Source organism: Coptis chinensis, chromosome 5, assembly GCF_015680905.1.
Source record: "Coptis chinensis isolate HL-2020 chromosome 5, ASM1568090v1, whole genome shotgun sequence".
Taxonomy (NCBI): Eukaryota; Viridiplantae; Streptophyta; class Magnoliopsida; order Ranunculales; family Ranunculaceae; genus Coptis; species Coptis chinensis.
In genome coordinates, this window is record NC_141460.1 from 40664950 (window position 1) to 40737038 (window position 72089).

Genomic DNA, 72089 nt, shown 5'->3' on the forward strand with positions numbered 1-72089 from the left:
ACCTTTTTACCCCCTTTGCCCTTCAAATCCTACTCGCTCCCTCTCTCTCTCTCTCTCATTTGCTTCTCACTCTTCTCCTTGCTTCGCACCAGACGCCATTTTTAACCGCCCACACTCTTCCCTTGCTATCCCCATCTCCTCCTTGCAACCAGCCCATTTCACTTCTTGGAGTTCTTCTTCCCCTTTCTTTCTCTTTTCAGTGCTTGCTCGGAAGTTTGTTCTTACCCTTGGATCAGTGCATCAGGTTGGTTGTCTTTTCCTTTCTCTCTTGCATTTCCTTTCGTGTAACTGTTCATCTTCATTTACTCTTCCCCTATGTCGGACTCCCAATCAGAGGATCCAACTTCTTCACGGCCAGATACTGGGGCGTCCGCTCCTCCGACGGACTCCACTGCGGCCCCCTTCACCACTGGGCAGCCCTTTAAACTTCCGTCACCTCCCCCATGCTCCTGTCGACCTAACTTAGAAGCGATTAGGGTTGGCTATGGCATTCCAGATGACATCCTCATTGAGCACATGCCTGACGTGACTCATTTTCCTCATCTAGTTCCTAACAGACCGGGATGTCTCGTGGCCACGGTTGGTCAAATTATCTCGCACTTGAGATTCCCGCTGTCTTTATTAGACGTTGAAGTGTGCAACCACTTCAACATTCCCCCTTGCCAAGGTATAGGCAATTTCTGGCGTATCATGTATGCTGCGAACCACTACAACCAAAACCATGAGCCCAAGATAGTCCTCCGCGATATAATTTCCCATTATTATATACGCAATAGTATCAAGGACGTGAGCGTGGGATGCCACTCCTTCTGTGTCTGTCCCGACAAACAATCTTTTGTTCTCCGAATCACCACCTCAGATAAAACCTGGCATCATTACCCCCTGTATGTCTCTGGTAACTTTCTATCTGCAGATATACCTCCTGACGTGACTCTTAATCAGCTCACCTTTCTGCCTTGTGGCGAGTTTAATTACCTATTAATATTTCTCTTTCTCATGTTAGTTATGCCGCGGACTGACTCTTTATTTTCTCTTTGCACAGGTTGGAAGACCAACTCTAAATCCAGCTTCTACGCTGGGTCACTTCCACGCTCTTTGAACAAATTCGCAATCTGGGCTCCTCCCAAGCTGAAGTTCTCAACATAGATCCCTCTCAGGGGACTCCCTTGTTGACTGATCCCACTTTACACACCTTGGGTAAATACTCTGCTCCCTTCTATCGCCTACTGCCAACCAAAGAACGGAAGCCTCGGCCTTCACCTCCTCCCCCATTAGCACCCCGTCCTCCCAAGAATAAATCCCACAGCTGCGGCTTTACCAGGAAAACAACCAAATCCCAGGCCCAGGCCCATGCTCTCGCAGAGATAGTCAGAAAAGCCACCACTGACCTTCCCTTTCAGTCTTGTAGATACACCCCCTCCTCCCTTCGCTCTCTCACTGATTGGGAAGACCAATTTATCCCTCCAAATTCCCCTCCTATAGACTCCCCACCTTCTCCCATGGATGTCACCATAATCAGGTTATATGATAACGACTCTGATGATGAAGTGACAGAGGTTCTCACTTCTCAAACGGTCTCGACCTCGGTTGGCCCCCCTGCGGCCGCGGAGCACTCATCTGGCAAGCCCCCACTCAAGCACAGCAGACCTTCCACCACTATAGGACCTCCAGCTATGGCTCCCCCCACTTCCCAGACTCATCATCCCGGCAAAGGGACCGCTCAACTACCCCCAGGGTCCGCAGCTACAGAGATTTTTTGCCCCACTTTCAAGATTCGCTGCCATCATATCAATGTCGAGGATTCTGCTCTGGAGAACCCAGTTGTGGCCTCTTCCTTGTTCTGTGGTTCGCATCTCCCCCGTGACCTGGCCTATGCAGATAATGGAACCTTTGAACAACATCGCACCTCCCTCTAAGCCAGCTGGGAGAAGGTACCCCCCTCTTTCACTGCATATCACTCCCTGCTATCTTTGTTATTCCGATCTCTCCTTCGTTTCTAGGTGAGCTTGGATATGTCATACATGATCCACAGCCTCTTCTCCTTTTTGAATACCGTGGAATCTCTCGAGAAGGAGTTTGGCGGTCCCAGCGGATTGAGTGCCACCTATGTCCGTCTTTAAACAAATCTTGAAGCCGCGAATATGGCCAAACTTCAAGCTAAAGATGAACTGAAAACTACTGAAGATGCACATCAAAACTTCATGGATGGAGTAAATGACCTCTTGAGCAAGCAACGGGAAGCCCTTGTCCTCCAGCACACAGAAAGTACCAACGCCCTCCTTCTGTAACACACCCAGGACATGGAGAAACAATGGATAAGCTTCAAGGCTCAAGCCGATAAGCGTGTGGCTAAAAAGCTCTGTGAAGAACATGCCCGCTTGGTCAAGGAAGGCCGAATCCTCCCAGCCAAGCCTCAGTCTCCCCTACCAGAAACTCACGATGTCGTGGACCCCGTTATTGCGGCTACTTCCAACCTACTGCCAGAGGACCCTGTTAGTGAGAACACTCCTCCTGAACATGCTGCGAGCTCCCTTGAACAGACAATCCCTGCTGAAGCCCTACTACATAACTTAGATTAGCCCTAATGTTGGCTATTCCGTTGCTTTGTTGATTGCATTTGAATGTACTCTCCCATTTTCTAACTAACTTTGACATCTGCGTACTCAGTTGTTATTTTCCTGATGCTTAATTACTTTGTTTGAATTGCTATGCTCCCCCACCTTGTTTTTATCTCTCTTTGTTTTAATTACTGTCTTGATTGAGGTGCCACTATTAATCTATTTCCATCTAAACTCTCTCAAATTGTTCGCATCCCAGCTGAGGCCCTTTCTTTTCTTGCCCCCATGTGTGACTCAGGCCTCTCATCTGCAAAGGGCTCACCCCACTTCGCAGGCTCTAGTAGGCTAGGAAGCCCGTGGGGACAGCTTTTCCTGCTCCGGATTTGATTTGGACATAGCGTTCACGAAAGGCTCATCCCCCCCACTGCCTCTCTCTTGAAGCAATTTCGCCAACGGCTGGGGGCTCCCTCTTTGCCCCTAGGTGCGATTTAGGCCTTCCATCCACAAAGGGCTCACCCCACTTCGCGGGCTCTAGTAGGCCATGAAGCTTGTGGAGACAGCTCATCCTGCCTCAAATTGGGTTCAAACCCCTCGTCCGCGATGGGCTCCTTTTCCCAAGCTGTGTTTAGTTTGATTGTTAAAGTTATGCATAACAAGTAATATTCTCTTCTCAAAAGTGTCATTGTATTATATATTTACAAATAGCTCCAGCTTTTTGCTCTGGATTCCTATTATATTGAAGTGTAGAACTCTTTTTAGCATTCTCACATTCCATGGCTTTTCTATTAATCTTCCCTCCGCAGTCCGTAGTTTATATGTGTCAGCCCCTCCGCAGTTTTCCCTCGTTCTCCTTCTTGGTACTAGGCGTCACTCGCCGCAGCACGAAGTCTCCTATTTTGAACTGCCGCGGCTTGACTCTCTTATTGTATTGTCTCTAGAGACATCTGTGATACTCCTTTAGCCTGATGCGAGCCGCGTCCTTCCTTTCTTCTGCCAAATTCAAGTTGTTTTCCAATATGCTCCCGCTTGAACCCTCCTTTACTGCCTTTGTTCGGGTCGTGGTTGCCACCATTTTCGATGGGATCACGGCCTCGACGCCGTAAGCCAAGGAGAAGGGAGTTTCTCTAGTGGAAGTTCGCGGTATAGTTCTGTAAGCCCAGAGAACATGATCCAGTTCATCTGCCCACACCCCCTTCTTATCCTCTAACTTTCTCTTGAGATTGTTCATGGTCGTTTTATTAGAGGATTCCGCTTGCCCATTGCCTTCGGGATTGTATGGAGTGGAGAACCCCTGTTTCACCTTGTATGCTTGTAAAAACGCCTATACCTTTGCTCCTGTGAACTGAGTCCCATTGTCCACAATGATAGTATACGGCAATCCAAATCTACATATGATGTTTTCCCATAAGAATTTAATCACCTGCACCTTCTTCACCTGTTGCAAGGGTATGACCTCTATCCACTTGGTGAAATAATCCGTGGCCGCTAGCATGAACCTCCTCTTGCCGCTGGCCATAGGCAGCGGACCCACTATATCTATCTCCCACATCGCGAATGGCCACGGGCTAGATACGCTGTGTAGTGGTTCTGCTAGTGCAAAAATCAACTGAGCAAATCTCTGACACTTATCACATTGCTTAGCATACGCCACCGTGTCTCTCTTCATATGGGGCCAGAAGTAGCCCTGTGTTAGCAGTCGGTGCGTTGTAGTTCTTCCTGCTGAATGGCTTCCATAGTCTCCCCCATGTAACTCCGCTAACACCTCTAAGGCCAACCTCGGCCCTAGACACTTCAACAGGGGTCCATCGAAGTTCTTTCGATATAACCTTTCCCTCTAACAGAATGTACCTTTGAGAAGTTTGCTCCAATCTCCTTTTCTCCTTTTTATTCGTCACCATGTCCCCAGATAGAAAGCTTTTAATGGAACCCATCCAACTATCCTCCTCTTCCTCGGTTTGACATACCTCTGTAGCTTCCTCCGTGTTGGGTTTCTCCAACCTTTTTACCTTTATCAACCTTTCCTCAGATCCCGATATTGCAGCGGCCACATAGGCTAGGGCGTGGACATGTCTGTTCTCACCGTGACCTAAATGCACAAACTTGATCTTTGCAAACCTGGTGGATATTTCATGTAACACCTTCAAGTACCTCGCCATCCGCGAACAGCGAGTGATAATGATAAAATGAGTAGTTTACCTACGAAATGAACTATGAATTCAAAACGTAAGTAAACTAAAACTAAACTTTTACGAGTCTATTATCAAAGATTCTACTCTCGATGCGAATTGCACTAAGTGGAGTAGGAAGTTCGTTCCACTCCTAGTTCTCTAGCACGGATTGTTCTCTAAGTCTAAGAAATCAGTCTTAAGTCAATGAGAGTTTTACGAGGGGTGATTATACTACGATGCAATATGAAAAGCAATATGTTGAATGTCACTACTTAACTATATGGAAATACTAATGTTCTTGAATCTAGATAAAGAATTAGAGGGAATTGAATCCACCTCGAATCCAACTTAACAACCTAGTATAGATTGTCGATCTCGATTCTTACGTTTTCACGGCAAATTTCGAGTCTAATCCCTAGTGTTCATGGCATTTCTACCGGATACTAACTAGCATGTGAGGTCGCCCACCCATTCTCATGGCTTAAACACGACCTTCTAGAGTGGAATAGATTCTACAACCAATTCTATACTAACCACTAAGTTTTCATCAAGGCTTCATCAACCCTCTAATGGAGGTTTTAGCCTTGATTCATCAAACTAACATTTCCCATTGAATCTAAACTAAACATAATGTTAGAATTTGAGGTTTACTTACTTAAACAATAATGAATCTAATTTAATGACTGGAATGAATTAAGGACAAGAATTTAAATTAGATCTAGAATGGAAATGACAAAATTTGAAATGGACAACTAACTATTTTATTTATCTAATCAATCAAGAACAATGATTCAAAGATTTAATCTAAAACAAGAATTGAAATAGAACTAAAACTTAATTTAATTAATAAAACTAGATCTAGAATTCTATATATTAATTTAGGTCTAACTAGCTACCATTAACAAAGAGCTAAGCTTTTGTTTTTATACATCCAGATCTAAAAATCGTGCATGGGCTTGGAGCCATGTTTTGGGCCAGAGAATCAGGCCCAAAACCCAATTCTTTCGGTCCAAAAAGGCCTCTTCAGCTGCAGTTCTCTTCAACAGACTTTTCGTCCACTTCTGCTCCTCTGATTGGGTCAAGGCTCGGACCATTGGAAAGCTCTTTCCGAGCCGGTCGTTTTGACATAAGGTAGGCCCAATTCCGAGGTCTGAGTCCAAAGATATGGCATTCGAAGTTTTTCCTCGATTTGCTCCTTTATCTCGCTAAAAGTGGCACGATTCGCACATAATGGACTTTGAAGCCTGAAATGCATAAAACACGTAATCAGTATTAACTCTTACTTATTATTCACATAATTGGTCTAACATTATGATTATTAAGGAGTTAAAACTACAGTTTTGGGCTCTTATCAAACCACCCTTAAACAAAGATTTTGCTTGTCCTCAAGCAAAAGATGAGAAATTAGAATAAGTGACCAAAGATGGAGTTCTAACTACTCGTTTCATTTGAGCGCGATTGCATTGACCATATGCGACAAGGCCTTAAACCACTAGGAATTCCCTAGTGGACGAAGTTATAGCCTCGTGAGAGTTTTCGAAAGTGAAGGTACTCACAAACTTCATCTATACTACAACGACTAAGAAATAAAACTATTGTTTTCTCATTCATGTCTCAACTATCTATACATCTCACTAGCAAATACATAAGAATAACCCAAAAATAACCCTAAGCTAATATATGCATAATAATCAATCATCTAAAATAAACATATAACAATGAGTAATACTATGAAATGTAATAGCAGTCCGCTTTTCGAAAACTTCGGATTAAGCGCCCCTTAAGTAGGTCCTCACATAAATGTCAAGACAAAAACCACTCTGATTTTTCCACTCAAGTTTCGCTACTCCAGTGTGCAGTGGGCACACTTTACCTTACAATCTCAATGACAACAAGGAAGCCGGAGTCGATCAAACAGATATGCCACTTACTATCACACTAACCTATTCCTAATTGAGCTAGAGGTCTTTATTAGGTGTTGCGGGGATTAGGAGATGGTTTAAGAAGGAAGGAAGTGGATATTCAAAAAGGACAAGTCTGAGATAATAGAGTCTTCATATTATGTAACTAGAGAAACCTTGTTATTTACTTTTGCTTCTACACTTTGTTTCCATCCTTAGCCATATTTTTCTTTTTCTTTTCTTTGGCTTTTGACTCCCTTTATTCTATTTTTGGAGTTTTGATTTATTTCTTTTTTTTTTTTCTTTTTCTTTGGATGGAAACTTCTTTTCTTTATTTCCGGAAGCAACTAACTAATTTTTGTTTACACAGGTTTTTCTCTTCTTCTTTCTTCATCATTCTATTCTCAGACTTATTCTAAATTGGGTAGGTTGATTTATTATTTTTTTTTTTTTTTTTTATTTTGTTTTGTTTTTGTAACAGGTAAAGGAATTGTGGTTTATGGAAGGGCTAATTAAAGGCTCGAGGGGCTTAACTAGCGGAAAATAATTCATAGGTTTGAATTTACGGCTATATCGATCCAAAAGAGGGCCTAAATTCTCGCTTTTTAGGATATGGTTTAGTGATCAAGCAAGTGGACGTGTGATTTTCTATCCGGATTTTACTTCTCCCTTGTGTCATTTCTCAAATGTTTCACTCATATAAGGCTTTAGGCTATATTCTCACAGGATTTGTAGAATAAGTACTCTAGCCTAGATTTCAAAACTTATCGCCAAACAATCATAGATACTCATGTAATATATTTATAGATAGATGCAAAGATTATTACCTACATATTAACTTAAGTTTCTAACTATTATTCTGATGCAAAAGCTACATTGAGACTTCTAGATTGTTAAGAGCATGGAGAAAGAAAACAATACCAATATTCCTAAGTGTATAGCATACTTTTTTTTTTTTTTTTATTTTTGAATTTTTGAAATTTTAACTAGAAAACAAGTGCATATTATACATATCTATATCCTAACAGATGTCTTAATTACACGTGTTTCTATGCCCCCCAAACAAGAAGCATGCTTTGTCCTCAAAGCATTTAAATAAAAGAGGGTAGGAAAAATACCATTGAAGCGCGGAAATTCGTGAACATCCGCAAAACAAAGTTAAAACATACAAATATAGTAATAAAATACCGACTTAACTCTATAAGAGTTCCACCCATTATGGGGTTAATGTAATAAAATTGCTTGGGACATAAGCGCACACTAACTTAACTAAAAACTTACCTGCACCCCAAAGATTTACTCGCCATCCTCCTCTTCTATATGAGGTTCTTTTCAGATCCCGCCATGCCATAACAACTTGCCACCCCTTCCGCCGTGTATCATCAACTAGTGCTAACCTTTCTAGTGTTATTTGGTCCGATGGGGTGTAAGGGGCAACCAAATGTGGGTTGCACCCGCCATCCCGCCAAGTCATGGCTCGGAATGATCTTACCACCATACGATTGGTGGGTCTCATGATTTCGACCCTTTCCCTAACTGTGTGTAATCGCGGTACAGAATACTGGTAGGCAAGCCGCGATATTGCGGCAAACCAAAGACAGGCATAAGAAGGTACTTATGCCTCAAGGAATGGCCTCGCTTCGAGTAGCAACTAAAACTCGGGGAATGTCATACCGACGACGTCCCTCGGCCTAAAGCAAGGAAAACGTCACCACCCGATATTATTGGCGTATAAACCGCCGTTTCTAGAATGTTCATCATGATGAACAACATGGTTTCAGGCCTACATTCAGCGATAGGCTACTCGTAGGCGATGTTATATTGGTCTTGGTCCATGATATTTAAACACCCCTCCCCATAATACTCATGGAAATAGGCATATTCATATAGGTATGAGTTATCCATCATATATCCCCACGTGTGCATAGTGGTCGTAATGGCAATCCCGAAACCAAAGCTATCAAGTGCTTATCAATTCCATAGTCGTACCATCAAAAGCAAGGGAAAATTTTTGTTCTCCTTCTTGGGTACAAAAGAAAGTAATATTATTATAGAAGAATTCAGTTAGCTTAGGTGAAAAGAGTCGTCATCACTCACCGAAGATGCCGCCATCCTAATCGCGACGATCCGGCCGCTTTGAACGATGCTCCATAGGTATCGGTTCCCATCAAGTCTTCAAATGACTGTTCATGAATCACTATAGAGGTGTCATCTTAAAACTACTCTCAGTAGAACAGGTGCGAAAACCGGAAGAAACCTCGAGAAAAATTTGAATTTCCGCGGCTTACGGGGAGGAGGAGAGCGAAGGCATTCGTAGAGGTTTTGAATTTAGGTGTTTGTGTTTGGTGGTCGAGCGCAGGTGTTTGGCGAGGATTTTTAAGATTTTTAGATTGACAGTTGTTGTAGGGCGAAGTCGCTTAAGATTTCTATTTGCTGGCACGCCAGAGGGTGCAGAAATCGAAGTTTACAAGAAAACAAGAGGAAAAAGGTTGGAGTGAAAGGTGAGAGATGATTGTGGGTTGTGAGTGTAGAATGATGGAAGTTTTAAATAGGTTCGGGTTTCCAAAACGAATCGGCAAGTTGCCAAATTGTTTTAAGGCAATTTCCGAAATAGAAAACCGCCAAACCCAAACCGAAACTAACCATAGTTTTGATTTCCTAACAACCCCGTATCTAAACTCTCCTACATATCATGCTACCACTATTTTCAACTTTTACTCCAAGACAACCTTTATTTAAAGATGATCAAAATAAATTATATTAAAATAATATGAAATCCAAGCAATCTAAAACAAACAACTTAATATTTAAATCTAACTACTGAAATAAAATTCCACTAACAAAACAATAAAAACAATGAAATAACAGGACACAACCGATGGTGAACACCTAGGCGCAGTGTGAAGAAGATGGTCCCCGAGATGGAGATCGGTTCTCAGGGCGAAGAATGGCTTGAGCCATCCGGCCGGGCGACGACGGCGCTCATGCCTCTCGGACTCACGGTGAGATGACTCATCCACGAAAGTGGCATACGTCAGAGCATCTCTATCCCTGAACAAGCTACCGGCTTCCATCTCGTCTTGAGTATCGCGATAATTGGGCTTGGTGATTCGGTGGATAATCTCCAAGTTAGACAAGATATCTTCCCCGACCCTTTCGAGCATTTCAACTCTCGCCCGAAAGTTCGTTTGCTTATTTCGAATTACAATTTGTCTATGTCGGATATCTTCACAGATACGATAACCGTGATCGCAACCCGGTTTGCAAAGATTATCATTCGCTCTAAATTAGAAGTATGACTATCGAAATTATCCTCAACCAACCATGTCATATCTTCGCGCTTCATTATTCGACTCAACTGTATTCTCTGCGCAGACAACGCCAAGTCTCTTGGATGCATTCCTTATAAATACTTGCATTAGAATGCAATTTGATCTTAATAGGAGTAGATTTAGCGACGGCTCTAAATGAGAGCATAATCTTAGTGATCAATACGGGAAGAGGCCGTGCTCTTTCCCACTCTCTAATCACATTCAAAATTAAATCAAGGATGCAGAAATTACACTCATTCGCTTGCAAAATCCAGAGAACGCGGCATTAATCAAGTCCGATGTCGCCGACTTTGTCTTTCCCGAGGGCGTTCTTACCAATCCACCGAAGCTACAACGGTTGATTGGTTTTCGTGGTCGTGGTCGCCCGCTTAACGAATGAGATATCGTATTGTATTCACCCTCTATGACCCAGATCTTTCATCAAAATAGAACCGCAGATACCGGGTTCCCCGAATGGTCGATCTAGGTTGGTTTACAGCGCGTGATTCCTAATAGCTCACCAACAACTGCCTCGTAACTTCCTCCGCGTTCTCGCTATCCTAATGAAAATCCTATTTCCCTCCGATTCTCGTTTCTTATAAAACTGTTCTACCAAATCATAGTGATAGAAATCCTGTCGAATACCACAATCCATTCCAATGTCTCTTAAACATCTCGGCGTCATAAAATGGCGCGAAACTGTCGGGAGCAAACGCGTTTTCCGGCAGAATTCTACGTCGTAGCGCCATTGAAGTTTGGACTGATTTGGGGTTTGTAGATGGTGGTGGATGCGAGTTTGATGAAAACTAACTAAACACAACGGTGGTGGTTATGGTAGGTAACGACGGCAGGTTTGAAAAACTTGGATTGGTGTGCGTTTTCTTGGTGGAAACGGTTGGAGGTTGTGTTGGTGTTTCACAATGGGGTTGGGTGGTCTTTCTATTTTGATGTATTCTATTTTTAATTTTATTTTTTTTTTTATTTGGGTTGCTAGGGTTTAAATTTAAAAGTGTGTCAAGCGGTTGGAGAAGATGAAGTCGCGATTTGTTTTGAAAAAGGTACGCTGGCTACTACCAGTAGGTGAGCGAAGTTCGCCCAAGCCCAATTTGATTTTTCGACTTCCGCCGATTTTTAAGCAAGAACTTCAAACTAAATTTTCCGCCGTTATCAGTCCGATTTTTGTGAATGAGATATGGAAATGATCAGGAAAGAATTTCCAATCCAATGATCCATAAAACACTCGATTCCAACCATGGGTGACGTATGAGAGGGTGGAAGGACGCCTCGAAGTGCGTGTGACGACGAAGTTATGCTTAACGAATGAACACTAAATTAGATGACGCCAAACCCAATGAACTATACTAATGGACCTAAGCAACGCAAAAAGGAAGTTTCGAGCAATCCGGATGCAAGGATCGATCGCCGACCCCAAACAAATTTTTAAACACAAAATTTGTTTTACAACGCGGGGTCGATTTAAAGTCGATTCCCAAGACTTGTTGGATTGCTATGTCTATGATTTTTAAGAATTTTAATTTTATTTTTATTTGTTAAGAAACACAAAAACAATAAATACATAATTCACTCCATAGAGGAACATGACTCAAAAAATCGAGAAAACATGCGAAAGTGGAAAAACGTGAATTATGTGAACTGTGGACTTAGGATCCGGTGCTTACATACCACACACTCCATAGGGAGGGCCGGTTACCTGAATGGTGCACTTACCATTAAATGGAAGTGAAAGGAAGTACACCAATGACAAGGGTCATTCCTCATATATAGGGTCCCGTAAAAGGACTTCCTCTATATCGGGGACGAAGTTCGTGAAAATGTTTTAACCGTTGACCGTTAACTTGAAGGGTCTTGTTGTCCTTGGGATTTACCAAGGTAATTGCCCCGTAGGGGTGACTTCAAGAACGAGAAAAGGACCGCACCAACGGGTTTTTAGTTTCCCTGGGAAAATATGTAGACGGGAGTTGTAAAGCAAAACCTTTTGTCCGACCACAAACTCTTTTCGCAAGATATGCTTATCATGAACACGTTTCATGTTAGCTTTATAATCCTTCGCGAGATCGTAAGAATCGCTACGGATTTCTTCAAGCTCATTTAATTGTAACTTGCGTTTGACACCCGCCTCATCAATATTGTAGTTAAGGCTTTTTATAGCCCACAGAGCACGGTGCTCTAATTCAACGGGCAAATGACATGGTTTCCCAAATACAAGTCTAAAGGGAGACATACCTATAGGAGTTTTGAAAGCAGTTCTATATGCCCATAAGGCATCCGATAGACGCTTCGACCAGTCTTTCCTATCAGGGTTTCTTCGTTGTTTCTAAAATCTTTTGATTTCCTATTAGAAACTTCTACTTGTCCGCTAGTTTGTGGATGATAAGGAGTTGCTACTTTGTGTGTAACTCCATACTTTTTCACTAGGGATGCAACAACTCTGTTGCAAAAATGTGTTCCCCCATCACTAATGATGGCTTTAGGAATGCCAAACCTACAGAAAATGTATTCTTTAATAAAAATACCACGGTCTTATGGTCATTGCTACGGCAAGCTAGGGCCTCTATCCATTTAAACCACGAGTCCACGGCAACTAGAATATAAATATAACCGTGGGAAACAGGGGAAAGGGCCCATGAAATCAATACCCCACACATCAAAAATTTCTACTATCAAGATTGGATTTAATGGCATCATATGCGGCCGGATTAAGCCCAAGTTGTTGGCAACGAATACACGCCTTGCAATGCACTTGGGCATCCTTAAAAAGGGTAGGCCAATAAAATCCACATTGAAGAACTTTAGTGGCTGTTTTCATTCCGCTTAAAGTGGCCACCACACTCTTTGTCATGGCAGAACGATAGAACTTCATTATATTCCCACCGGGAATGCAACGATTTAATAATCTGATCCGCACAATACTTAAAAAGGTAGGGCTCATCCCAAGAGTATAACTTGACTCGCCAAGAACTTCTTACGTTCATTTCTTGTCCAATTATAAGGCATAACATCAGCCGCTAAATAGTTTACGATGTCCCATACCATGGTGATGAAAAATAGCATACGATGCTCATCGGGAAAAGAATCCGGTATGGACTCGTAATCACTACTATCGCCATTTGTAAGTCTAGATAAGTGGTCGGCAACTACGTTTTCGACCCCTCTTTTGTCCTTTATTTCTAATGTGAACTCTTTGCGGAGAAGAATCCATCGGATTAATCTCGCTAGCATCCTTCTTTGCAAGAAGGTACCTAATGGCTGCATGGTCCGTGTAAACTAAAGTTTTAGAACCAACCAAATAAGGACTAAACTTATCTAAAGCATAAATGACAGCTAAGAATTCTTTTCAGTAGTTGAATAATTCCGTTGAGCATCGTTTAATGTTTTACTAGCATAATAAATAACAAGTGGACTTATTATCTAGTTTTCGTCCCCAAGACAAGCACCAACCGTGATAGTCACTAGCATCACACATGAGTTCGAAGGTTTAAACCAATCGGGAGGGCTGTATAATAGGTGCGATGGTTTAGGCGGCTTTTAAGGTTTCAAAAGCCTTTTTACAATTAAAATTAAAATCAAAGATTGCATCCTTCAAAAGCAGGTTAGTTAAAGGCCTAGCTATTTTCGAAAAAAATCTTTAATGAAACGCCTATAAAACCCCCGCATGGCCTAGAAAGGCTCTAATCTCACGGACAGTCCGTGGTTTAGGTAGGGTCGCTATCTTATCTAGTTTGGCTTTATCTACTTCGATGCCATCACTAGATACAATATGACCTAGCACTATGCCCTTTTTGACCATGAAATGACACTTTTCCCAATTTAAAACGAGGCTCTTTTCTTCACACTATGTCAAGACCTTAGACAGGTTAGACAAACATTCTGTAAAGGAGTCTCCATAGATAGAAAAATCATCCATGAACACTTCCATAAAGCGCTCTACCATGTCACTAAATATATGAAGCATACATCGCTGGAAGGTACCAGGGGCATTACAAAGGCCAAAAGGCATTCGTTTATAGGCATATGTTCCGAAGGGACATGTGAAGGTTGTCTTTTCTTGGTCATCAATATCAATAATAATCTGAAAATAGCCGAGTAGCCATCCGAAAACAATAAAAGGCATGACCCAGCTAGACGTTCTAGCATCCGATCTATAAATGGTAAGGGAAAGTGATCCTTTCGTGTCATAGCATTTAAACGCGTCAGAATCAATACAGATTCTCCATTTCATAGGACCTTGAGTGACAACATAGTCACCCTTCCCGCTACGCACTACCATGGTAACTCCCGATTTCTTAGGAACGACATGAATGGGACTTACCCATTCGCTATCGGAGATTGGGTATATAATACCCGCATCGAGTAATCGCAAGACTTCTTCCCTAACCACCTCTTTCATGGCAGGGTTCAAGCGACGCTGAGGTTCGCGAGAAGTCTTCGCGTTATCCTCCAAATGGATACGATGAGTGCAAACATTAGGGTCAATTCCCTTAATATCGGCTAGGGACCAACCAATCGCAGACCGATGTTCCCTAATCACCCTTATTAAACATGTCTCTTCATCCTTAGTTAACAGAGAAGATATAATTATCGGGTGACTACCATCCGGATCAAGTTGAATATATTTTAACTCGGGGAAGAGGTTTAATAATCAAAAGCGGACGGAATGTCCATTGATGTTTCATAAGTGTCCTTATCTTTTGCGTAATGAAGACTTGCTTAGGTAGCAAGTCTTCGTAATCGCGATATATGGAGCAACCGACGGGTCTACAATTGGTGTGGACTCGGGATGGTGTTGACTTCCTCTAAGTAGGAGTCATTTACAAAAATCGAAGGTCCAAAAGAAAGGAATTTGTACATATTGTTTTCGTGAAACGTGTTGTTAAAATAATCTTGAGCTAAACTCTCGATCATGCTAACCTCCCCATCTACGCATCGAATCCGTAAGCTGTTTCATCATTTTAAAACATTTACCTCGGCGCATGGATGGCCAAAAGATAAGGACATCTTTCCATCGCGACAATTTATAAGCGCATTGGCGGTTGCCAAGAAGGGGCCCTAAAATGATTGGTATAGAGTCATTAGCGACTTACGTATCGAGGATAACAAAATCAGCGGGGATAGTAGAAATCCCCGAACCTTAACAAACACGTTTTCCACTACACCTTTAGGATATTTAATTGACCGTCCGCTAATTGCAACGTTATTTTTGTAGGTTGCATTTCCTGTAGACCTATTTGTTTATACAAGTAATACGGGAGTAAGTTAACACGCCCCCGTGTCTAATAAGGCGTCGCCGTGTGGGAATCTCCTAAGGTGCATTTTACGATAGGGCGACCGTGGTCCTTGTACTTAACAATTCCATTATTTTCGGATAAAGTTGGGAACCGTTCCGTTAAAAGGCGCGTCTTTAGGTATGTTGGTCTTCTTCGCCTAGTAGTGCACAACTCTTTAAGAAACTTAGCGTAGTTAGGTAGCTTTTAATAGCTTCGAGAAAAGGAAGGTTTATCGTTAGATTCTTGAAAACGTTCCTAATCTCCTCAAAGTTTGTATCCCCGGGTTAGCATGGCTAATTTTTGAGGGAACGGTGGTTTTAAGCTCTATATTTAGTGTATGGCTCGACTTGAAGTGTAACCTTGGCTTTGTTTCTTAGGTTGTGGTTTAACTGGGGACCTCTACGGTGGTAGGTTCTTCGGGTTTTCTATTTCGGTATCTAGTTCGATATCCGGTGGAGAATCTTGATGGGGTAACTATAGGCATAGTTACTTTGTTATCAACCACTCTTCAGAGCGGAGAGTGGTGATGGCATTTAGGTCACCTACGCATTGTAGTTTCCGCATTACTAGAATTACCGTTTACCTCAAAGGTCGTGTGTTTGCTGTTTTAGGGTTTGGTATTGCTTGTCCCGAAACACGCCTTTTGGTTGGGCTTTCGCTTGGGCTAACCGTTGTATGCCCCGATTTATGGATTGTAAAATCTGTTGGTTTGATTGAGTCATTGTCCGGAAAAGTTGTTGGGTAACTTGTATAAAGGCATCGATCACGATCCGGTTGTGTAGGTGTAGTAGTCACGTGGTGGTGTGGATGGAACTATCTCTCGTTGATTATTTATGGGTGGGTTGTGATAGTTATTATTATTAACCTAACGATACCTCTATTGGTATTATAATTATTATAATTATTTCGACCTTGTGCTTGACCTTGTCGTGGTTGCGCTTTGGTTGTTATAATTATTATAATTCCCTTGACCTTTGTCCTTGTCTAGGTGGAGCTTGGTTAAAATTGTTTGTTTGCCTAACGTTTTGATTATTGTACCACGGAGGTATTACTTGTTGATTATTTCTCCAACCTGAAGTTGGGGTGTTGTCTCAAGGCAGTTAGGAATAGGATAGTTATTAATAGAGTAAACATTATCTTGTTCGGTGGTTGTTGTTCATAAGCTAGAGGACAATAATCGCCGTGGTGCTCTGGACTCAAACATAAATTACATGGGTTGGAGTTTACATTCATGCGGGGATAGGCTTTTGTTGAGCAGAAATAGCCTCTACTTTTTAGTTAGAGATTCGATTAGATTTTTAAGTTCTGGATCGGTTTTCTTCTCAAACATACCGCCGCCTTTACTGTTGAAGAAGAACTAGCTGAGCGGGGGATATCATCACTACCCCCCCAATTATTATTCCGTTTAGTTTGGTCTTCTAAAAATTTGTAAGCCTCCGAGGCTCCTTTACTTAGGAAACTACCCCCATTCATTATGTCAAGGACTTCTTTATGGTGGTGTAGAAGACCTTTGAAAAAGGCACGAACTAACGTGTCTTTAGCTAAGTTATGATGTGGACACTCTATAAGGAGATCGGTGAAACGATTCCATGCCTCAGAAAATGATTCATGAGGATTCTGTCGGAAAAAATGAATCTTTGAAAGCATCTCATCCGTCTTTAGGGGTGGGTAAAAATGTTCCATAAACAAGCTGAACAAGTTTAGCCCACGAGTCCACAGAATTAATTTTGGGCGATTAACCAAGACGCCGCCTTATCGGCTAGGGTGAAAGGGAATACCCTCGGTTTAATTTGTTCGCACCAACCGTAGGATGGTGGAATGTAAATAAGGACTTGTTCAATCCTACGATGTAGCCGATAAGGTTTTTCATGGTCTAACCCATGAAAAGCGGGTAACAAATTAAATATGTTTGGGGGATTCGAAAATCCCCCACCGGGTCTGCTAGAACGATGCACGATTTAGGGCTATCGCTCAAGGCTTTGTAAAAGTCGGAGAGAGGAGTCTCTCTTTCTTCAGCCATTATGTCAGGTATGGTGTGTGTGATAGTAGTTAGAGGTGTCGTGGGTGGTGTACTAGATAGACTTGTTTGTTGCCGTGTAATTACGTTTGTTGTTTTTGTTCGACCAGACCTTAATCTCATGCAAGACTAAGTTGAGCTTAACTAAACATGCAACACTCCAAACAATTTTGATGTACTAGTAGAAAACCTCTAACTGGAAATGCGAGGTATGGAAGAAAGGAATACCCGATAAGCGTCCTTGCTTCGCTTTATGAATAGCGTCTTGTATGCAGCGTGTTGTTGTATATAAGAGATTAGAACATCCTGAAAAATATGAAAGATCAAAGTTTGAATCAAAACGTGGAAACGGAAATTTTAAAAGCCAAGGATTTCGCCAGAAGCGGCCTTCGCTCTCAGAAAGTAATTTTCAGTTTCTGTGTTTTAGGGGTGGTCGCTTTCGAGTGGGAAGTCGAGTTCCGTGTGTTGAGCTTGGTTGGTTGGTGGTATGGGCTGGCCCGAGGGGTAAACAAAATTCCATAACTTAACTTAGCTGGTCGCTCTCTCTTGAAGCGCTGGCCCGCTCAGGTATTTTTTCTGAATTTGTCACTGAATCGGGGAACCACAAGATGAAACAAACAAGGGTGGGTGGGTTTAATGGGACTTAAAATGACTACTTCTACTATGAAAACAATGCTAAAGTGTAACTAAGAAGATGGCAGCGCCATTTGATAATGATAAAATGAGTAGTTTACCTACTTAAAATGAACTATGAATTCAAAACGTAAGTAAACTAAAACTAAACTTTTACGAAGTCTATTATCAAAGATTCTACTCGATGCTTAATTGCACTAAGTGGAGTAGGAAGTTCGTTCCACTCCTAGTTCTCTAGCACGGATTGTTCTCTAAGTCTAAGAAATCAGTCTTAAGTCAATGAGAGTTTTACGAGGGGTGATTATACTACGATGCAATATGAAAAGCAATATGTTGAATGTCACTACTTAACTATATGGAAATACTAATGTTCTTGAATCTAGATAAAGAATTAGAGGGGAATTGAATCCACCTCGAATCCAACTTAACAACCTAGTATAGATTGTCGTGATCTTGATTCTTACGTTTTCCACGGCAAGAATTTCGAAGTCTAATCCCTAGTGTTCATGGCATTTTACCGGATACTAACTAGCATGTGAGGTCGTCCACCCATTCTCATGGCTTAAACACGACCTTCTAGAGTGGAATAGATTCTACAACCAATTCTATACTAACCACTAAGTTTTCATCAAGGCTTCATCAACCCTCTAATGGAGGTTTTAGCCTTGATTCATCAAACTAACATTTCCCATTAAATCTAAACTAAACATAATGTTAGAATTTGAGGGTTTACTTACTTAAACATATAATGAATCTAATTTAATGACTGGAATGAATTAAGGACAAGAATTTAAATTAGATCTAGAATGGAAATGACAAAATTGAAATGGACAACTAACTATTTTATTTATCTAATCAATCAAGAACAATGATTCAAAGATTTAATCTAAAACAAGAATTGAAATAGAACTAAAACTTAATTTAATTAATAAAACTAGATCTAGAATTCTATATATTAATTTAGGTCTAACTAGCTACCATTAACAAAGAGCTAAGCTTTTGTTTTTATACATCCAGATCTAAAAATCGTGCATGGGCTTGGAGCCATGTTTTGGGCGAGAATCGTGCCCAAAACCCAATTCTTTTCGGTCCAAAAGGCCTCTTCAGCTGCAGTTCTCTTCAACAGACTTTTCATCCACTTCTGCTCCTCTGATTGGGTCAAGGCTCGGACCATTGGAAAGATCTTTCCGAGTCGGTCGTTTTGACATAAGGTAGGCCCAATTCCGAGGTCTGAGTCCAAAGATATGGCATTTGGAAGTTCTGACGATTTGTTGCTCCTTTATCTCGCTAAAAGTGGCACGATTCGCACATAATGGACTTTGAAGCCTGAAATGCATAAAAACACGTAATCAGTATTAACTCTTACTTATTATTCACATAATTGGTCTAACAGTATGATTATTAAGGGGTTAAAACTACAGTTTTGGGCTCTTATCAGCGAGCAGCATACCCCCCATTCGCCTGACACACTACTAGATTCGAGTCCGAGTACACTGTCAGCTCTTTGACCACCACATCCTCGGCCATTCTCAAACCTACTATCACCACCTCATATTCTGATTTATTGTTAGATGCCGAGAATCCCAACTTCATGATGGTTTAGCTCCATCCTGTTGTTATCTAGTGTAACTAACACAACCCCTATCCCACTACATGCATCCGTGGCAGAACCATCTGCAAACACTCTCCACCCATTTCTCTTGTCCCAAGGATCCAAGAAATCCTGCTCAATATTTCTTTCAGGCTCCATGACCATCTCTTCCCCCTAGGTGGGATCCTTTGCTAGGAACTCCGCTAGAAATTCTACAATGGCCTACGCCTTCTCCGCCGTCCTGATTTGATATTGTATCTCGTAAAAACTCAACATCACTGCCCATTTCAGCATTCTTCTTGACTTTTCCGCTTTTAAATCTTGTTTTAAGGGCAAATTTGTTACTACCACTACCGAGTGTGCTTCGAAATAAGGTTTCAACTTCAAGGCAGAGAACACAAATGCCAAAGCATATTTCTCCACTCTACTATATCGGGTCTCGGCATCTAACAAGGTTTTACTCTGGAAGTACACCGGCTTCTCTATCTTGTCAATGATTTAAACCAGCACTGAGCTAACTGCATATTTCGTGACTCCCAGATACAAGTATAGTTTCTCTCCCTATTCAAGACGCGACAATAAAGGAGCCTTGCCCAGATAACTCTTCAATTCCTGAAACGCCTACTCGCACTCCGTGGTCCATAAGAAATCTGGTGTGTTCCTTGAAAATTGGTACAACGGCCTACACTTGTCCGATGACTTTGAAATGAATTTGTTTAATGCTGTGACCCTTTCTGCTGGGCGTTGCACCTCTTTGACGTCCTGCGGCGATGGCATTTCCACCAAGGATCTTATCTACTCAGGGTTCGCCTCTATTCCCCTGTAAGTAACAATGTAACCCAGGAACTTCCCCGTGGTCACGCCAAACGTACACTTATATGGGTTAAGCTTCAAATTGTGTGTCCGCAGTATACAGAAAGTCTCCTTCAAACCATCTAAGTGTTCCTCCTCTAACATACTCTTCTCCACCATATCATTTATGTATATCTCAATCACCTTTCGGATCTTGCTTTCAAACATTTTCTCTCGTAACCGTTGAAACATAGCCCCAACATTCTTCAACCCAAATGACATCCTCGTATAACAATACGTACCGCCTTCTACCACAAAGGTCATCTTCTCCTGATCTGGTCCATACATCATGACTTGGTTGTATCCTATCGACGCATCCATGAAAGAGAATATCTTGAACCCTGCGGTTCTATCCACCAATTCATCCACTCTTGGCATGGGGTAGCTGTCTTTAGGCCACTCTCAGTTAACATCTGTAAACTTGACACACATCCGGACCTTGCCATTCTTTTTTAGTACCGCAATCACGTTTGATAGCCAGTCGGTGAACGCCACTTCTCGTATTATCCCAGCTCCTTTCAATCTCGCGACCTCCTCACGAATTCCCTCAGCATATTTGTGCCTAATGCTTCGCATCTTTTGTCTTATAGGTTTAGCATCTTCTCTCATGTGTAACTAATGACATGCGAATCCCGAGTCTAATCTTGTGACATCCTCAATCACCCACACAAATTGATCCTTATTTTCGGACAAAAATTGTACTAATTTACTCCTCCACTCCTCAGGCAAATTGGAACCCACTGACGTGAACCTTTTTTCATCTCTTTCCCCTAAGTTCACTATTTCTATCTCATCAAGGGTTTCAGCCCCACCGCCGGCTCAGCCTCTACCTCCGCGGAGACACTGTAATTGCTATGCTTGCCTCTTCCTAGGGTGCGACGTTTCTCCCTATGGTCCGCAGACTAATCTCTTCACTATACTCTGATGACAGTTCTTGGTCATCACTTGATCACCGCGGACCTCATATGTCCCGGTTGGGGTAGAAAATTGGATCACTTGGTAGTAGGTGGAGGGGACCGCTTTCATCTCATGAATCTACCGCCTTCCTAAAATGGCGTTGTACTGCGAATCGGCATCCACCACCTTGAACTGGGAGAACACTGTAACCGGTCCTGTGGTCACTGGGAGCAAGAGCTCCCCTAGAGGCTCAGTCATGCTTCCATTGAACCCATACAAGTTTGTCTGCGAGGGTCTTAGCTGCCTCCTTTCTATCTTCATTTCCTTCATTGTCCCTCTAAACAACAAATCTACAGCGCTACCACATTCAATTAGTACCATTTTCACAATGTAATTACCCATTTCCACCGTGATTACTAACGCATCTTCATGGGGAAGTCCACTGCTTGGAGGTCCACGTCGGTGAACACTATGCTACCCCTTCCAGTCACAGACCATGGTGTTGGCCGTGAATGACCTGACGCCTCGTGGATCTGTTGTATGATCGTAGTTCGTCTTATTCTATCTCAGTGAGCGTTGTGACTCAGAATCTCTCCACTGAAAATCATTTTGATCGTTCCCAATATCCTCCCTTAATTTGGTGCTTGCTCTACATTCTCCTCCTCCATTGTAAATTCCTTCAACAACCCCTTCCTTATCATTTTCTGAATTAACCACCTCAACCTGTAACAGTCATCCATCTCATGGTTATGTGTCTGATGGTAGGCGTAATAAGGCTTGCCTTGCATCTCCGCAGGCTTGGTTCGCGGCCCCTCATACCCCTGCAGATTCTGAATTAACGGCAATATCTTACTAAACGGCTTGTTCAGCAGCACTTCTTCTCTCGATTTTCCCTCCTGGCCTCTTCTTTGCCCCTTTCGGGCCGCGACGAGTACCCCCGATACCCACTACCTCCCTTGTTTGATGACTCATATTGCCGACAGACTTTGCCTCTATCCAACGATAATACTACCTTCCGCGGCCTTTTCATCTCTTTTTGCATAGTATCTTCATACCTTATGTATTTTTCCACCCTCGGATATAGATCCTGTAATGTCACGATCTCATTCTTGGCTACCGGCTCATGTACTCTCTTTCCCGGACGTAAACCTCGCTCGAATGCTATCACTGCGGTTCTTTTGTCCAAGTTCTCCACCTTCAAGGTCTCTGCCTTGAATCTGCACAAGAAATCACTCACAGACTCCGCAGATCACTGTCTTATATTAAACAAGGCTGCGATGTCTACTACCCGCTTCTTCTGATGTATGAAGTGGTCTATGAAAGCCTGCTCCAACTCCTAAAAATTGTTTATGCTCTTAGACGGTAAACGGTAATACCAGTCCGACGCTCCCTCTTTTAAGCTCGTGGGGAACATCATGTACCACAACCCATCATACCAAGGTTCCTGCCATAGTGGCATCTGCTGCCGAAAATGACGGATGCGGTCCGCTGGGTCTCCATTCCCATCATACCTCTCAAACCTAGGTTGGTTGAACCTTTTTGGAACCTCGGACTTCCAAACCGCATCCACAAACGGATTTTGGTTTAGTCCCGCCACCACCTAGCTCGCCGCTCCACCCATGCCTTTAGCCTGTTCCCTGTTCGCTTTCAGATCACTGGCGATCATTTCTCTAACTTGTTCCTTTGTGAGTCCCGCCACCGCCTGATCTGCCACGTTCGATCTCCCCTCCTCCTCTTTCTCTGACTCCGACGCCTCCCTCTCAGATTCTTCTATGATCTCCTTCTCCCTCTATAGCCCTTCATTTTCTTCCCTCAACCTTGCTATTTCCTCATGTAACAGCCTCGTTTCCTCCGAATCCGACACCACTGTCTCTTCCCCACCTCGCTCTCCCCCTTCACTCCTTACTGACTCTACATCCTCATCGGCGACCACCACCTTTCTCGGTCTGCCTACACCTCTTTTCACCCTCGTCGCCATTTCTCTACTCACTTTGCTCGGTCCCCACAGATGGCGCCAAATGTATTAACTTCTTTTTTCACCTCCTCTCTCACCTCTTGCCTCTTTCTTCTTTTTCTCTTTTCTTCCCTCTTTTCTTTTCTCTCCACTGTTCTCTTTATACCCCCTCCCACTCCCTCCTGATCCTCCATCTGTTCCTAAATCTCCTTGTCTCTATGTTACCACGTGTAGGGTTTCTTTGCGTTCCCAATGGTCTCAATCTCTATCTGGTACCACGCGTGGGTCATGCTTATCTGGCTCCTGGCCTACCCCACCTTCGACTCGCGGCCTTCATTTGTCAACTCCTTGCCCCACGTGTCCGCTTCTTTCCCCCTATATTCTAATAGCCGCGACCCTGCTAGGGTGCTGCCCATTCCACTTGTCATCCTATTATCATGTCCCTTGATCGTTGATCATCAGGCAGTCATAATTTGTGTCGCTACAGTTTGCCTAAGCAACCACCCAAATACGTGCTCATATATTGCATCGAGTTCAGGAGATCCTAAAAATGTAGGCTAGCAAATTCTAATGAATAGTTCATAGGGATGCTCCCATTCTAAATGTTGGGCACTTAATACTTTTTAAAATGTTTAGGGCCTGTTTGGCAGCATGGTTTGGATAGTCTGTATAATGTATAATTAGAAGGTGTTTAGTTGTTTGGTCCGATCTATTTTCATAATATAGGCCACAACTTATGAATAAGGAGAACAGAAATGGCCCGATAACAAGGATTATGTTATCTCTTGGGAAAGGTAAGATAACGATATTCATTCAACTTAATCACGTGAAAAAAAAAATAAAAAAAAATAAAAAATTGCGGAAGAAAGCCTTTTTCTTCACCCACTCTATGACTTCTTTTTCTCCTCCGTCTCCATTCCGATCTCGACCGACCACCGCAAATATTTGTCACTTCCTCCATTTTAAGTTCTAACTCCCACCATCTTTTCTTTTGTGTATTTGAAAAAGCAACAAACCAAATCATTACCCACAAATAGAATTTGAGTATTCAAAGAAGAACCATCTTCACAATTTCCTCCTTTTTATACTTTCAATCTTCTCTCAATCTTCACAATCTAGTGGAGTGCTTTTGAATTACCAATTATTTTTTTGTTGGACTTCAAGTAATAGGGAGATTATGTTAAAACTATGTTGAATTGAAGTTTGGTTCTCATTTTGAAATTACTAATCCAGGTTATTTTTCGGTTGATTTATGGTTATTTTTTCTGGAAAATTTGATGTTATTTTCATTCAATTTGGAGAATTGATAAAAATAAAATAAAAAATAAAAAAAATGAAATGAAAATGAAAATGAAGAACAATAACAGACAAATCTGAGGGACCAAACAGTCTCCGCACTGATTACTTTTGGGGTATCCACCACAAATTATACATAACCTAAACATGGTCAGGTACTACAGAATTTCACGATGCCAAACAGAGCCTTACAATTTTGAATTAAGTCAATTTATTTTCTTCTTATTTTTATTTTTTTGAATCATTTTAGTTCAAGAGAGAACTTTCCACCATCATTGACATTGTAATGCATAATCTTCACATTGCTCAAAATTTCCAACCGCCCAGACTAGAATGAAGTAAGGACTGTGTAGTGGATGTATTCATGATGTAGGATGTTACATGTGGCAAGGGGGATGTATGTTGAGTAGTGAAGAGGATACATGATGCAGCGAATCAGATCCGCAGTAACCTAACTGCCGAGAACTGCCCTATATAGGTAAGGACCGGTGGAGAGGAGGGTACCATGAGATGGGAAAAGATGGACAAACCAGATAGAGAGGGAGGTTATGTGGCAAGTGGGTCGTATGTTGAGTAGTGAAGAGGATACATGATGCAACGGATCAGATCCGCGGTAACCTAACTGCCGAGAACTACCATATACAGGTAAGGACAGGTAGAGAGGAAGGGAGCATGAGATGGGAAGAGATGGACGAACCAGGTGGGAAAGGGAGTTAGAAAAAAAAGAAGATATATAAAGAAAAGAGAGAGAGAAAAAGAGAAAAAAGAAAAAACCAGAGAGAGAGAGATACCCTAATACAAGTGAGTTCATAGGTTGTAATATTTGAGTATACATTTTGGCGCCGTCTGTGGGGAGAGCGAAATAAAATGGCCACCATAACAAAAAAGGGAGTAGGAAGACCTAGGAAAGAAGTAGTTCGAGAAACAGTGGAGGAGGTTGTGAGAGAAGAAAGGGAGGTGGGTGGAGAGGAAGAGATATTTGATGTGGCGGCAGACGCCACTAGACTTCTGCAAGAGGAAATAGTTAGGTTGAGGAACGAGAATGTAGAGATAAGGAAGGAAATGGAGACCACACAGGAGGAAATGGAGCATGTGGATCATCGAGGCAGTGAAGTGGAAGGGGAAAATGAAGAGTATCAGCCCTGGGGAATAGATCCAGTAGGGCACGCTAGAGGTAGTACAGGTGATGATTGAGAAAGATAGAGAAGTGAACCGTACGGCTGAAAAAGTGAACCAAAGTGCCGCTCAAAAGGAAGTTGCTAACCTCAATAAGAATCCACTGGCCAATTCGATATGGAATTCAGAGGTGCCTAAGAGATTCAGTCAACCAAGATTTGAAAGGTATGATGGGAAGGGCGACCCAACAGATCATTTGCATCACTTTAGACAACAGATGCCATTATGGCAGGAAAGCAGGTATGATGGACTTCGCTGCATGATGTTCCCTACCAGCCTTAAGGGGGGAGCCTCGGATTGGTATTACCAATTATCTTCATGGAACATTAGTAGATTTGAAGAGCTAGAGCGCGCCTTTGTGGATCATTTCATCCACCAGAAAAGGAGGGTTGTGGATATCGCGGCCCTATTTAACATCAAGCAGAGGTCAGCGGAATCGTTAAGGGAATTTCTGTGTAGATTCAAAGAAGAGACCCTGAGAGTGGAGAATCTAGATGAACATACAGCGGTCATTGCCTTTCAGCATGGCTTGAAACAGGGAACTAGAGTCCACGAGTCAGTGTCTAAGATAGAAATCACCACTTTGCATGCTCTATACCCAAAGGTAGAAAAATATATTCGGTACGAGGACATCATGCAAAGAAATGCAAGGGAACAAAAAAGGTTCAGGAAGGCAGTACAGGCTGTGGAAAAGGATGATTGAAAAGATAAAGGTAAGAGAAAAGAAAGAGAGGGGGGATCATACAGAGGGGAGAATCATGGACCCCAAAGAACTGGAGATCGGGGTAGGAGAGATATTTGTGAAAGAAAGCCATACCGTGAGATAGAACAGACACCTCTTAACAGGCCATTAGAGGAAATCTTGTCGTTGATCAAAGGGTTGCAGCATTATGAAGGACCGCAGAATACACCTGGAGAGATAGAGGGGAAACCGTTTTGCGCCTATTATCAGATTAGGAACCATGCCACTAACGAGTGTTATGCTTTGAAGTGGTTAGTGGAAAGAATGATTGAGAAGGGGATGCTCAGAGAATTTGTCGTGGAGGTTCGTCATGCTGAGAGAGCGCAGGCTCCTGCCATGATCTTAGGGACTATAAATGTCATTTTCAGTGGAGAGACACTTGGAAGAAATGCACACCGAGATAAGATAAGAAAGACGGCGAGCTTATAGCAGGTAAATGAGGTGGCACGCACGCCGCGGTTAGTTTTGGGAACCGCGATGGGTGAGGGAAACATAATATTCACCCTGAAAGATTTAGAATCAGTGATTTCGCCGCATGAGGATGCTTTTGTGATTACCATAGCAATGGGTAATTATCTAGTGAAGCGGGTGTTGATAGACTGTGGAAGTTCGATAGATCTGTTATTTAAAAGGGCCATGGAAGAGATGAACATCAATAGAGATTAGTTAAAGGCTCTTCAGACCAATTTGTATGGCTTCAATGGTAGCATGACAGAGCCCATGGGGGAGTTAACACTACCAGTAACAGCAGGTCCGACGACGATATTCACAGGGTTTATGGTGGTGGATACTGGGTCCCAATATAATGCCATTCTAGGGAGAAAATGGACCCATGAAATGAAGGCCATTCCGTCGACATATTATCAGATGATCCGCTTCCCCACAAAGGGGGGGATGTACGAAATAAGGGGGGATCAAGTGGCCGCGCATAACATACATCAGGTGACTGTAAAATATATGGTATGCGGAACAGTAGGGGAGAAGTTGATACCCGAGCAAGGAGCAGCATAACAATTACATGAGGCGGATTCGACAGAAGGGTACGAACCTACTCAGAGACCGAAAACTTAGGATGAGCTTGAGGTCGTGAACCTGGGGGTGGGAGAGGAAGAGAAGTTTACATCAGTCGGGTCGGACTTGCCGGAGGAATGGAAAATCAAGCTAGTACAATTGTTAACAGAGAATGCGGATATATTTGCATGGCGATTGAAGATATCACAGGGATAGACCCAGAGTTTGCTTGTCATCACTTGCATATGAAGGAGGACGCGAAGCCTGTAAGACAAAATAGGAGAAGCATTAGACCCAAATATGCAAAGGGGATTCGCGAGGAGGTTATACGGCTGAAGGGTGCGGGGATAATCAGGGATGTGGAATGCATGGAATGTGTGTTGACTTCACAGACGTGAATAAAGAGTGTCCAAAAGACTGTTATCCTATGCCGCGAGTGGATGAGTTAGTAGACATAACTGCTGGTTTCAAGGTGTTTTCTTTCATGGATGCATCCATGGGATATAATTAGGTCGCGATGTTCGGCCCAGATTAGGAAAAGACAACCTTCGTGGTGGAAGGAGGTACTTACTGTTATACAAGAATGCCTTTTGGTTTAAAGAATGCGGGGCTACATTTCAGCGGTTAGGGGAGAAAATGTTTGAAGACAAGATTAGGAAATACTTGTTAGAAAGAGTTATAAGGAAAAAGAAGGGGAAAGGGACACTAACACACCTTTTCCCATCCGGTATATATGGCTACTCGGTGAGATGCGAACGAGCCAGAATCGCCATAAGCTTGGTCTTGTGGAAGGTTAGAGCTGAAAACAAAGACGTTGCGACCGCCAGGTTTTCCAGTGCCGAGTCGCGAATGTTAACTTCGCGATCTCTGGCCTTGAATTGTGGGTGTCATATGTCAATGACACCAGATGAGGGGGAACTAGACGTATGGTGGTCTTTCCTATGATGACGTGTCTGAGACGATGGCTGCGTCGATTCAGTTTGAGGTTCAGAGGGACCTACAGGGTCAGTTCTGGCCTTTTTGGCTGGGGGGCTCTTGGCAGCGATTTCAACAGGTTCATCACCATCTGAGTCACTTTCCTAGAGTTTGAGTTTAGAGGATTTGTTGGAGGCCATGGTGGAGGATGGAACAGAAGAGGGATGTGCAAAATCGTCTTCACAATCTGCTAACGCAGAATATGAAGAGGGGGCGGTATTGGGGGTAGGGGCGTTGGATGGAGCGGCGGCTCTTTGGGCGGTAGCTCGGGAGTGGGAGATCTTGGTTGTGTATCCAACTGACTTGTGGACTTTACGTTTTCGTTGGGGAGGTGGAGAGGATTTTGGTTTTCGTTCTTTGGGGGGGCGACATAGAGGGGACCGTGGTACTTACCGATATTTTGTAAAGAGGGGTCAAGCAAGATAGGGTTGCCTTTTTCAGGGTCAATGCCGAGAACTTCGCACTGGGTGTTTCCTAGATCACGGAGTTCTTGAAAGGTCACATAGAAGATGTCGATGTATAGTTGAGATCGCGAATTTGGTGTCCAACCTGATTCACAAAGAAAAGGGCAAATTAAAAAAACAAAGTTATATAAAAGTACCACGGATTAAAGGGTTTTACAACCACTCTTAAGGAAATTGAGGTGCCTTAGAGAAACTTCTGAAGGAAGATCCGCAAAAAGGAAACTTCCAGACACATACAAGGGATAGTAGTGCCACACCTTGTCAGAAGTCGTAAGGCAGAGGACAAAAGACTTCTTCGCCGGACGAGTACAGAAAGACAAATATCCTACACTACCAAATTTGGTGCTTGTTTTCACATAAAAATGGTTGATTATGTTTTGAAGTTGGATTTTAGGAGTGTGGGTTTTATTGTAATGGTTAGCGGCGTACATAACACGCCAGAGGTTACCTATGCCTTGACAGGGTGGGATATTGAAATGATTGCATACCTTGACGTTAAGTAGGGTCAGAGGGAAACGCAAACCGGCCGCTATTTGGCCAACGGTCGCAACAAGACAACCGGGCCACGGTGGTACCAAGTGGGGAAAATGAGTGATGCCCGACACGTGTTCTAATACTACATCATCTGGGATGTCATAAGCAGCTTTGACTGCAACTAATTTAGGTCTGCGGTAATATGATGGAGGGGGCGGAAGAGAAGCCTTCCTCCCTGAAGTAGATGGGACAGTAGCCGGACTAGCAGAATCTGAGGCAGGGGATCCTGATCGATCCGCGGTGGGATGACTAGACTTGGAAGTGGAAGTCTCAGATCTATCGGATCTAGTGGCGGAGGTATCCACCGATTCCGATCCCGACATGCTAAAATTAACGATAGTATTGATAACTTGAAGCAATGGGGAAGAATATAAGCTATGAAAGAAGGAAAGAGCACATAACAGTACCGAAACAGGAATATAGCAATAAAATAAAGGAAGATTGACTGTGAAAAACAAACCTGAGATACGCAGTAGCCAAGAAAATTGAGTGACCAAAAGAGAAAACTCAGGTGATGCAAGCTAGATCCACAAGATTAAGGAATAGTAGAAAGGGAGAGTAAGATGCGGAGGAAAAGAAAAGTTGAGTTGAAGGATAAAGAGAAAAGGGAGTTAATGGTTTGGGAGTTAAGGGTTTGGGGTTTGAGGGGAATGAGGAGTTTGAGCGGGATTTGAAGGGACAGGGGTAAAGAGGTAATTGCAAAGCTAGAAACCAGAGAAAAGGGGACACGTGGGGTCTTGATATTCGCAAAGTCAGAGGCAGAGTCGCATGCGCCGTTCCCACGTGGCAACACAGATGGAGCACGTGCTACATAGCAGAGGAAACAGTGGTAAATAATATAAATAGACCTCGGACGATAGATGTTAGGTCTCGGCCCCATTGTCTGTCTGTGGACTATCAACAGGACCGAGAGAGGGCATCTGTAGTGGATGTATTCATGATGTAGGATGTTACATGTGGCAAGGGGGATGTATGCTGAGTAGTGAAGAGGATACATGATGCAGCGGATCAGATCCACGGTAACCTAACTACCGAGAACTGCCCTATATAGGTAATTAAGGACCGGTGGAGAGGAGGGGAGCATGAGATGGGAAGAGATGGACGAACCAGATGGAGAGGGAGGTTATATGGCAAGTAGGTCGTATGCTGAGTAGTGAAGAGGATACATGATGTAGCGGATCAGATCTGCGGTAATCTAACTGTCGAGAACTGGTAAGGACAGGTGGAGAGGAGGGGAGCACGAGATGGGAAGAGATAGACGAACAAGATGGGAAGGGGAGTTAGAAAAAAAAAAAAAAGATATATAAAGAGAAAAGAGAAAAAAAAAAAGAAAAAAAAAAAGAGAGAGAGAGACCCTAATACAAGTGAGTTCATAGGTTGTAATATTTGAATATACAGACTGAAACAAGATCGATCATCTAGAAGTTAATATATTACCCCGTAGAATGTCTCTAATCATCCATAAAGCACATTTATATAACTTCATTAACATTCCAAAACGGCAAAGCAGGAGTCAATAATAACAAGGATACTTGATTTAGGTTCGTTTAGGCATGATTTGGAACTTGCACAATTTCTTCTTGACACATTTGATCAGTAAGTTGGCAGTATCAATACCTGGAAAACATGTCAATTATCAAATCCAATTTCACAGAAACTTTTAGTTTTTTGCAATTGAGAAATTGCTTGAATTGCTAGTGTCTATAGGTCAAGGATTTAAGTAGTATGTTTAAGCTCTGCCGTCCTCCCTGTTACAGACTTACAGGAGAACCTGATCTAACAACTAAAAATGATTAGGGTTAACTAGTTTTACCCCCACTAGATAAACCAATTCGGATTCCCCCCCCCCCCCCCACTAGATTAAGTTATATTTTTTGAGAATGATCCTACCAATCATTCTTTATTCGAACAATGGCGGAAGCTCAAAATCCCACACTTTGCTTACAAAATTGAGGTTCCCAGGCCACCATTTACATGTAAAACAACGACGTGTTCATGACTATAATTAATTAATTTATCAAGTTAGCGGTGTAGTAACATTTGTAAGGGTTGAGTCTTGTATCGCTTCCAGCTGAGTTGATGATGGCTATTGGCTATTAGTTCAGGAACTTGTATATCAAGTGCCTGCACCCTCCCGCTTATAGTACAGGTTGCAGTCTTAGCCAAAATCAATTGTGTTATTTAACTAAATAATTGATTGGTCATACAGACGTCTAGAAATGTGGTTCGTTGGTCTATTGACATTTAAGACGGACGGTTATATAAATGAAAACCGTGAGGGCTGAGAAATGTACTATGGAATACTAATCTTTGAAATTTTTTGGTCAGGATTCAAAGACCTTATTACACACATTAAGAACTCTGCAATGCAGAATTTTCTATGAACTAGAGAAGTGGAGAGGATTTTATCCACTTATCCAGATGCACTTTTAAGTTCTAACTAATTACAGAAGACGGTGAAGGCACCCCCTCTGAATCTTGACTCATAAGATTTGTTAGCATATAATTTACAAATAACACTATGCAAATTATTAAGAGAATTTGGAAAGTGGCGTTACCCTTATTTGATCGTACTCATATCGAGTAACTCCAATTGGCCAATTTGAGAATGTTCCTCTGTAGAATTTATTTGACCACCATTTAGGAACTAGTATGTCCGTTGCCTCAGGGATATTCTGCCCGAACATGTTCCTTAAGACTTGCATAACTTCTGCCTTGGTTTCAGAGTCCGGTTGCTGCTCAATCCTTCTTGATTCGTCATCAGTTACGATTACTAAAAGAACGTTAGCTCCAGGGTACTCCCTCTCCAATTGCTACAACCCATAACATGTCATGGAAAATGTTAACATGGACAACATTCATATATATAACTCAATAGAATTTCGTTGTAATTACCTGCCAAATGGTGTAGTAGCCCCTCTTTTCATGGGCATATAGGAAGAACTCAGTGCCATTACCACTCGGCCAAAATTTGTAAGGGAACTTGACAAAAATTTTGGTGTAAATACTCATATCAAATTGATAAATAGCCATCACCTTCCATGTCTGTTTCACAGAAACAGCTGAATAAATAAAAATCTCTTTAGCATTTATTAACGGTATTTAAGTTAAGAAAACCAAGAGATATACAAACCGGTAAATCAGGCTGAAAATTGATGAGATTAGTTTGAAAAACACCAATGCTAGCTGAAACCATCACATACCTAGCTCTATACACTGAACCATCTTCAGTTTTAACGATTACGACACTTCTTGAATGCCGTATTTCTATTACAGCCTATAAGTTTTTGTAATTCATTAGTAAACATTTTATAAGTAACAATAAGCCTTTCGCTATGGAAAATGGTGCATTCAATTAATTAATAATTTGACCTCTCTTTCTATATATATAGGCCCGATTTTAGAAGTACATACTTATTTTAAAATTACAATAAGTACGTAAGTAAAGCATCACCTAGAAAATGAATTCAACTCTAATTTATTGAGTGTATTACCTACATACCATAAATACCATTTCCATAAAATTTGAGCTCATTTGAAAATTTCTAACTTAGTTAAAAATTGTTGTCATCTTTAAAAAGAAATCTAAAAGTCTAGAAAATAATATTTTTGCAATCATCATTTAGATAAGTTATAGATTTCCAAATGAGTTGAAATTTTGTAGAGATGATGTTTACGGTGAGTTGATAATATCCACAAAAAATTAGGTTTGAATTTATTTTCTAGGTGAAATTTTATTTAGGTACTTATTTTAAATTAAAATAAATATGTACTTCTAAGATCGGCATATATATATATATATATATATATATATCGGTTTGGCTATACTGCCACTCTAATCTCACACTTCTCCTCAGCCGTCCGATCTCGCCTTAAGATCTGATGATCTAATTCACTGATAAAACTGATATTTTAAAATTTCGCGTTATTTCAAAATAAAAAAAAAATGAAAAAATGCGAAATGTTTGATCATCTCACACGGTCGTCTTCTTCTCCACTCCATAAATTTTCGAATCTAGAAAAACTGTTTACCAAACAATTAATCAATTTTCTGATCAATAAGAACATTATTCAGTCTCTGAGAACATTATTCAGTCTCAGAAAGTTTCTCAATTTTCGATCTAAGCTTCTTATAACTAGATCTCTTCGATGAAGCATACAGTTTGACATACAAGAGAAGCTCACCAGGCTCAAAGTCCAATCTCAAGATGTAAGCAATAAAAACCTCAAATCTATTTTATAATATTTATTCATCCTTTTTTATTTTTTTATAATGTTTTCTGGTTTAGGATAACATCTGTAAGTTTGCTAAGAAGAGGTTACCACCATCTCAAATCGGTGTGCTTCTTCGTGATTATCACGGTATCGCTCAGGTCAAAAGTGTTACTCGTATTCGTTCACGTTGCCACCCAAGGAAGACATCGATGCCTTACTTTTGAGCAGGCATAATGGGTTATTCAGAAGAGAACACGTAAAAGAATACTCCTTCAGCAATCGGGTAAATCACCTCATCTGAAAATCCTTACTTCAGATTAATTAATTATGTTCTCAAAAGATTTAGCGACTTTTCGTTCTGCAGGATAGTTGGAATTCTAATATATCCAAAGAATCTGAAGACCATGGCTGAAACGATATTAGTGCAGGCTCGTGACCCATCTCGCCTAAGTGTGGAATTAGAAAATGCCATTGTAAAATGCATGGAAGTTATACCAACAGTATAAGGAGATGGAAGGATTTCCTAGAAAATCCATACTAAATAATCTTCTTGCTGGTCTTGCAAAAAGCTCACAGTTTGCTGAAAGATCACAGTTTGCAGAAGTTATCAGTGCAGACTGATTTTTTTTGGGTTGCCAATTCATGCGTGTGACATGAATACTTGCATTTCTTGAAATAAAGCCACTGGTGTACTTGAAATGCTTGTCAGAGTCAGAGTTTGAAATGTGTATTTGAAGGTGATCGACGGTTGCAAACATCGAGTCTGGTGGAGAGTTCACCGTCTCAGGTGCTGATGAGATTATTAAAGCTTTGTGATTTCATTACTGGAAGAAATCTGATGGTATGAAGAAATCCATGGAAGGATTGCTGTACGGGGCTCGTGTTGATGTTGTTTTTGCTGGTCATGTTCATGCATATGAACGCTTTGTAAGTTTCATAGACAATCTTCCTTCTACTTTTATTTTTGCTGCTCTGCTAATAGGAAAACCAGTAACAATAAGAACAACGACCACAATAACAATAATAGGAAAACAAAATTATCTAAATCTTTTGTATGTAACACGAGTCACTGAGTCAGTAAGAGGATTGAGGGAACCAGATCAATAATTTACGCCTAGGATTATATAGTTATTTACTGATATGATCCTATATGATTATGTCAATAGTACCTATATCTTGAAACAACTTCTATTTGACAATTTTCCATCTTTTGACATTTTTTTTCCTGCTGCAGTGCACCTTTTGACATCATTATACATGTAGAACTTATAAAAGGGTGTACACATACCAGTTAAATCTTAAAATAAAATAAACTTCTTGATCTCATATTACTGAAGTTCTGGGTTAAACCAATATCTTTACTTGTCAACTAGATTGCCTTGCTGGATTGTTTATTGTCTGATGTTATTGTGACTATGAAGAGTTCAAACGGACATAAGACAGTCCTGCTAGAAATCCTATAATAATCCGGTGATGATAAGACTTTATTGACGTTGGTCCAGTTAGCACAAAGTGCAAAGATATTTTGGTTTATTTACATGAGTGCTTTAATTTCTACTGACTAAGTTTTCTCTCAAAATGCAATACCAGGCACGCGTTTACAGTGACAAAGCTGACAGTTGCGGCCCAGTTCATATCACCATTGGTGATGGGGGAAACCGTGAAGGCCTTGCTAGCAAGTAAGTTAATTGTTGATGTCACTATTGCACTTGCTACCTTTTAATGATGTTTACTTTTCTTTTTTTCCTTTTGGGTGAAGGTAAGTAACTAAGTATATTTGTCTGTGTAGGTATATTGATCCCAAACCAGAAATATCACTTTTTAGGGAAGGAAGTTTCGAGCATGGAAGGTTCAAGGTTGTGAACACTAGTCATGAGCTGTGGGAGTGGCATAGGAATGATGATGTTCAGTCCATCGTGGCTGACACTGTTTGGTTAAGAAGCCATGTGTCTGATCCGGCTTGCAAAGTGTAGACTGATCGATTAGTTGTTTCTCTGTTATACAAATTTGAACACAAAAAATCCTTGTAGAGGAGAAACCAAGTGTAGTAACTTGTATTTGTAAAATACATTGTCACAGTTACTTTTAAACATATACAATAGTTTAAATGCCATTTTTTTCTCCTACAGCCTCACCTGCTTTCTTTACCTCAACGAATGAATTGGGACTTGGCCTTAGGTGGTGAATCCACAGTATGGAGATTCAGTAAGAAAAGCAGAACAATGAAAAGAGAGGAGACTAGAATACTTGACAGATATAAGGAGAGGTGTCAGTAGATGAGCAAAAAATTGATAGGTAATTTCTGTACATGAGATGAAGATAGATTTGTAACAGGACAGCCTGAACTCTGAATGATAGATAACTAGTAAGGTATATAAATGTAGCAGAAAACGGGTTCTGGTATTATCGGGAAAAAAATGCAGCAGAAGACATAATTGAATTAGAAATTTCCCCAACATTAATTGTTAGGGACAGAGGTTGAAAGGTAATACTACAATTAACAATCAACAGATATTTTGAACAAGCTGCTCTGACTAAGTTGCTGCAAAGCTTTATATTATTGAGTGTCATAATCACCTCCTGTGAGGCTGTGATCAGATGGCAAGAAAAGCTTACATGACCAACCTCATAAAGTGTACGTACTCTATTATCATTACATTAGGAGTAAAGATGAGGCAAAACAAAGAATAGAAATATATGTAACGAAGACCATATATAATCTTGAGACAAACCTACAGATTCATCTGATACAGTGTAGATAGATTCCCTAGAAGAGAAAGAGCTTAACGTAAAAACCTCCAAGTTAGATAAGCAAGAGAGTCATGGATCATTACTTGTCTCTCTAAAAGTTCACTTGAAATTATTGAGAATCTCGAATGAGTAACCACAAATACATCCTTTTACAATTATCCTTGCATGTGATAATATTCTAGTCGGCCATATGTGTCTGAAGGGGAAGAGAAGTTTCAATTTCTTTAGCACCTTCATTCTTCTCTGAGACAATCTTTGACATTGAAACATCTGGTATGAAAAACATGAACACACAATGTCATAAATATGTTCAATTCTGCAATTTAGAAAAGGAAAAAAAAAAAAATAGTAACCAACCTTTACGGATAGTGAATTAGATCATCAGCACCTGAGACGGTGAACTCTCCACCAGACTTGATGTTTGCATTCCTTGAACAGGGCCTTTAGTAGACGAAGACCCAACTACGTCTTCTTCAATATTGATTGATGTCTCTGTCTCCATTTCTATAAATCGAAAAAATTAAAAATATAAATAACTTAAACAAACAAAAATCTCAATGTACATAAACAGTGTAGATAACTTAAACATCAAAACTCTGACAGAGTTCACCGAATATGCTAGTTCAAAACTCTGACAGAATTCACAACTTTGATAGAGTTCACCGAATATACATAGTTCACCGAATATGCTAGTTAAAACTCTGACAGAGTTCACCGAATATGCTACTTCGCCGAACTCTGACAGAGTTCACCGAATATGCTACTTCACCGAACTCTGACAGAGTTCAAAACTCTAATACTGCCACTCTAATTCCCATTCTGCAATAGAAGAAAAAAAAATAAACATCAAGCAATGAAAACCTAGTCTTAGGCTGTCTTTTGATATCCAAAACATCAAGCAATGAGTAACAATCATAGTGCTGTAAATACTTCCCAAGTTAATACAATAACACCATTCTTTGTATAGCCAATGAAAACAAAAACACCATTCTTGTACATAAGAACAGCCTTTCAGGTAAACATGTGACACTACATATTGATCCCCACAAACATGAATAGCACAAATAATTAAGGAAAAGGTCAAATTAAAACTGAACCACAACGTAGAACGAGCACCTCACAAATAGCACGCCATTACAAAAACAGAACCAAGCTAATTAAACAACAAATCCAATATACCAAACGAATTAAAAGTGAAAAATCCCATTTCAAATGAATCCAAGCTAATTAAACAACAAATCAAACGAATTATAAGTGAAAAACACCTTAATCCAGAAGCTTGGTACGGTTTGGAGAAGAAGAAGCCGAGAGAGAGAACTCAATTTCGCGTTTTTGGTGATTATCGTTTTTTTTTTTATTTTGAAATAACGCGAAATTTTGAAATATCGGTTTTATCACTGAATTAGATCATCAGATCTTGAGGCGAGATCGGACGGCTGAGGAGAAGTGTGAGATTAGAGTGGCAGTATAGCCAAACCGCATATATATATGGGGTAGGTTCCGTTTACAACACTTTTTATATAATGTTTTATACAATACCCCCCACCGGACTCTTCAAGATGTTTTAAAGGCTAATTTTTTGCAGATAAGATATTCTCACCATAGATATTACCTCCACTAAAAATTGGGTCATTTGAACATTTCTAAGTTTGCCAAAAAAGGATTACAAAATCGATAGTTTTGGACCGTTGATAAAAATTCATAGGTTGAGAGCAATTTTTCTCATGATTAGGAGTTTTCAAATGAGTTAAATTTTTGTGAAGATGATCTCCATGGTGTGAAGATCATATCTACAAGGAATCAAGACTTAATTCATATTTTCAAAGGATATTGTATAAAACGTTATATAAAAAGTGTTGTAAACGGAACCTACCCCTATATATATATATATATACTTGTCATCTCTAAAACTTGTGGAAAGTATAATCCATTTTCCAAACATGAATTATTTGCTCATGAGCGAAACTTTCTTTCGAAAGCCTTCTCAACCGCACAAGTAGTTTTGTACTATTATATTCTGGCCACCGTCTACCACGTACTTCAGGGAAATTAATTGTTGATACTTAGCAGAACTTTGTACTCACCTTGTTTAGCTTAAGTCTGGGATCAGTTATCTATCCAGCCTTTTTCACTTTAAGGACCTGCTTGGCCACATAGTGAACAACACTTTCATATCCTCTGGGGTCTGCAACAAAGTAAAGATCCTCGCTGAAGTTTGTAAATGTAGGCAAGGGTTCTGTGTTTAGTAAACTGATCACTCTTGGTGGTTCAGCGAACTCATAATCATGGTTGTAGTAGTCTATAGCCATATCAATAGGTGTTGACGGAACACTGCATGAGAAGTTTATCAATTTACCATAGTATCAGTATGTACGTGCGATTAAAGTTTGAGTGCAAATGCAGATGGTTTAATTGTTCTTTTTTGTTCGAATAATGCTGCCAACAAGGCAACAACAATAGGTAAGCATCTCGATGTTTAGATTTAATCTTAAAGGTACGAAATGCAACTTCATGGTATGTTGGTAAGAGGGTACCCTCTCTTAAGATTATAGCATATAGTACGTGTAGGGGAGTGATATTCTATATCCAACACGCGCTTAACATGGTGGGAATGACACATCGACCTGTGTATCCAGGTCGCATCCATGAGCTAGTAGAACGCTACAGACAGATCGCAGTATCACGCGAACTACACGAGGAAGTGACACGGATTCCCTATCCATAAGCAATCATGACCAAAGGTGTACTTACACATATCTTGACCGTCGACCATCGATCCGCGGCCATGAAGCTACTTGTCTGATCGCCACTCCACATCATTCTGGCCGGACCTGGGTGGGCAGTTCTCACATGTGATCCTAATCTCCACCCTTTATTTGGGACATCCTTGACACGTGGTGAGCAAGGATACACTCTCAACCTCTATAAATACCTACCCTATGAACTACGCCAGACCTGATTCTACTCTCCCCCATAGAACTTCGAGTAAAGATCGTGGCGGTTAAGCTCTCAAGTCGAACTCGGTCTCATCCAATAGTCTATTCCAGTCCCCCAGAGACAGTTTGTAAGGGAAAACCATATCACACCTTTACATTGGCGCCGTCTGATAAACATAAAAATGATAGAGTTTACCTACGAAATGAACGATAATTCTCAAAACGTAAGTAAACTAAAACTATTTACGTGTCTATATTTATCAAAGTTTCATTCCGCTCCTAGTTCTCTAGCATGGAATGATTTCATATCTAATTGATCAGTCTTAAGTCTAATGGGAGTTTTACGAGGGGGAATTATACTACGATGCAACTACCCACAAGATACAAACTATAATTGATTCAACTACGGAAACACTACGTTGATTCTATAATAAGGAATTAGGGGGGATTGATTCCACCTTAACTCAACTTAACTCACTAACGACAAATCGTCGTAATCCAAATTGAATCGCACGTTAACAATTGGTTCTTCTTAATCCCTAATTACACATGACATTTCTACCAATTCATAACTAGCATGTGAACGATTAAACCCATTCTCATGGTGAATTAATCGTTTCTAGAGTGGAATAGAAATTATGACGACTCTACGATAATCGGAATCAAGCTTTCATCAAGGCTTCTAAACCCCCTCTAATGGAGGTTTAGCCTAGAATCATTCCGCCATCATTTCCATATGAATCTAAACTAAACATAATATCAAGATTCAAAATTTACTAATCTAAATTAAACAATAATTAAAATCTAATTAACAACTAAGAAATGATAATCAACAAGAATTAAAACTAGATCTAATAGATTGAAATAACAAAAACCGAAATGACAAGAATAATCACTATTTTATTTATCTAATGAATGATATTCAATGATTCAGAAATTAATCTAAAACAAGAAAATAAAATTCTAAAACTAAGTTCTAAAACTCATTAATGGAGGCTAACTAATCTAATTCTAATCTAGGTCTAACTATCTACCATTAACAAAGAGCTAAGCTTTTGTTTTTATACTTTCAGATCCAAAAATCGTGCATGGGCTTGGAGCCATGTTTTGGGCCAGAGAATCAGGCCCAAAACCCAATTTCTTTAGTCCAAAATGGGCTCTTCAGCTGCAGTTGGCGTCGACAAATGTTTCGTCCACTTCTGCTCCTCTGATTGGGTCAAGGCTTGGACCATTGGAAAGCTATTTCCGAGCCAGTCGTTTTGACATAAGGTAGGCCCAATTCCGAGGTCTGAGTCCAAAGATATGGTCTTCAGAAGTTCTGCTGACTTTGTGTGTTATTTCTGCCCGCGTTGACTTTGACTTTTCAGCTTTGACCAGGCTTTAGAAAGGCTTTGTCTTATTGAATCTTGGCCTTTAATCAAAGAACTCCTTAGCAACCAACCATTGCTCCTTTATCTAGCTAAAGTGGCACATTTCTGCACATAATGGACTTTGAAGCCTGAAATGCATAAAAACACGTAATCAGTATTAACTCTTACTTATTATTCACATAATTGGTCTAAAAGTATGATTATTAAGGGGTTAAAACTACAGTTTTGGGCTCTTATCAAACCACCCCCAAACAGCATTTTGCTTGTTCTCAAGCAAAGATGAGAAATTAGAATAAGTGACTAAAAATGGAGTTTTATCTACTCTCGTTTCTACGAGTGCGATTGCATTGACCATATGCAACAAGGCCTTAAACCACTAGGAATTCCCTAGTGAACGAGTTATAGTCTCGTGAGAGTTTTCCAGTGAAGGTACTCACAAACTTCATCTATACTACAACGACTAAGAAATAAAACTATTGTTTCCTTATTTATGTCTCAATTATCTATACATCTCACTAGCAATGAATACAGAATAATCATGTCGAAACTTAAGCTAATATATGCATAATAATCAATCATCTACAAATAAACATATATACAATGAGTAATGCTATGAAATACAGTAACAGGTCCGTTTATGAAACTTTGGAATAGCGTTCTTAAGTAGGTTCTCATATAAAAGTCAAGACAAAAATCACTCTGATTTTTCCACTCAAATTTTGCTACTCCGATTAATGCGGTGGGCATACTTTACCTTACAATCTCAATGACACACAAGGAAGCGAAGTTGATCAAACACATCTGCCACTTACTATCCCACTAACCTATTCCTAATTAAGCTAGAGGTCTTTATTAGGTGTTGCGGGGATTAGGAGATGGTTTAAGAAGGAAGGAAATGGATATTCAAAAGGGACAAGTCTGAGATAATAGAGTCTTCATATTATGTAACTAAAGAAAACATTGTTATTTACTTTTGCTTCTACACTTTGTTTCCATCCTTAGCCATATTTTTTTTCCTTTTTCTTTGGCTTTTGACTCATTTTATTCTATTTTTTGGAGTTTTTATTTTATTTCTATTTTTATTTTTCTTTTCTTTGGATGGAAACTTCTTTTCTTTATTTTTATTTTTATTTTTTTGAAGCAATCAACTAACTTTTGTTTACACATGTTTTTCTCTTCTTCTTTCTTCCTTATTCTATTCTCAGACTTATCTAAATTGGGTAGGTTGAATTTTTTCATTTTGTTTTATTTTGTAACAGGGTAAAGAATTTGTGGTTTATGAAAGGGCTAATGAAAGGCTCAGTGGGGCGACTAGCGGAAAATATACTTAGGTCAGAATTTCTAGCTATATCGATCCAAGAAGGGCCTAAATTCTCTCTTAGGACATGGTATAGTGGTCAAGCAAGTGGACGTGTGATTTCTCTATTTGGAATATACTTCTCCCTTGTGTCATTTCTCAAATGTTTCACTCATATAAGGCTTTAGGCTATATTCTCACAGGATTTGTAGAATAAGTACTCTAGCCTAGATTTCAGAAACTTACTGCCAAACAATCTTAGATACTCATGTAATATATTTATAGATAGATGCAAAGATTATTACCTACATATTAACCTAAGTTTCTAAAAACTATTCTAATGCAAAAGCTACATTGAGACTTCTAGATTATTAAGAGCATAGATAAAGAAACAATACCAATATTCCTAAGTGTATAGCATAAACTTTTTATTTTTTATTTTTTTTTAAGACAAAATAATCGTAATATACAACCTAATATGTGCTTAACATTTACATCGTGTTTCTATACCACCCCAAACAATTTGGGAGAAGGGGTTCATGAAACAATTCAATAGCACAATTAAATTATGTAACTAACTAATTTTTATAATTTTTAACATTTTATAAATAAAAGTCGTAATTTACATCCTAATAGTGTCTAATTTTTGCAAATGTTTCTATCCCACCCCAAACAATCGAGCGCTTTGTCCTCAAAGTGTAAAGAGATAAGGAAAGAATTTACCATAGAAGCGTGGCAAAAATTTGTGCACTGTATGTAAATATTGTAAAGATGATATGATAATATGAAGCACAATTAAACCTGGATGCGTACTAACTAACACAAACTCTTGGAGTAAACATGATAGGCTTAGGGTGGCAACATGATTTGAAATGAATACCAAAATCATGCACCCCCAAACAAAATTGGAAAACTCTTTTAAGTTTGAAAATTTTGTTTGGCCTATCTCCGAGAAAGTTGGTATTGTCACGAAAACTTGGGACTTTTAAAGTCGATTCCCTAGACTTATCTAAACATATGTATGAATATGTAGTTTATCATATATCAACAACCCGAAATAGTTGTGGATCGTTCCATAAATAAATATTGCAGAAAACATATCCAAACATAATCAAGCACCAAGATTTCCTACTGACTTTGACCTAGTGGAATGAAAGCGAAGTCGGATAGACCTATAACATAACCGAAAGCATGCACCTTATGTTTCATCTTTGAGCGAGAGGGTGTCCTAGTGAATAAGTGTGGAAAAGTGAATGGTTGTGGAAAATATAGTGGATTGGGATAAGTTTTAGAGGGAAAGCATGGAAAAAATGAGGATGTGGGTTTAGCACAAAACTTCATTCATGGTGTAGTTAGGGGATGTCTCAAGTCTGAAAATGAAGGTGTCAAGTGGTTTATCCTTGGGAAGTATTTGTTTACTAGGTGGATTTAAAAATCATGAAGCACACGGGAGAAACTAAAAGATCGAAAGTGCAAACTCGAGGTTCTTTGAAAAGGTGGAAGGTGGGGAATATTGGTGATGGAAGGTGAATGATTCTCAGCTAGAGCTCTCAAGTCCATATCATCAGAAATCTTGATATATGCAAGACATTCCTCAATAGGTGGGTCAAAAGGATCACTGGGATAGAGATTGAAAAATTCATCTTCCGTCATAGCATCAAGGGATGAATGGTTGTTGGCAAAGGGGGACTCGCGAAGTGGTAAAGAAGCGGTGCAAAAGAGTTGTAGGAATTCTTCTTCGATTTCGTCTACTACCAGGGAGTCATTGTTAAAGTCGGAATTTCCGAAGGAAATGAATTTGTTAATCTGTTTCTCCGGAAACATGTTTTTGAAGTAATTTGAGCTAAGCTCTCGATCATGCTAACCTCTCCATTTGTAGATGAATTGGGATATTGTGTCCTCGTTTTGAAAACATTTACCTCAACAGAAAGATGGCCAAAGGACAAGGACATCAAACCATCGCAGCAGTTTATGAGCGCGTTGGCAGTAGCCAAGAAGGGACGCCTAAAATGATAGGTCTGAGTCGTTAGTGACTTACGTGGTCGAGGATAATAAAGTAAATTTGAGTAGTAAAATTTTGGACTTTAACTAGCACGTTTTCAACCACACCCTTAGGATACTTAATAGGCCGATCAGCTAATTGCAATGTCATTTTAGTAGGTTGCATCTCCTCTAGACCTATTTGTTTATACAAATAAAGCGGGAGTAAGTTTAACACTAGCCCCAGTGTCTAGTAAGCCTTGATGGTCGTCGTGTGAGAATCTCTAAGGTGCATTGTAAAGTAGGACAACCAGGGTCCTTGTACTTAACAATTCCATTATTTTTGAATAAAGTTGGGAAGCTGCTCAGGTTAGAAAGGCGTCTTTAGGTATGTTGGTCTTACGCCTAGCGATTACACAACTCCTTAAGAAACTTAAGCGTGGTTAGGTAGCTTTTGATAGCCGAGAAAAGGAAGGTTTATTGTTAGATTTTTGAAAACATTCCTAATCTCCTCAAAGTTAGTATCCCTGGTTAACATGGCAAATTCGAGGGAGGGCGGTGGTTTAAGCTCTATATTTAGCGTATGGCTCGACTTGATGTGTAACCTTGGCTTTACGTTTCTTAGGTTGTGGTTTTAACCGGTACCTCTACGGTGGTAGGTTCTTCAGTTTCTATTTCGGTATCTAGTTCGATATCCGGTGTAGGGAATCTTGATGGGGTAACTATAGGCATAGTTACTTTGTTATCAACCACTCTTCGAGAGGAGAGTGGTGATGGCATTTAGCTCACCCTACGGTTGTAGTTTCCGTACTAGTATTACCGTTTACCTCAAAGGTGTGTGTTTGTTGTTCTAGGGTTGGGTATCGCTTGACACGGAAACCTTTTGGTTGGGCTTTCTCTTGGGCTAGCTGTTGGTTTAAATTATTAACGGATTATAGAATGTGTTGGTTAGATTGAGCCATGGTTTGGAAAAGTTGTTGGCTCACTTGTATGAAGGTGTCAAGACGATCTGGTTGTGTGGGTGCAGTAGTCATGGGTGTTGTGACTAGAACTATCTCGCGTTGATTATTTATTGGCGGATTGTGATAGTTATTATTTACCGGAACGATACCTCTATTAGCATTATAATTATTATAACTACATTGACCTTGTGCTTGACCTTGTCAAGGTTGCGCTTGGTTGTTATAATTATTATAATTACCGATCTGTCCTTGTTGTGGTGGAGCTTGGTTATAAGCGTGCATTGGCCTAATATATTGATTATTGTACCTGTAGGTGTGACTTGTTGGTTATTTCTCCAACCGAAGTTGGGATTTTGTCTCCAAGGCGTTAGGTTCACTATTAATGGAACAAGAATGTTCATAGGCTATAGGGACGATGGGAGTCGGGATGCTTTCGGGGACTCTAACATAAACTACATGGATTTGAATTTACATTCATGATGGGGATAGGCTTTTGTTGTATGTAAATGGCCTCTACCTTTTTGTGAGGGATTCAATTAGAGTTTTAAGCTCGGGATCTGATTTAACCTCAAACATCTTGGTAGCCTTAAGCTGTTGAAGAAGAACTAGCGGGCGGGAGTAATCGTCACTACCCCCAATTATTATTACGCTTTAGTCGATCTTCCAAAAATTTATATGCCTCCGAGGCTCCTTTACTTAGGAAACTACCCCATTCATTATGTCTAGGACTTCTTTATGGTGGTGTAGAAGTCCTTTGAAAAAGGCACGAACTAACGTGTCTTTTGCTAGGTGATGGTGTGGACACTCTATAAGGAGATCGGTGAAAGCGATTCCAAGCCTCGAAAATGATTCATGAGGATTACGCCGAAAGAAGTGAATCTTGGAAAGCATTTCATCCGTCTTTAGGGGTGGGTAAAACTATTCCATAAACAATTGAACAAGTTTGGCCCACGAGTCCACGAATTAGGCTTGGGCGTTAACCAAGACGCCTTATCGCCTAAGGTGAAGGAAATACCCCCGGTTTAATTTGTTCCATTACCAACCGTAGGATGGTGGAATGTTTAAGGACTTGTTCAATCCCACGCGTGTCTTTGATAAGGTTTTTCATGGAAAATCCCACCGTGTGTTTGCTAGAGCGGGTAACAAATTAAATATATTTGGGGGATGGAAATCCCCAATCGGGTTTGCTAGAACGATGCAAGATTTAGGGCTATCGCTCGAGGCTTTATAAAAGTCGAGAGAGGAGTCTCTCTTTCTTCATCCATAATATCGGTGGTGTGTGTGAAATAGTAGCTAGAGGTGTAGTGGGTGGGAAACTAGATAGACTTGTTTGTTGACGTTGTTGTGTGTGTAATTACGTTAGTTGTTTTCTTCAACGGACCTTAATCTCATGCAAGACTAAGTCAAACTTAACTAAACATGCAACACTCCAAACAATTCTCGATATACTAGTAGAAACCTCTAACGGAGATCGCGAGGTGTGGAAGAAAGGAATACCTTATTGCGTCCTTGCTTCGCTTATGAATAGCATCTTGTTTCTGGCGTGTTCGGTGTATATAACAAGTTAAAACACTGAAAAACTTGAAAAATCGAAATTGAAACAAACCTGTGGAAATCCGGCAAATTTCAGCTTAGAGCGGTGCGCGCTTTGAAGCGGTGTGCGCTCCGTGTTCGATAACTTAGCGGGTCGCTCTATGTTCCAAGATAACTTAGCTGGTCGCTTCGGTATGGGGGCTGGTCGCTCAAGGTTCAGCGTTTGGCGGTGCGCTTCGCTATGGGTGCGATCGGGTTTTCGTGTAATTTTTCGCGGAACTTTTCAATCTTTGAAACGAACAACCATAGTATGAATCAAACAAGGGTGGGTGGGTGAAATGGGACTTAAAAATGACTAATTATACTATGAAAACAATGCTAAAGTGAAACTAAGATGGCAGTGGCGCCATTTGATAAACATAAAAATGATAGAGTTTACCTACGAAATGAACGATAATTCTCAAAACGTAAGTAAACTAAAACTATTTACGTGTCTATATTTATCAAAGTTTCTACTCTCAATTCTATCGAAATAGAGTGGAGTAACAAATTCGTTCCACTCCTAGTTCTCTAGCATGGAATGATTTCATATCTAATTAATCAGTCTTAAGTCTAATGGGAGTTTTACGAGGGGGGAATTATACTACGATGCAACTACCCACAAGATACAAACTATAATTGATTCAACTACGGAAATACTACGTTGATTTTATAATAAGGAATTAGGGGGGGATTGATTCCACCTTAACTCAACTTAACTCACTAACGACGAATCGTCGTAATCCGAATTGAACTACTACGCAGAACAATTGGTTCTTCTTAATCCCTAATTACACATGACATTTCTACCAATTCATAACTAGCATGTGAACGATTAAACCCATTCTCATGGCGAATTAATCGTTTCTAGAGTGGAATAGAAATTACGACGACTCTACGATAATCGGAATCAAGCTTTCATCAAGGCTTCTCAACCCCCTCTAATGCAGGTTTAGCGGAGAATCATTCTGCCATCATTTCCATATGAATCTAAACTAAACATAATATCAAGATTCGAAATTTACTAATCTAAATTAAACAATAATTAAAATCTAATTAACAACTAAGAAATGATAATCAACAAGAATTAAAACTAGATCTAATAGATTGAAATAACAAAAACTGAAATGACAAGAATAATCACTATTTTATTTATCTAATGAATGATATTCAATGATTCAAGAAATTAATCTAAAACAAGAAAATGAAATTCTAAAACTAAGTTCTAAAACTCATTAATGGAGGCTAACTAATCTAATTCTAATCTAGGTCTAACTATCTACCATTAACAAAGAGCTAAGCTTTTGTTTTTATACTTTCAGATCCAAAAATCGTGCATGGGCTTGGAGCCATGTTTTGGGCGAGAATCGGGGCCCAAAACCCAATTCTTTAGTCCAAAATGGGCTCTTCAGCTGTAGTTGGCTTCGACAGATGTTTCGTCCACTTCTGTTCCTCTGATTAGGTCAAGGCTTGGACAATTGGAAAGCTATTTCCGAGCGGTCGTTTTGACATAAGGTAGGCCCAATTCGAGGTCGAGTCCAAAGATATGGTCTTGGAAGTTCTCACTGACTTTGTGTATTGTTTACGCCCGCGTTGACTTTGACTTTTCAGCTTTGACCGGGCTTTAGAAAGGCTTTGTCTTCTTGAATCTTGGCCTTTAATCACAGAACTCCTTAGCAACCAACCATTGCTCCTTTATCTAGCTAAAGTGGCACATTTCGCACATAATGGACTTTGAAGCCCGAAATGCATAAAAACACGTGTCGGTATTAACTCTTACTTATTATTCACATAATTGGTCTAAAAGTATGATTATTAAGGGGTTAAAACTACAGTTTTGGGCTCTTATCACCGTCTGTGGTCTCGATTACTTGAGAAACCAGACCATTTCCAACCAAATCTGTAGCCAAAACTCTCAAGGCCACGAAGCATGGCAAGCCTCGAAGCTCAACTCCACCTTTTAGCAGGCCAACTAGGGACAGTGAACGAGCAAATAGTTTGAGCTCGGCAAAGAAAACATCACACTCCGCGTGCGCGGTGGACACTGAGAACCCACTAGGAGTCACCGATAGGGGCGTCGTCATCAACGCGTCGATTAACAAATCACCGAGCTGAACCAAAGGCTCGACAAAAACGCAGTAAAGAAAGATTCCACCCAGATAGTGCAAAAGATGTTGAAAACCTACCGCGCATCTCCATTTGCTGCTGAAATACTTCACAAAGTCTCTCCTCCAGACTTTGTCCAACCACGGTTCCCGATGTACGATGGCCGGACATGCCCATGCCAGCATATAGCACGATATGTTCAAAGTCTTACACTCTACAGCGCACCAGAGTTCGACCATCTCCATTGCGATTGTTTCCATGAAGTCTAAAAGATGGCCCACTCGACCGGGTTCTTCTCCCTCGAGGTAGACTTCGATAAAAGCTTGAGCGGCTCACACACGTTGCGAAGCCAATATCGTCCACAATAGAGGCGTAAGAAGGGTGATCTCAACTCACTCTTCCATTTCGCGACTTGGTAAGGAGGAAACTTACGGCTCCTTCCTAAGCGGTTCAAAACAGAACTCTTGGACATGGAAAGCGGCCTCAAAGAGTCATTTGCCGCAGATGGCTTTCCAACAACCTGCCGCACCCACAATACCGACCTAACCGGATCGCTCCGAAAGACCGGCCAGAAACGGCGGCCGAAATGTGTTCGAGTTGATAAATACATCAAGCCGCAAAGAGGGTTGAAAAAGCGAGAACCAAGAATAAAAGCGAAACGAAGAAGGAGAAGTTTACGAGGTAACATCATCCTCTAAAAAGCTTAACTTCGACAACAAGGGCAAACCTCCAAACCCAAACCGAAAGCAATAACCGAGAATTCGGCGCGTGCTCACTCGATCTCCTAGCTACATACTAGAAGATCAAGCGCCGCAAGCCTTCTACCGACCGGAGATAAGGCAGCCGCCAGTCGCCCGACCAGCCCTATCACAAGATTTCACCGTGCTAGCTGCCGCGAGACCGGCGTGTCTTTGGGGGCTCAAGCATTATTTGCAAGACACGGTTCGGCCGGGCACATCAAGCGGTACACCAATATACCCGACGGGACTGCGCCACAAGCTCATGGCCCCGAGAATCTGGCGCAGTCCCCCACCCGGCCGGGCGATCCGCGGTCCCAAAGTCGTCCTCACAGCAGAGGACGTTCCAGAGAACGCTCCCGTCAAGATCGCCGTCAGACATCAAGAGGTCGCGAGCATGACAGAACCATCCACATGATCACACTCCAGGATGATTCCGTCTCGACTTCGCGAGAAAAAAGAAGGCGCGTCGGTGCCCTCAATGAAGTGTACAACATTTTTTCACAAGCCGCACCCGCGCCACGCAGTTCAGGACGCAGGACAGGAGACATCACCTTCTTAGAGGTCGACCTCAACAAGGTTTGCCTACCGCACAATGACACACTCGTGGTCCACGTCAAAATCAGCGATTGGACCGTCAAGCGAGTTTTGATCAATCCTGGCAGCTCCTGCGATATTTTGTTCTACCACACGATCCAAGAGATGAACCTGCCAAAGTCGGTCTTCATAGACCCAATCGCACCCCTCTTCAGATTCAATGGCTCCAGGGCCGACCCAATAGGACATCATACTCCCCGCCTCGGTGGGCTCGAGAAGACAAAGGTCGGCTTCAAACCGCAGCGTTTGGCGTCCTAGATACCAAGTCGTCTTACAACGCCATTCTAGGACGACGGTGGATCCATCAAATGCAGGCAGTACCGTCCACTTTGCACCAAGTAATCCGTTTTCTGGGCCCAAGGGGAATGATGGAGCTTCGATGCAACCAGCTCGAGGCCCACCGTTGTAACCAGATCATCGCAGCAAACAAGATCGCCGAATCTACCATCACCATCAGCAACGAGCCCACCAGCTATACAATGGCCAAAGACTTGGTGGCCGAGGTGCGAGCCAATAAGACTAAACCGACCGCGGTTGGGGGCTCCCACAAAAACTTCCTCTCACCAGCCCGGGTCCCGACCTCCACCAAGGCAGCTGTCATACCAGCATTGCAAATCCTCGAGGTCGCCCCAGTAGAGAACGTCACGTGCAAACAAAGCCTCGAGATCGCCCCACCAGCTTTCATACAACCAGCGGAGTTGCAGGGAACCACCCCAGCTTCTGTTGTCACGACAACAGCAGTCACCTCTGACCCTATTGTCGTAACCACAGAAGACGCTCCAGTTCCTACGGCTAATCCAGCTAGTCACCAGACCAGCAAAACATCTGCAAAGTGCAATCCTCCAGAGAGCACTCAAAACGCGCAGAACCAAGCACCGACTCAGGAAAAGCAGCAAGTGAATCTGGGAACCGAAGACGACCCTAAACTCGTCTATGTTGGGGCTAACCTCGACCCCACACTTAAGGCTCATCTTGTAAATTTTATGTCCATGAATAAAGATGTGTTCGCTTGGTCGTATATCGATGTGCCTGGCATAGACCCTAGCGTTGCATGTCACCGGTTAAACGTTAACCCTGACGCCAGACCAGTTCGACAACGACCTAGAAGATTGTCATTACGTTTTCAAAAAGCAGTCAACGACGAGGTCGATAAACTCAAACAAGTCGGTTTCATACGGAAGGTCGATTACCCAGAGTGGATAGTAAACATAGTGGCGTTCAAAAAAGAGAATGAATATGATCGCGCCAAGGCGTCGATTTCACCAACGTCAACCAAGAAACTCCAAAGGATAGGTTCCCATTACCCAGAATCGACCAACTTGTCGACCAGACTTATGGGCAAGAGCTGCTATCATTCATGGATTAGGAGAAGACCTCATTCATCACTGAGCAAGGAATTTATTGTTACAATGTTCTCCCGTTCGGACTGAAGAATGCAGGGGCGACATATCAACAGCTAGTAACTGACATGTTCCAGGACATGTTAGGAGATACCATGGAGGTCTACATCGACGATATGGTTGTCAAAAGCAAGAAAGCAGGTGACCACCTCACTTACCTCGAGCAAGCGTTCTCAGACTACGACGAACGGCATGAAGTTGAACCCAGAGAAGTGCCTTTTTGGAGCGTCCTCCGAAAAATTTCTCGGCTATCAGGTCTCGCAGCGAGGTATCGAAGCGAATCCAGACCAAATTCGGGCGATCCTCGACATGCCCGACCCGCAAACAAAGAAACAGATACAAAAGTTGTCAGGCATGGTCGCTGCACTCAACCGATTCATATCTAGAGCATCAGACAAATGCCGACCGTTCTTACAGATACTAAAAAAAGGCGAGCAGTTTTCATGGAACGATCAATGCCACCAAGCATTCTCCACTCTCAAGGAATACCTGACAACACCCCCCGTCTTAGCTAAGCCGACAGACGGAGAAACTCTGGGGCTTTATCTGGCAGTATCAGACTTCGCCATCAGTTCGGTCCTATTCAAAGAGGAACACAATTCAGAAAAGCCGATCTACTTCACAAGTAAGACAATCACTCCAGCAGAAACGAATTACTCCCACGTAGAGAGAGCAGTCCTTGCTTTGTTATACTCGGCAAGAAAATTCAGACCTTACTTCCAAGCCCATCCAATCAAAGTACTTAGCGATCTCTCGTTAAAGAGGATCCTTCACAAGGAAAATAAGACCACTAGGATGGCAATATGGGCCGAAGAATTGGGCGAGCACCACATGGACTTCGTCCCCCGCACGTCGCAGAAAGGTCAGGTCGTCGCAGATTTCCTAGCAGATTTTTCGGTCGGCGACCCCAATTGGGAGTCGAAACGCAGGTCGATTCCACACAAAAGCTTAACATAAAACAGTTTGGTCCCTCTACGTCGATGGTTCCAGCAACCCCAGAGGCAGTGGTATCGGAATCGTTTTAGTATCCCACGAGGGAGCCATGATAGAAAAAGCAGTCCGCATAGACTTCGCAACTTCCAATAACGAAGCAGAGTACGAAGCACTAATAATGGGAATGCGTGCGGCAATCCAGCTCGGTGTAAGGGAGATCCAAATCTTTAGTGACTCGTAACTGGTTGTTTGCCAGATTGCAAAAGAGTACACTACCAGCGAAGGTAACCTTTCCAAGTACCTTCAAGTTGTTAATGATTTGCTTCCTTCTTTTAGCAGAGCTACGATACACCATTTTTTGCGTGACGAGAACCGTCACGCAGATAGCTTAGCATACCTAGCCACTCAGACACCGAACTGTGCCCCTAGGCAACTGACCATTGAAGTGGTCGATCGACCAGCTTACCAAGCAGACTATATCTTGGCAATCAGTGACCTGTGCCCACTCTCTGAAAATCAGATGAGTCAAACATGGATGCAGCCTATTATACAATACATCCAGCACGGCATACTCCCAGATGAGCGTTCCAAAGCCAGAAAGGTTCCACACCAGGCACGTAGCTATTGTTTGGTGAATGACAGGTTATTCCGCAAGTCCGCAGGGGGACCTCATCTGAGGAATGCGTTAGTCCGAGCAAAGGTCGATTAATTTTTATTTGAGATTCATGAAGGAGAGTGTGGCAATCATCTTTGGAGGTCGCTCATTGCCCACAAAGCGATCTCCCAAGGATATTCGCCCCGTGATGCAGATTGATGCCAAATCGTATGTCCTCAAGTGTGTCAAATGTCAAACATTTGGTCACAACATCATACGACCCATTTCATGGCCCGATCAACATTGCGAGCCCTTGGCTGTTCCACATGTGGGGCATGGACATTATGGGACCATTCATCCCTCAGAAAAGTACCGGCTTCCGTTTTATCTTGGCTGCCACAGATTACTTCACTAAGTGGGTCGAAGCAGTTTCGTTGGCTCACGTCAAAGAGTCATATGTCAGGAATTTCATTTGGACTCATATCATCACCAGATTCGGCTTACCACACACACCAGTGATGGACAACGGTTCCCAGTTCAAAGGCAAAACAGTCCGAGATTTCCTGGCCAAGTGGAAGATCGTTCATGCATTCTCCACTCCCCAGTACGCTCAAAGCAATGGACAGGCAGAGGCCAGCAACAAAACCATTCTAGAGAATTTGAAGAAAAAGATTGAAAAGAACAAAAGCCAATGGCCAAATCAGCTCGAGAACATACTATGGGCTCACCGCACCACAGCTCGCTCTAGCACCGGCGAATCACCATTTTCCTTATGCTATGGCACAGAAGCCGTCATCCCCACCGAGCTGACAATCACGACAACTCGATCTGAGCTTGTCGAGTCAGGTCATAATGACTCAGTATTAGCTCGAGAGGTCGACCTCCTCGAAGAGCGGCGCGATCTAGCAGCTATCCGAGTAACGTCTTACCAACAAATCCTAAGGCGATCATATAACAAACGAGTACAACCTCGATCCTTTCAACCTGGCGATCTAGTTTTGAAAAAAACTCAAGATGACTCTAAGCTAGCGCTAACGTCGGAAGTTCCGTACATAGTGGAACGCGTAGTTGGTAATGGAGCGTATTGGATTAAAACCCAGGAAGGGAAGTTGTTGCCACGACCTTGGAACACGTACCTGCTAAAACAGTTTTACCAGTAGTTGCATTATGTATTGAAAGTCATATTTCCATTTACTACAAGCTCAAGTGTAAGATACTCAAGATTGTTATCATAAATTGCGGTATTTACTCGCATCTCCAAGCCACGCCACTCGTACCACAAGAACCATCTACATACGCTCTCAAGCGAGCAGAACGCTCTCAGGAGCTTACAGGCTCATCGCCTCCTCGAATCTCGCTAAGTTGAGGACCTATACTCCTAGGATCAACTCAGCGAGAACGCTCTCAGAAGCAGCACGCCCTCAGGGGCTACACACGCTCTCAAGCGAGTAGAACGCTTTCAGGAGCGTACAGGCTCATCGCCCCTCCGAGTTTTACTCGTTGAGAACCTATACTCCTAGAACCTACAAAAGAACGCTCTCAGCAAACAACACGCCCTCAGGGAATCACAGGGCCACGAGCCCCCTAAGTCTACACTAATCGGACACCTACATCTCCTAGATCTCTCTTCCGAGCAAGAGTACACAAGCATAACGCTTTACGAGAATACATCTCAGAAACAAACCAAATAAACAGATTAAAAGAGAAATAGCTACAAACAGTCAAGCAAAAGATAAGCAATAAGCAGAAAGTTATCACTTAGCATTACGGCCGAGTCAAGTAAGCGGTTCAAACCCACCCGTCTGGCTTTGGGTTTACCCGTAAAAATCCAGATTGGACCGATGAACAACAAAAAGGGGGGGAATTAACGAACTGCCACTTTCGTGGACACCAGTTCTCTGTATCAAAAAGGGCGAACTGCTCAGGCAAGCCTGAAAACGTAGCTCTAATGTTTAACCCTCGTAGGGGCAAAGAACAAGTAGGATCATTACAAAACCGAACCAAATTTCTTACCAAGAAGCAAAATCAACATCACGGAGCACCAACCACATGTTTGTCCTAAGGAGCAGCGCTGGTCGAAGGAACATGCCTCGCGACCCAGCGGAGAACAACGCCTAAACCCGATCCGCGAGGCCCCATCCGCCTTAGTCGGTGACAATACTTCGTCGACTTGGCATACTCACTACTGGCCGTGGTATGGCGCTTTGAGCTTGCGAGCAACCGGTGACATCGCTTTTAGTATACTCGGTGACTTCGCTACCTCTATTTGACTTTCGACCATCGCAGCGACCAGCCTAGCATTCTCATCAACAACAGCATGGTGCTTCGCAGTCATCGCGTCAAGTTTCCTCTTGTCGCCCCCAGTGACTTCATCGCAAGCATCGGCTCGACGGGGAGTTGACATCGGTATCAACACGTTGCACAACATTCTTGAGTTTATCATACCCAGCCAGAAACTACAAGGACAGAGTCATAATCATAATCACTTAAGAAACAAAGCAACAAAGCTGACAGAGAAATACTTACCAAACAACTCGCCATATCCATGGTCCCCAGCAGCGTGTCCATGTCCTCATCCTAGACTTCAGCTCGGTCCCCATCTAACACGATCCCCTTCAGCAGGCTAGTCGCTATGGGCGCCGAGTGGAAGCTACAATCATAACGTTTTTACAAACGCTTCTTCCCGTTCTCCCCGTGGTAGAATTCGCTCCCCCGTCCCCAACACGGGGGGGCGAACCCTCACTAGCAACGTGGCGACCTTTTGCCCTGTGTCGTCCGCTTCCATCGGCAACCCGATGAGAGCATTCCATTGCGCGGCGAATTTGAACACAATGCCCCCCGTCGAGCGACCTGACCTCTTGGATCGTTTGCTCTTCTTGCCACCAGACACAACAACTTTCCTCTTACCGCGGCCCCCATGCACATGAGGACGAACTCCATCTCCTCCATGAGCAGAGGGGAACTCGCTCTGACACTCCCTTCTCCTCTGACGTAGGGCAAACACCGAGCCATAATGAAAGCTGCACACAGAAAACAAAACAAATATGGTCAGAGCGACCAGTAACTTCTACGTTCACAATGTAAACGAAAGCAAGAAAAATGTACCTGAGTAAAAGGGAAAGCAGAGAGAAACCGAAGTAGGTAGGAAGGAGAACAGCCGCATGATAAATCATAAAAATGATTAGTTTACCTACGAAATGAACGATGAATTCACAACGTAAGTAAACTAACAACTAAACTTTTACTATCTATTATCAAAGCTTCCACTCTCGATCAATAGTACGATATAGTGGAGTAGAGTGATTCGTTCCACTCTTAGTCCTTCGGTATGCTTGTTTTCTAGTCTCAATACTCTACTTAAAGTCAATGAGAGCTTTACGAAAAGGGGACTAGACTTCGATGCAACTACCCACGAAATGCACTAGTCGGTTATCGAATACTAAGGGGAATGCTACGTTGATTCGATGATAAGGAGTTAGAGGGGATTGATTCCACCTTAACTCAACTTAATCCACTAGCGGCGAGTCGTAAGTAATCCGAATTGAGCGGCTACCGCAGAACAATCGGTTCTTCCTAATCCCTAATTACACATGGCATTTCTACCAATTTATAACTAGCATGTGAACAATTAAACCCATTCTCATGGTGAACTAATTATTTCTGGCGTGGAATAGAAATTACGACGACTCTACGTTAAATGGAATCAAGCTTTCATCAAGGCTTCTCAACCCCCTCTAATGGAGGTTTAGCCTTAAATCATTCCGCAATCATTTCCATTTAAATTTAAACTAAACATAATATAAAGCATTGAAATTTACTTAATTAAACAATAATGGAATCTAATTAATAAATAAGAATTGAATGGTAACAAGAATTGAATTTAGATCTAATAAATTATAAATGACAAAAATGAAATTGATAAAGGATACTACTTTATTGATCTAATCAAATGAAGAACAAGATCCAAAGGTTTAATCTAATAAAGGATTTGAAACTAATTAAATAAAACAATTAAATCTAGATCTAGAAGCTATTTTAATGGCTACTTTCTATTCTAAGCTATCTACCTAACCTAACTGCCATTGACTGCCATTAACACTGAGTCAAGCTTTTGTTTTTATACATCTAGATCCAAAATCGTGCATGGGCTTGGAGCCATATTTTGGGCAGAGAATCGGGCCCAAAACCCAGTCTTCGATCCAAAAGGCCTCTTCAGCTGCAGTTGGCTTCCACAGACTTTTCGTCCACTTCTGCTCCTCTGATTGGGTCAAGGCTTGGACCATTGCAAAGCTCTTTCCGAGCCGGTCGTTTTGACATAAGATAGGCCTCATTCCGAGGTCTGAGTCAAAAATATGGCATTCGAAGTTTCTGTGACTTTTGCTCCTTTATCTCGCTAAAGTGGCACATTTCGCACATAATGGACTTTGAAGCCCTGAAATGCATAAAAGCGCGTAATCGGTATTAACTCTTACTTATTATTCACATAATTGGTCTAACAAATTATGATTATTAAGGGGTTAAAACTACAGTTTTGGGCTCTTATCAAACCACCCCAAAGCGGCATTTTGCTTGTCCTCAAGCAAAGATGAGAAATTAGAATAAGTGACCAAAAATGGAGTTCTAACTACACTCGTTTAGCTGAGTGCGATTGCATTGACCATATGCAACAAGGCCTTAAACCACTAGGAATTCCCTAGTGGACGAAGTTATAGCCTTGTGAGAGTTTTCCAGTGAAGGTACTCACAAACTTCATCTATCTATCTACAACGACTAAGAAAATAAAACTATTGTTTCCTTATTCATGCTCAACTATCTATACATCTCTCTAGCAATTACATAAGAATAACCGGTCAAAACCCTAAGTTAATATATGCATAATAATCAATCATCTACAATAAACATATATACAATGAGGTAGTACTATCAAATGTTTAGCGGGTTTGTTTTCGAGAACTTCGAAATAAGCGTCATTAAGTAGGTTCTCACAATAATAGTCAAGAAACAACACTCTCGATTTTTCCACTCAAGTTTAAGCTACCCAGGTGCGGTGGGCACACTTTACCTTACAATCTCAATGACAACAAAGGAAGTTTGGGGGTCGATCAAACACATCCGCCACTTACTATCACACTAACCTATTTCTAATTGAGCTAGAGGTCTTTATTAGGTGTTACGGGGATTAGGAGATGGTTTAAGAAGGAAGGAAATGGATATTCTAAAGGACAAGTCTGAGATAATAGAGTCTTCATATTATGTAACTAGAGAAAACCTTGTTATTTACTTTTGCTTCTACAATTTGTTTCCATCCTTAGCCATTTTTTTTTTCTTTTTCTTTGGCTTTTGACTCCCTTTTATTCTATTTTTGGAGTTTTTTTTTTTTTTTTTTTTCTTTTCCTTGGATGGAAACTTCTTTTCTTTTTGGAAGCAACTAACTAATTTTTGTTTACACGAGGTTTTCTCTTCTTCTTTCTTCACTCATTTTATTCTCGGACTTATCTTCATTGGGTAGGTTGATTTATTATATATATATATATATATATATATATATATATATATATATATATATATATATATATATATATTTTTTTTTTTTATTTTGTTTTTGTTTTGTAACAGGATAAAGGAATTGTGGTTTATGGAAGGGCTAATGAAAGGCTCGAGTGGCGACTAGCGGAAAATAATTCATAGGTTTGAATTTCGGCTATATCGATCCAAAGAGCGGCCTAAATTCACTTAGGATATGGTTTAGTGATCAAGCAAGTGGACGTGTGATTTCTCTATCCGGATTTTACTTCTCCTTGTGTCATTTCTCAAATGTTTCGGCTCATATAAGGCTTTAGGCTATATTCTCACAGGATTTGTAGAATAAGTACTCTAGCCTAGATTTCAAAAAACTTTCTTGCTAACAATCATAGATACTCATGTAATATATTTATAGATAGATGCAAAGATTATTACCTCATTATTAACCTAAGTTTCTAACAATTATTCGATGCAAAAGCTATGTGAGACTTCTAGATTGTTAAGAGCATGGAGAAAAGAAACAATACCAATATTCCTAAGTGTATAGCATGACTTATTTATTTATATTTTTAAATTTTTGAAATTTTAACTAGAAAACAAATGCATATTATATATTTATATCCTAGCGGATGTCTTAATTACCGTGTTTCTATGCCCCCCAAACAAAAGCATGCTTTGTCCTCAAAGCATTGTAAATAAAGAGGGTAGGAAAAATACCATTGAAAGCGTGAAATTGATTGAAACATCGCAAAACAAGGTTAGAAAGCGTACTAATATAGGAAATAAAACTGGCGAACTCTATAAGAGTTCCACCCATTATGGGGTTAACATAATTAAATTGCTTGGGACATAGCGGACACTATGAACTAAAACTTACCTCCACTCCATTTGTTATTTCGTCATCTTCGTCATCCTCTATTCTATAAAGAAGTGAGGTTCAGCGATCTGCCATGCTATGATAATTTGCCGGGCTTCCGCCATTTATCATCTATGGTTGCTAACCTATTAAGTGCCACTTGGTGCGATGGGGTGTAGGGTGCAACTGGTGAGGTTGTATCCGCCACCCATGCCAAGTCATTGAGCGGAAAGATCGAATAATACTATTGGTGGGTTATGCCGTGTCTACCTTAATCAATCAGGTGAAGCGTGTACAAAAAGCAGGAAAGAAACATAGCATATCATTGAAATTAGAAGCGGGCATAAGAAGGTACTTATGCCTGTGGTATGGGCTCGTGCTAAACTAGACATCAAAGTCACGGGAAGGTCATAGAACCGGCGTCCATTGGCTAAAGCAAGGAAAAGCGCTGCAAGTGGCGTCATTCACGGAAAAAAAATGCCATTCCCACTAAAATGTTTAGCATAATCCAAAACATCACAGTTCCTATGTTCATGGGCCCGGGCTACCAGGGAACAGCGTTATAGTCCCCTTGGTCCTCAATCTGAGGAAAATGCACGCCCCATAAGCCTCGTGCAAAGACTTCGTAAGTATAGACATGCATATTATCGACCCAATAGCACCATGGGTCTTGTATCTTAAGGCCGGGCATAGCAAGTCAAGAACAAATGCTAGCAAGAACACGGTAATTTCCATTGGTTCATAATCGATGGTGATGGAGAACACTTGTTCTCCATCCGGTCTCTCAAAGAAAATGCAGTTATTATAAAAATAAGATGCAAGTCTTTGGAGAATAAAGTTCACCGGTCTTACCATAAGAGGTTCCGGCCAGCGTATGTGATCACCTCATGAAACCAAGCAAACCGTAAAGTAGTGCTGGAACAAATCTTGAAAAGACTGTTCGGTATTATTATGGGAGATGTCATCTCAAAACTTCGTTACGGAATAGTTGCAAAAGCGACCCGGGACTGGCGAAAAAGCGGAATTTTTACGGTCCGGAGAAGTCGGAAGTGGAAGTGGCGCTCAAATAGAAAGGTGGGTGCTCTTTGTATTTTAAATTCCGATAACTTTGCGCGGGTTGGCTTAGTGGCGCTTGACTTGGCGAGGGCTCGAGAACAAATTTTACGCGAAGTGTAGAGCGTGGCCTATCTCAACTAGAAGCCTTGGAGTCCGGAATTCTGATTTTGTGAAAATGGAGATGAAGCGTGGGAATCAGCGGGTGTGAAGGGTGAGTGATGGGGTTTAGGTGTAGTGTGAGTTGTGAGGGTAGATTGTATCAAGTTTATATAGGTTTAAAGTTGCTAGAATGGATCGGAAAGTTGCCAAAACTAATTCACGGGTTCAGGAAATCTAAAATTTCCAAACTTCGAAAGCGGAAACAACTCATATCACGGATTACGATTCAAACCGATTATCTCTTATTTGGATTTTATGATTGAATGTACCTATTTAATCTAGATTTCATCCTACAATGATTCTCAATCATAGATAGGCCTAAACTCCATATTTTCACCTTACTCATGATAAATTCTAACACTAGGGTTTTATAAAAATACTGAACTTGAAATGATAAAACCACCCCAAACAAGTTGGGAAGGTGGGATCAATATGAAACAAAGCACACATCTGAAAATAACCCCTTATATTATAATTTTCATTCGGAGGTCCTTTCACTTACAAAATTCAAATTCACGAGAATAAAATTACATTACAATAAAAACAACAAAATAAATAAAACAACAACTTATAAAACAAAATAACTTCGACTATCACTCCTCATCCTCTCTAAACACCTGCCCGAGTGGTGGCTGTGGGCCTGATCTCTAGTGGTGGCTCACGGGCTCGAAGGTCCGGCAAAGATGGATCGCCCTCGGGACGACGGCTCATGTCTAAATAATTTTGTGTCCTCGGAGGTGCAGTGCGTATGAGGTGGGAAGCGTGCTAGCATATCATCTAAAAGCTGGCTTTGGGCTTCCATCTCACCCTCGCCTGCTCCCATCTCTCATCCTCCTCCGGAGTGCGGATCACCGAAGTTGTGATGAATAGTCGCTGTCGAGTCCGGAAGCATGCGAGATAGTGTTTAGTGAGCAGCCCCTATGAAGCATAGCCATGCGTTACGCATCAGTCCAACTTACCCTCGGAAGGCATCTGCGTCAAAAGTCACGTCCTCCTCATCCCCGGAGGCATCCTCATCCTCCTCCTCTTCATTCCGGCCCACCATCCTCTTCTTCTTCCTCTCTATCCTCCGCCCTCCTCCAAACTTGTTGGACACACTCCTATAGATCTGGCGTGTTCGGTGCGGGGGTAATGTAAATCCTCTCGAGGCTTTGGGCGCTTTCATCTTCGAACATGATCTTGGTGATTAACACGGGGAAGAGGTGCAAAGACCTTCCGACCCCCTAATCATGCTCAGCAAAACTCGAGGATGGATACGGAAATGTACTTACGCTCTGGAGTATCCATAGGGCGATGGAGGCGGAGTCGGGGCCGATGTCGCTGACCTTGTCCTTCCCTAGGACATTCCGACAATCCATCTGGAAAGTAGTATTTGGTTGGTCCCGGAGGATGCCTGGCGAACACAATGGGAGTTTGTATTGTAGCTCCATTGATGGCAGTAACACCCATCAATGGCTCCACCCCGTCAAACCGGGGTTCTGTAAGTGACATCGGATGGATTCTAGGAATGCCTAGAATCTCGATAACAACCCGATAGTCAACTCCCTTCTCTTCTTCCTTACCATCACAAAAATCCTACTCCTCCAACTCCCGGTGTTGTAGAAACGTCGGACCAAGTCTTGTGGTAGAAGGCTTCGTCGAGTACCGAAGACTATTCCAGTCTCTACTAGCCATTCGTCACCGTGAAAGCGGCGCGAAATGGTCTGCGATGAAAACTTGCTCGGTATAATTCGGCGTTGAGCCATCTAGTGTTTGGAATGGGTGAGGGTTTAAATATGATGTGGTGGTGGTGGTTTAGCTTGACCGACTGAAAGAACGATTGGTAAGGTGGCGGTGTGGTGGCGTATGGCACCAAATTTTGAATTTTGGTGGTTTTGTTGGGTTAAATTGGTGGAGGTGGTTTGGTTTTAGTTTTAGAAAGAGATTTGGCTTGGAAATTTGATGGTTGGCGTGAGTTTATGGTATTTCTTTTTATTTTTTTTTTTTGTTAGGGTTTTGAGTTTTGTTAATGGGGAATGGAGTGGAAAAACGATGAACTGTTGCTGAGAATGTAAAGGGCTTGGCCAGTGCGATGGCGAGGTTGGGCCCAAGCCCAAAATCGAAATTTTGATTTTTCGATTTTTTAATTTCAAATCAAAATTCAGCCGTTACATGTCCGATTTTGCGAATGAGATATGGAAATGATCAGGAGAGAATTTCCTATCCAATGATCCATAAAACACTCTATTCTGACTTCGGATGACATACGAGATAGTGGAAAAACGCCTCGAAGTGCGTGCATGTGGCGTAAGTTATCTTGAGCGAATGAAATCTAAATTAATAGATTATATCAATCAAATCGTAATACAATAAAAGCGGCCTAAGCAACTCTAATGGCACATAAACATTTTTAGTGCGGAAACACGAACACCCCACCTAAACAAATTTTTACTTGAAGCTTAGAAAATTTGTTTTTAGCGATGGTCTTTTAGAGTCGATTCCGACACTTCCTAGGTTACTATGTTTTATTTTATTTTTTATTTTTTATTTATTTTTAGAAAGAAAAACAATAAGCAATAAAGACATAATTCACACCATAGAAACATGACTCAAAAATTCGAGAAAAACATGCAAGAGTGGAAAAGCGTGAACTATGTGAACCGTGGACTTAAGATAAGGTACTTCTGACCACCTCCCATAGGGAGGGCAGGTTACCTTAATGGGTGCACACCAATATGTTGGAATGAAAGAAATGCACTGACACAGAAATTTTGAGTGGATTTATAGTCCGGGGTATAATTCAATGAGAAATAATGGTTTGATGAATCAAGGCTAAAACCTCCATTAGAGGGGTTGATGAAGCCTTGATGAAAACTTAGTTGTATAGTGTAGAGTCGTTGTAGAGTCTATTCCATTCTAGAAGGTCGTGTTTCGCCATGAGAATGGGTGGACGACCTCACATGCTAGTTATAATTGGCAGAAATCCATGCTAATTAGGGATTAGAACGAGCAATTCTTACCGTAAGAACGTAAGAATTGGATTACCAACAGTCTATGCTAGGTGATTAAGTTGGATTCGAGGTGGATTCACTTCCCCTCTAATTCTTTATCTAGATTCACATTTCAATATTCCGTAGCATTCTCGCTATTCGTGAACTTGTCAATTGAATCCACCCCGTAGTATAGAATTCCCCTCGTAAATCTCTCACTAGACATAAGACCAATTAGTTAACTACGAAATCATTCCATGCTAAAGAACTAGGAGTGGAACGAATTTGTTACTCCACTCTATTTCGATAGAATTGAGAGTAGAAAACTTGATAGCAATTAGTAAAAATAAAGTTTTAGTTCACTTACGTTTTAAGTTTTATCGTTCATTTCGTAGTTAAACTTTATCACTTTATGGTTATCAAATGGCGTCACTGCCATCTTAGTTACCTTTAGCATTGTTTTCTTACTATAATTAGTCATTTTTAAGTCCCATTAAACCCACCCACCCTTGTTCGATTCTAACTATGGTTGTCTTCCACAGCATTAAACTTCTTCGGAAAAAATTAGACGGAGCGCACTGCAAGGCTTCCAAAGGAGCGACCCGGCGCTTAAAGTTATCGGAAGTCGAAAGCACGACCAGCGCCCAAACCGCGCCACCCGCACTCAAACATCTGTAACTCAAAGTTTACACCGAGCGCATCTGCGCCAAAGTGAGCACCCGCTACCGAGCTGAATTTTTGCGGATTTCCACAAGGTTTGATTCGAACTTCAATTTTTCAAGTTTTTCGTTGTTCTAACTTGTTATATACAATCGAACACGCCAGAAACAAGACGTTATTCATAAAAGCAAGGACGCTAATCAGGTATTCCTTTCTTCCACACCTCGCATCTCCCGTTAGAGGTTTATACTAGTATATCACGATTGTTTGGAGTGTTGACGTGTTTAGCTAAGTTTGGTCTTAGCCTTGTATGAGATTAAGGTCTGGTCGAACAAAAACAGCGAACGTAATTACACGACAACGTCAACAAACAAGTCTATCTAGTATACCACCCACTACACCTCTAGCTACTATCCCACCCACCACACTTGACATAATGGTGAAGAAAAAAGAGACTCCTCTCGACTTCTACAAAGCCTTAAGCGATAGCCCCAAATCTTGCATCGTTCTAGCAGACCCAGTGGGGGATTTCCGAATCCCCCCAAATATTTTTAATTTGTTACCCGTTTTTCATGGTTTAACAAGTCCTAACAACATTCCACCATCCTATGGTTGGTGCAGAACAAATTAAACTGAGGGTATTCCCTTTCACCTTAACCGATAAGGCGGCGTCTTGGTTAACTACCCAAGCGCCTAATTCTGTGGACTCGTGGGCTAAACTTGTTCAGCTATTTATGGAACATTTTTACCTACCCCTAAAGATGGATGAGATGCTTTCCAAGATTCATTTCTTTCGACAAAATCCTCATGAATCATTTTCAGAGGCTTGGAATCGTTTCACCGATCTGCTTATAGAGTGTCCACACCATAACCTAGCAAAAGACACGTTAGTTCGTGCCTTTTTCAAAGGACTTCTACACCACCATAAAGAAGTCCTTTACATAATGAATGGGGGTAGTTTCCTAAGTAAAGGAGCCTTGGAGGCTTACAAATTTTTAGAAGATCAAACTAAACGCAATAATAATGGGGGTAGTGATGATATCCCCCGCCCGCTAGTTCTTCTTCAACAGCTTAAGGCCGCGGTATGTTTGAGATGAAACCCGATCCAGAACTTAAAAATTTAATCGAATCTCTAACTAAAAATGTTGAGGCTATTTCTGTTCAACAAAAGCCTATCCCCGTCATGAATGTAAACTCCAACCCATGTAATTTCTGTTTGAGTCCCCGAAAGCACCTCGAACTCTATTGTCCTCTCCGCCTATGAACAACAACAATCAGAGCAAGATAATGCTTGCTCCATTAATAGCTATCCTATTCCTAATGCCCTATGGAGACAAAATCCCAACTTCAGTTGGCGAAACAATCAACAAGCTACACCTCCAGGGTTTAATAACCAAAATGTTAGGCAAGCAAACAATTATAACCAAGCTCCACCTAGGCAAGGAGAAGGACAAGGTCAGGGGAATTATAATAATTATAACAACCAAGCGCAACCACGACAAGGTTAGGGTAATTATAATAGTTATAATACCAATAGAGGTATCGTTCCGGTTAACAATAGTAACTATCACAACCCACCCATAAATAATCAACGGACATAGTTCGGTCGCACCACACCTGCGGACTACTACACCTACACAACCAGATGGTATCGATGCCTTTATACAGGTTACCCAACAACTTTTTCAAACAATGACTCAATCAAACTAACAGATCTTACAATCCATAAATCGGGCATACAACAGTTAGCCCAAGAGAAAGCCCAACCAAAAGGTGTGTTTCGGACAAGCGATACCAAACCCTAAAAACAAACAAACACGCCTTTGAGGTAAACGGTAATACTAGTAACGGAAACTACAATCGAGGTGACCTAAATGCCATCACCACTCTCCGCTCGAAGAGTGGTTGATAACAAAGTAACTATGCCTATAGTTACCCCATCAAGATCTCTACACCGTGACATCTAACTAGATACCCAAATAGAAACCGAAGAGCCTACCACCGTAGAGGTACCAGTTAAACTACAACCTAAGAAACAGAAAGCCAAGGTTACACATCAAGTCGAGCCATACGCTAAATATAGATCAAAACCACCGTTCCCTCGAGAAATTAGCCATGCTAACCGTGGATACAAACTTTGAGGAGATTAGGAACGTTTTCAAAAATCTAACGATAAACCTTCCTTTTCGAAGCTATTAAAAGCTACCTAACCACGCTTAAGTTTCTTAAGGAGTTGTGCACTACTAGGCGTAAGACCAACATACCTAAAGGCGCCTTTCTAACGAAGCAGCCCCAACTTTATCCGAAAAAAATAATGGAATTGTTAAGTACAAGGACCCCCGGGTCGCCCCATGTAAAATGCACCTTTAGAGATTTCCACGACGACCACTTTATTAGACTGGGGCGAAAGTGTTAACTTACTCCGTGATTATTTGTATAAACAAATAGGTCTACAAGAAATGCAACCTACAAAAAATAACGTTGTAGTTAGCGGACGTGTCAATTAAGTATCCTAAGGGTGTAGTGGAAAACGTGCTTGTTAAGGTTCGTGGATTTCTACTATCCCGCTGATTTTGTTATCCTCGATACGTAAGTCGCTAACAACTCAGTACCGATCATCTTAGGGCGTCCATTCTTGGCAACTGCCAACGCGCTTATAAATTGCCGTGATGGTAAGATGTCTTTATCTTTTGGCCATCTTTCTATTGAGGTAAATGTTTTTAAAATGATGAAATAGTTACCAGAATCGTCTATAGATGGGGAGGTTAACATGATCGAGAGCTTAGCTCAAGATTATTTTAACAACACTTTTCCCGAAAACAATATGTACAAATTCCTTTCTTTTGGAATTTCAAATTTTGTAAATAACTCCTACTTAGAGGAAGTCAACACCATCCTTGAGTCCACACCAATTGTAAACCCGCCAGTTGCTCCATATACTGAGTATGAAGACTTGCTACCTAAGCAAGTATTCATTATGCAAAATGGGGACCCTGATGAAATATCTATTGACATTCCTTCCACCCCAGTGCTTAAACCTCTTCCCCCAGAGTTAAAATATATTCAACTTGATCCAGATGATAGTCATCCGGTAATTATATCTTCTCAATTAACTAAGGATGAAGAGACACGTTTAATCAGGGTGATTAGGGAACATCGGTCTGCGATTGGTTGGTCCCTAGCCGACATTAAGGGAATTGACCCTAATGTTTGCACTCATCGCGATCCATTTGGAGGATAACGAAGACTTCTCGCGAACCTCAGCGTCGTTTGAACCCTGCCATGAAAGAGGTGGTTAGGGAAGAAGTCTTACGATTACTCGATACGGGTATCATATACCCAATCTTTGATAGCGAATGGGTAAGCCCCATTCATGTAGTTCCTAAGAAATCGGGAGTTACCATGGTGCGTGAACGGAAAGGGTGACTATGTTGTCACACAAGGTCCTATGAAATGGAGAGAATCTGTATTGATTAGAGACGTTTAAAAGCTATGACACCTAAAGGATCACTTTCCTTTACCTTTTATAGATCGGATGCTCGAACGCCTAGTCGGGTCATGCTTTTATTGTTTTCTCGGATGGCTACTCGGGCTATTTTAGATTATTATTCATATTGATGACCAAGAAAAGACTACCTTCACATGTCCCTTTGAACGATGCTTATAAGCGAATGCCTTTTGGCCTTTGTAATGCTCCCCGGTACCTTCCGGTGTATGCTTCATATATTTAGTGACATGGTAGAGCTTTTATGGAAGTTTTCATGGATGATTTTTCTATCTATGGAGACTCCTTCATTGCACTACTTGTCAAACCTATCTAAGGTTTTGACACGGTGTGAAGAAAAGAGCCTCGTTTTAAACTGGGAAAAGTGTCATTTCATGGTGAAAAAGGGCATAGTACTAGGTCACATTGTATCTAGTGATGGCATCGAAGTAGATAAGGCCAAACTAGATAAGATAGCGAATTCTACCTAAAACCACGACTGTCCGCGTGATATTAGAGCCTTTCTAGGCCATGCGGGTTTTATAGTCGTTTTATTAAAGATTTCGAAAATAGCTAGGCCTTTAACTAATCTGCTTTTGAAGGATGCAATCTTTGATTTTAATTTTAACTGTAAGCAGGCTTTTGAAACTTTAAAAGTCGCCCTAACCTCTGCACCAATTATACAGTGGGAATATAATGAAGTTCTATCGTTCTGCCATGACAAAGAGTGTGGTGGCCATTTTAGTGGAATGAAAACAGCCGCTAAAGTTCTTCAATGTGGATTTTATTGGCCTACCCTTTTTAAGGATGCCCAATTGCATTGCAAGACGTCTATTCGTTGCCAACAACTTTGGCAAATCACGAAGCGTAATATGATGCCATTAAATCCAATCTTGATAGTAGAAATTTTTGACATTTGGGGCATTGATTTCATGGGTCCCTTCCCTGTTTCCCCCGATTTCATTTATATTCTAGTTGCCGTGGACTACGTGTCTAAATGGATAGAGGCCATGGCTTGCTGTAGCAATGACCATAAGACAGTGGTATTTTTTATTAAAGACTATATTTTCTGTCGTTTTGGCATTCCTAGAGCCATCATTAGTGATGGTGGAACACATTTTTGCAACTGAGTTGTTGCATCCCTAGTGAAAAAGTATGGAGTTACACACAAAGTAGCAACTCCTTATCATCCACAAACTAGCGGACAAGTAGAAGTTCCTAATAGGAAATCAAAAGATTTTAGAAACAATCAGAAAATCGATAGGGAAATCCGGGTCAAGCGTCTATCGGATGCCTTATGGGCGATAGAACTGCTTTCAAAACTCCTATAGGTATGTTCCCCTTTAGACTTGTATTTGGGAAACCTTGTCATTTGCCCATTGAAATAGAGCACCGTGCTCGTGGGCTATAAAAGTCTTAACTTCAATATTGATGAGGCGGGTGTAAAACGAAATTGCAATTGAATGAGATTGAAGAAATCCGTAGCGATTCTTACGATCTCGCGAAGGATTATAAAGCTAACATGAAACGTGTTCATGATAAGCAAATCTTGCACAAAGAGTTTGTGGTTGGTCAAAAGGTTTTGCTTTATAACTCCCCGCCTACATATTTTCCTGTGGAAACTAAAACCCGTTGGTCCGGTCTTTTTTCTCGTTATCAAGTCACCCCTTACGGGGCAATCACCTTGGTAAATCCCAAGGATAACAGTACCTTTCAAGTCAATGGCCAACGGTTAAAACATTTTCACGAGCTTCTGTCCCCTAATGTAGAGGAAGTCCTTTTACAGGACCCTGTAAATGAGGACTGACATTTGTCTTTCGGTGTACTTCCTTTCACTTCCATATAGTGGTAAGTGCACTATTCAGGTAACCGAGCCCTCCCTATGGAGTGTGTGGCTGTAAGTACTTGATCCTAAGTCCACGTTTCACATAATTCACGTCTCCAACTTTTGCATGTGTTCTCAGTTTTTGAGTCATGTTCCTCTATGGGGTGAATTATGTATTTATTATTTTTTGTTTTTCTTATAATAAACTAATAATAAAATAATAATAAAATAATAATAATAATAATAATAAAATAAAAATTCTAAAATCATAGAAATAGCAATCCAACAAGTCTTGGGAATCTGACTTTAAACGACCCACGGTTAAAACAAATTTTGTGTTTAAAAATTTGTTTGGGGGTGGGCAGTCGATCTTTCCATCCAGATTGCTCGAACTTTCCATTGTGTTGCTTAGGCTCGTTAGTCGTAGTTCATTCGGGTTGACATTATCTATAACATAGATTCCCTTCGTTCGCCTAACTTACATCACTCACGCACATCGAGGCGTTTTCCACCTTTTTATACATCACCCATGGTTGTAATTGATTGTTTTAAGGATCATTGGATTGGAAATTCTCTACTGATCATTTCCATAACTCATTGGACAAAATCGGACCAGTAACAAAGCGGCAAATTGAATTTGAAATTGCGCGAAATATCGAAAAAGTTCGGAATTCGAATTGGGCTTGGGCCCAAACGCGACGCGACGCCGCAGGCGTCTCCTTCCTTCCCAAAACGCACAGTTTGTTTCCTTCTCCAATCCCACCGGTTACCAAAAGTTAAAACAAAACTTAAACAACAAAATAAAAAAAAAAAAAAATAAAAAAATAAAAAAAAAAAAAACACACAAAAACACACCTATCTACACTACACCCATTGTAACCAACAGCCCGAGTCCTCTCAAACAAAATTTCCACACCACCGAAAACAGCCACCAATTCAAGCTTCCAACCTGCCACCGTACCCACCATCGCCACCACCAGTGTTTTAGGTTGTTTTACATCAAACTCGCCTCCTCCACCGTCTACAAAACCATTGGTTGTTTCAAAAACTTCAATGGCGCTACGACGAAGAATTTTGTCGAAACAAGCATTTAGGCCCGACCATTTCGCGCCATTCTACGCGGTGGAGATGATTAAAAGGGATTGGAATGGACTCTGGTACTCGACTGAGGAGTTCTACCACTTTGATTTGGTAGAACAGTTTTATAAGAAGCGAGAATTGGAGGGGGATAGAATTTTCATTAAGGTAGCAGGAACGAGAAAGGAAGTAACGCGACAGTTACTAACTAAGCTGTTAGGCGTTACGCTTGAAAGCAACCTAGAAACGACCATTCAGGAATCCCAAAGATCTTTGGAGTTCCCGCTTTGATGAAAGATACCTTGTCGTGGAGGGTGAATACAATACGAAGTTCTCATTGCATCCGGCCAGCAACCACGAGAACCAATCAACCGGTCAGAGCTCGGTGGATTGGTAGGAACGCCTCGAAAAAAAAAAAAAGCAACATCGTCCGCAATGTCCGCGACATTCTCTCGGATTTTGCAAAGCGAATAAGTATAATTTCTGCATCCTCGATTTAATTTTTAAGGTGATTAGAGGAATGGGAAAGAGCATTGCGCCTCTTCCCGTATTGATCACTAAGATCATGCTCTCATTTAGAGTTGTCACAAAATCTGCCCCTATTATGATCAAGCTACATTCAAATGCAACTATTTATGCTGAGTGCATCCAAAAGACTTGGCAGTTGTCGGAAGATGATGTGGTTGAGTCGGAGGATGAAAGGGAGGATATGACATGTCTGGATGACGATGCATTAGATAGTTGTAGTTCTAATTTAGAACGCATGCAAGTGCTGCAAACTGGCTTACGTTGCGTTTATGGTATTTGTGTGAAGATATCCGAGATAGACAGATTGTACTTCGAAATAAACAAACGAACCTTCAGACGAGAGTTGAAATGCTCGCCCAGGAAGATATCTTGTCTAACATGGAGACTATCCACCAGCATCACCAAGCCCAGTATGCAGTACTCATGACTGAGATGGAAGCACAGCGCTTGTTCCGAATAGAGATATTATGACGCATGCCACCCGTGGAGGACTCTGTTTCAGCCGAGTCTGAGAGGCATGAGCGTCGTTGCCGAAGGACAGATGGCTCAAGCCATTCTTCATCCCAGGACCAATCTCCATCTCAGGGTCCATCTTCATCACATGGCTAGGTGTTCACCATCAGTTTGTGTTCGCTGTTATTTCATTGTTTTTATTGTTTTATTAGTTGGATTTTAATTCAGTTGTTAAATTTAAATAATAATGTGTTTGTTTTATGTTGTTTGGATTTAAATTTTTTTTAATATAATTGGTTATTTTCGAATTGTGCGTGTCTTTATCATTAATCCCACCTTCCCGAATTGTTTGGGGGTGGTAATATTTATACCGAGCATAATTCGTTATATGATCATCTTCTGTAAAGTTGTCTTAGAGTAAAGGTTGAGAATTTGGCCGATATCGGCATATCTATGATTATGTGTGGTGGTAGCATGAAATCTATGAGAGTTTAGAAGTTACTATTCTAAATCCAGTATAAAAGATACCACGGTTCTTATAAAATCAAAAATATGGTTTGTTTCCGTTTTCGGGTTTAGAAATTTTTATTTTCGGAAATTGCCTTAAACAATTTGGCAACTTGCCGATTCGTTTTGGAAGCTCAGAACCTATTTAAACTTCCTTCATTCTACACTCACAACAC

At 41.2% G+C, this 72089-nt stretch overlaps 1 protein-coding gene, 1 long non-coding RNA gene, 1 other non-coding gene and 1 pseudogene across 4 annotated transcripts; 2 read left to right on the top strand and 2 right to left on the bottom strand.

Moving 5' to 3' along the window:
* Positions 1-16766: 16766 nt before the first annotated feature.
* LOC147497511 (small nucleolar RNA R71) lies at positions 16767-16870 on the top strand. The gene has a single exon (XR_015197287.1). It is a non-coding gene; the product is annotated as a small nucleolar RNA R71 (small nucleolar RNA).
* Positions 16871-31659: 14789 nt separating this feature from the next.
* LOC147497512 (polyamine oxidase 6-like) lies at positions 31660-55989 on the bottom strand (annotated as a pseudogene).
* On the top strand, positions 33362-35701 carry LOC147497513 (putative purple acid phosphatase 20). Its single transcript, XM_086563710.1, has 5 exons — positions 33362-33575; positions 33655-33863; positions 33945-34507; positions 35171-35259; positions 35370-35701. Exons 3-5 carry the CDS (start codon positions 34424-34426, stop codon positions 35551-35553), a joined length of 357 nt encoding a protein of 118 aa, XP_086419836.1. The 5' UTR covers positions 33362-33575; positions 33655-33863; positions 33945-34423; the 3' UTR covers positions 35554-35701.
* Positions 36689-37683, bottom strand: LOC147497514 (uncharacterized). Of its 2 annotated transcripts, none has more exons than XR_015197128.1 (3): positions 37597-37683; positions 36942-37150; positions 36689-36835 (listed from the first exon to the last, which is right to left on the bottom strand). It is a non-coding gene; the product is annotated as an uncharacterized LOC147497514 (long non-coding RNA). The 2 variants fall into 2 exon arrangements; XR_015197129.1 differs by having other exon boundaries at positions 36700-36835; positions 36933-37150.
* Positions 55990-72089: the final 16100 nt, after the last annotated feature.

Excerpts from the sequence above, each read along its gene's own strand:
- LOC147497513 (XM_086563710.1), top strand. The coding sequence starts at position 34,424 with ATGAAGAAATCCATGGAAGGATTGCTGTACGGGGCTCGTGTTGATGTT. Across the intron at positions 34,508-35,170 it reads TTCATGCATATGAACGCTTT|GCACGCGTTTACAGTGACAA; the intron begins GTAAGTTTCATA and ends ATGCAATACCAG. Across the intron at positions 35,260-35,369 it reads CGTGAAGGCCTTGCTAGCAA|GTATATTGATCCCAAACCAG; the intron begins GTAAGTTAATTG and ends TTGTCTGTGTAG.